The sequence below is a fragment of the Solea senegalensis genome, linkage group LG18 (assembly GCF_019176455.1).
Source record: "Solea senegalensis isolate Sse05_10M linkage group LG18, IFAPA_SoseM_1, whole genome shotgun sequence".
NCBI classification, from domain to species: Eukaryota; Metazoa; Chordata; class Actinopteri; order Pleuronectiformes; family Soleidae; genus Solea; species Solea senegalensis.
The window spans coordinates 10033027-10104926 of record NC_058041.1 but is presented as its reverse complement, the minus strand read 5'-3'; the positions used below and the strand labels follow the sequence as shown (position 1 = coordinate 10104926).

The window sequence follows — 71900 nt, the reverse complement described above, 5'->3', positions numbered from 1 at the left end:
AATAATACCATTTCAAGGACTTTGTATGTTTTACCGAGACTGATGTGTTTTTCCTCGTTACGGGAGAAACTAAGACCTTGGAGAATCTACAGTACATTGGTGGTCGGAAACAGTCACAGACAAATAAAGCAGTAAAATATGCTAATCAGCACTAATTCATTTGCTTAATAATCATAGTAATAATAACCTCTCTGAGACCAATTACTTTTGTCTCAACACCAATGTCCTACTGTCCTAAAGTGCTACTGAAAGACACAACTGGTGCAGTCGGACTCGTCTTTTATTTCCTCCACCATTTGTCATGTCCTTTCTCATGACTTCAGGAGAGACAACTCAACACCCTTAAGAGCTGCAATGCTGATTTTCCATCTCAATCAGCAGTATAGGCAAGAGAGAAACCTATCCAGCACCTCTGGAGACCCCTCAGACAATGGCCCTCACATCAGTTTTCGCTCCCCCACCCCCACCCCCCTCCCTCTGCTCCGACTAACACTCCGTGACCTGGACCTGGCACTCTGACATGGCAGCAATTCAAATCGACAAGCCTAAGAGACACGAGTGCTACACGATCCTCTTCTGGCGAGCTCAAGACGCAGGGTTCCCTCGCTGGAGCCAGAAAAAGACATAATATAGATATAATATCGGATATAATTCATGCACAGCGCTCAGAGGAGCATAAACACCTGTGTCAAGTTCTCCTTTACAGGTGCGATTAAGTCGCCCCGTGGACGCACGGTAGTGACACAGCTTTGTGACATAACTCTGCGTGACAGCAACGGAGTTGTTTTTGAGTCACCGGCACATCAAAACCAGCTCGACCAGAAACACACAAGGGTTTATGCGAGGGTTGAAATTTAAGACGATATTACAAAGCACTGCGCAGTGAATCCTGTTCAACAAGGTTGTGTCAAGTCCAGCACACAGGTGGGGTGTGTGTATGTGTGTGTATGTGTGTGTGTGGGGTTCCATGTCACGGTCATTAAATGTAATTACACACCATTAAAAAAAAAAACAGAGAGCACTGATTGAAACACAATGCAGTCTTGTTCCACAGCTGTGTCCTTCAGGAGGAAAGGAGAGAAGGCGACAGAGCGGCCCTCATTGTCACCGCTCCGGGGTTATTGTTCACACTCCTTCACATGCTTCACTCTGCCCCGAGGCTTTCTCTTTATCAGTTGGTGGCACGTGAGCGGCAGCAGAGGAGTCCTTTCTTCATGGGAGGAAAAGGCCACTTGGCCGCTGCTCAGTGAAGGTGAGGAAGGAAACCCTGACAGAATGGTCATGCGTTGGACTTCCCCTGATTAAGTTCACAGGAGTTCACAGAAATGTACGACACTAGTCTTATCTTTTTAAGATATTTGAATGCAAATATGCTACATGTAATATCTTTAAACAGCAGTGAGGCCCGACTAGAGGCTCCATCCACTCTATGTTTTCATTTCAAATGTTCAGTTCATCCTCAGACCATTCACACTGGACTCTTGTCTGTCGTTGTTTACTTCGTTTCAGCAAGTACACACAGAGCCGGAATTTAGAATTGAGTTCATTTTTGCACACACAACAATTAGTGATAAAGAATTTGACCTCTCAGCTTTAACCCCTTCCCTTTTATACACCAGTAGTGAACACACAAGCCAGGTGCAGGAGCAGTGGGCAGCACTTTTCTGCACCCCAGAGAAGACATGGGGATCGAATGACTTGCCAGCATTCGACCAGTCCCAGGATTTGAATCCACCATCCTCCGGTTACGAGCCCAATTCCTGTCCTCTTGGCCATGGGCTTTTATTACACCAATGACGAGATGAGACTAATACCGAATGTAAGAGTTCACTGAGTTTCTCGTTTCACAGCTGATAGTCGAGTTGCATCTGATCATCCCCAGTGAGGAAACTACTGTATAATTGTTTCAAAAGGCTGCAGTTTCCTGCTCAGTTTAGACAGTTTTCAGCTGTCCACACTGAGATGCAGCAGTGTGTCTCTATTTTTTTGGGTTCTAAATTGGACAAAAACTGAGTAGTCGGGATGTGGCCATAGACTGGGTGTGAAAAGTGAATCCGGTGCCGAAGTGTTTGAAACCTGTTTTCTCCTGAATGGCCATCAGGGTCAACTCCAAAATCTGTGTGTCTAAAACTCTCCTTCTGATTTATATATATATATATATATATATATATATATATATATTCAGTAAACATTTTCCTGAGGAGTTTAGGTTCTCACAAACTTGTTTAAAAAAGCCCAGAGGATTGTCGGCCACCCTCTGCCGTCCTTGGAGGACGTCGCCAACTCTCGTAGTCTCAGGAAAACCAGAAAAGCATCCCTACAGACCTGTTGGACCTGCTGCGGTCAGGAAAGCGTCACAAGGTCAATAAAAGCCCGGACCAGAAACAGTTTATACCCTTGTTGTGTACAGACTGTAAAGAAAGTGCACAATATTCACAAAAACAGCATGTGAACTACAAAGTGCTCTCTATTTTTAAACCACTACTGCAGTTTTTGCACTGTTAATCTGTTCAATTCAATTCAGAATATGTAGTAAATGATGATCCAATTTATAGTGCAGGGTACACTTTAGGCTGTAAACTGTGACAGCACTGGTCTTCTTCCTCAGTTGACACCAGGTAATGTATCTGATTAACTCATCAAAAAGTGTTTCTCTCCGACTGTCTCAACTCTTTTCCTTTATGTGAAATTTATGTGACAAGTCCACACTGAAGTCTATTCCAAGTGATTTAATTCTTTTCCTTCCTCATTGTTCGTGATTCGATGTCACTTCAGGAAGCTTTATTGGGAGAAGAGCTGCTTGATGGGATTAAAACAAAGCTCCCCTCCCTGACGTCGCCTTTGAAGAAGAGCGCGTTAATAACAGCGTTAGTCACGAAAGGTGTTTGCGATTTAGACGTCCCAGCTGTCAGAGTGCTAAACACTGACACTCAAGAATTTGCCGTGTGAGGGGAAATCTCCCTGTTGTGATCCCCAGCAGTCAGAGTCGTTCACAGTGAGGAAGCAGACAGAGACAAACCGCTGCGACCGCTGCGACCACTGGACCCCGATGCTGACAGTCGTACACGGGCTCTGGGTTGTTTCACAGGAGACGCAGCAGTTTGGCTCTCCAGAGGAAACGACATCTGGATTTTTGCTCTTCGTGGACCTTTGTCAGTTTTAAATGCACTCAGCGTGATTAACTGTGTCAGAGAAAAACATATTTCCAAATAAAGGCTCAAGCCAATTCTTTTGAAAATGAGTTTGTCTGAATCCAAAGCGAGCGACCCCGGCTTTGTCCGTGTTTCTGTCGCCTTGGTGTTTTTTTTTCTCAGTGTTGTGATGTGAATATTCGATCCACTCGGTAAATAACAGAATAAGCAGATGGCCTCTCTGCGTGGTTAGTGTTTCTCTCTGAGGATTAAAAAGGCCACGTTTTCAAACTCCTGTCCCTCATTATTCTCAATGCTGCGGTTTTTTTTTCTGCTCTGGAATTACAAACCATAGTTTCAAGCCAAGCTGTGCAGAAGCCAATTATATCCTGGAGACAAAGGCAGCGGCCCAGCAGAAAAGTGGCAGGAGGAAAACTATAGAAAACCTAATTATATTAAATAAGCTAATGATAAAATTGCTCTTGTGGTAAAGGAAGCCAATGGTCCTTCACTGGACACCAGCTCATTAGCATATCACTTCTATATGATGCAGTCTCATCTTAAAAGAATGCAGTTTACAGCGATTCATTTGGCGCACATAATAGAGTGAGTCGAGCTCAGAATAATGAACCATGCAAATTACTCCCCAGTATTTATTGGAAACAGAGCTGCTGTGAGAACAAATTATTCCATTATTGCGGAGAAGAGACGCAGAAAACAACGTCTGTGTAAGCGCCGATCTAATTTCTTTCATATTAGCGACAAATTAAATTACGATAGTTAAGTTTACGTCTAAATTTACTGCACTCGTGTAGTAGACAATCAGAAGGGAATGTGTTGTAACCAGTGTTGTACTTTTCACCTGCTGAGATTCACGAGGGTTATAGTTGACAGGTTATAGTCTACTTAATGCTTTTTAAAGGGTAAAAAAGCACACCTTCCTTATAATGTAGCATCTTATGTGATTTTTATTTTTTGGACAGACATGGAACGCCTGATTTCAACGACTTGAGCTTGTCCATTCTGGTGCAGGCTTCATTTTGTGTGGAGAACATTAAACTTGTGGACGCTCAGCAGTGCACACGGGGAAACAGTCTTTGGCTCCACAGACACTTACAAAAGGCCAAAAGGGGAGCTGTGCGGAGCGCACACAAACATGAATAATGACATCCAGCTGCTGGTGTGCACATGCAAACAAACACACACACACACACGCACATACACATGCACACACACAGGCTCTCACAGCTATCCATTTAAGGACTTGCATTGACCTGCAGTCATTTAGACAACCTAAACGAAGCATTAATCCTAATCTTAACCATAACCACTTAATGCCTAATGGTAGCCTTAACCTCACCACAATTAAAATTTTAGCCCTGAACTTAACCAGTTCCTCAGAAATGTGGTTCTTTTGCCTCATCAGGACCAGGTTTTGGACTACTGGTCCTGACAAGATCAGTGTTTATGCCAGAGAAAGTCACAAGGATGTAACAAATAAACGTACACACACACACACACACATAGTCAGTAGCTTGCTGATTATCATTCATCTCATCTTATAATCACATTGTCCGCGCAACAATAATAATATTTAGTTTTACTTCTAATAAATGTTGTGCGCGTCAAAGTTATTGTTGCACAACCGACAAGACACAGTTTAACCGTTTTATTACCTCACACTCGCGTCGACTCGATGTAGACATTTGAAAAATGCTGTTATTTTATTACTATTATTGGTCGTTTTAAGTACTTATTCAGCAAAGCAGCTGACACTGTGATTATGCACAGAGAAAAAAGAAAAAAAGGATGTGGACATTTGTAGACATGGAAGGGGGCTCAACTTGAAGCCGATGTTCATGAATAGTTTATTGAGTTTTGTGTCAAATTAAACAAAGTGCTGGACACAATCCACACATAATTGGAAAAGTAAAGTAGCACCTGAACACATACAAGAAACACTCATTTGGCATAATTAATCATTTATTAATCACATAAGTTGTGTAATACAGCTTTAATGCCACTTAAATACCCAGGAGACTCTGCTTTCTCTAAAACTGACACACACAGTTTACTGCAACAGCTATAGGAACGTTTTGGGGACTATAAAGACAGGTGTTGAGCAGATCTCTGGAAAGCCATAGAGAAAAAAAGTCTCCATGACCCAAAGACAAAAATGCAAAGATCACACCCGGGCTGACAGGCTGGAATCTATCCCAGAGTGCATTTGTTGCAAGGCCATGGAGAAGTGAACACTTCATCACAGGACACGATGATGTTCCAGGGGGTATTTCAGCTCTGAGCTCCAGTCACCAGGACAAAGAAATCATTTATTACACTTTGATTATTGTAGCACTATGTTCTCTCCAAGGATTTGCACTGTTCAGAGTATATAATCACATAAAACCCACAGACAATAAGTATGTCAAGGTCTGAGCTTGTTTTGATAACATGATCTCCTTCATTTATACAGTGAAAAATAAATGAGAATCAGGTGGGAGCAGCTGTCAGATACTGCAAAGTTATAGCACTAAATGTATATATATATATATATGCATAAAAAAAAGCAGTGTCACCAAACTGATAATGATTCACGTTTAAAAAGCACTTAAACCTTGGTGCTAGGGATGTAATATCAGCATTAGCTGAGAGAAGTGATGGAACACTTGGGGATCTGTCAGCTGTGTCTCTCCTGGTCAGGCCCGAGTCTCAGCTGGGAACAGTTCTTTGTTACAAAACTGACAATAAAACACAGAACACAGTGAAAGATGAGATCAGAGATGGGGGGGACGGGGGGACACTGACCAACAAATCCTTGCAGTGCTGCCAGTCTGTGTTAAAAAAGAGTGGGATGGTATGAGTGCAGTGCAGGACGGCTGAAGCATCCTTCCCTCCCTCCCTGCAAATAAAAAAGAGGAGGAGGTGAGTTACAGAGAAAGACAGGCACAAAGGAAGAGAGGACATGTGATATGCTGATATAAAAAAAACCCAAATATAATAGCACATGTTACAGAAATGAAACCTCAGAATGGGCTGAAACTAAATATCTGATGTGATGGAGATAATTGTCATCGCCATGGTGCCATGACTGTTTTATTTGTCTACTATAAAGAGGTAATAACCTATCATCAGCTGGTGGCTGGTAATCTGCGGGTAATTTACGAAACACACTTCACCATAAGTACCATCACATTTTAGTTTTATGCTTCTATACATGAACTGTGTGTGAATGTGCAGATATTTGCTGCTAGACTTCCTGGTAACATGCAACTCACTCATGTAGGTTGAATTTAAATGAAAGTTTATTTACTGCAACCTTTGCCTTGAAGCCAAACGAGTTATGATAAGTACTGTTATCTAACTGTAACTACTATTATTATTACAATAATTAGTACTACTACCACCACTACTACTACTACTACTACTACCACTATTACCACTACTACTACTACTATTACTGCTGCTACTACTATTACTATTACTACTATTATTATTACTACTACTACTACTACTACTGCTACTACTATTACTACTACTACTATTACTGCTACTACTATTACTATTACTATTTCTTCTACTACTATTACTATTACTACTAGTATTACTACTACTATTATTATTACTACTACTACAACTATTACTACTACTACCACCACCAACACCACTACTACTACTACTGCTGCTACTACTACTACTACTACTATTACTGCTGCTGCTGCTACTACTACTATGAGACCCATTCATTTAACCAATTTGCCTAAAAGAGATGTCCCTATCAGCAATCATCTTCTATCTTTTGCGTTTACTGTATAATTCCTGCTGTGTTGTTGTGAGGTCTAAGTTTGGCCTCAAACATAAAGCTTTGTTTATTTACCTATAAATACTGTCAGGTTTCATATTTTCACAAGTTCATTTGAAGACCCTCTCAGTGTTACTGCACAAACACAGTGAACAGCAGCTGTGACCTCACGCTTGACCTTGACCCCATAAACCCACGACCCGCATGCCAACCTGCAGAAACGACAGGGTTAAAAAAAAAGTAAAAGAAATGTGGCACGCTAATACGAGGAGAAAGCATATTGTCATTGGTGTGACAGATGAGAAAAGATTGAAAATATGTTGCACACGCACACACACAACTTACACCAACCAAAACAAAGAGGGATATCCTGTTTTTCCAGAGCCCACTACTCCCAGAATAGCCCAGCATGGCAGGGAGGTTGTTATTGCTCTTATCACGGCCCTCATTATAATGGCCTGTGTGGTGAGGAAACATCCCTTATTGTTTTCTTACAGACTTCCTTTCAGACTGAGGGCAGAAGTGGCAGAGACGGACTCAAACGCCGCTGGTATCACTGTCACTCTCCTGCTGCACTGCCCTCCTCATTAAGACGCCGTATCTCCATCAGCGTTGTCGGCTAATGTTACACAACGTGACACCACCCCCAACCTTATCTTAAGTCGCTGGAGCATGTGGAGGAGGGTGTGCTGTGCAAACATGCACAGACGCACACACTGACTCCCACTTGTACATGTACAGTGGTAAGACTTTATCTGCTTCGGTTACACAACCTCAACATGGTTGAATTGTGTCAGCTGGATGTTTAAAAGCTTAAAAGTGAATATCGCAGCGATACATGAACTAACATGCCTCGCCGGCGCGCATGCATCGCATATCTCGGTGTGGAATCTCGTGCGCAGCGCATTGCTTGTACACTCCGTGGTGGTTTTTTCACGATCACGGTCACTTGCAGACTCGCACACGAGACATCAGTTACACCCATATATACGTTTCGCTCCCCGAGCACTTCGACACACACTCCACACTCACTGAGAGTTCGGTATGTGAAAGTATGGCACACTCATAACAAGCAGCTTTACACAGCAGCTGCGGCGCTCTGCCCATGTGTGCACGCCTGGCACGCCTTGCTGCGTATACGTAAACGCAGGCTCCAGGTATTCGCGGCACGCAAACCAGTCCGAGCCGGGGGGCCATTGTGCACATGTGCGGGGTCACGGCGAACTTCAGCTGAGGTCAGAAAGTCAATAATTCCAACAACAAGGTCAAAACTTTCAGTTGGGGGGGCAGCTTATAGGCTGAAGGTCTGGGATGGGATGGTGCAGTGAGTACATTCCTTCCCACTGGTGAGGCTTTGCCCTCTTCAGCAGCGTGTGCGTGTCCAGGGTGAAGATGTGTGTGAGAGTTTGTTGTTCTCTAAAGTTTGTGCTACTGGAGCAACAGACACTGATGTTTGCTCCGTTTGGCTCCTGGTACACTTTCTGTTTGTGTAGTTCCAATATTTGCCTCAAGTCTAGAAGATTCACCAGTGCCTGATTGGACTGTTTACTCACGCACTAAATCATGTTTACATGATGTTTGGAAAATCTTTTTAATATTGTGTGAATTCTTCAACAGCCTAAGCCTTTTGAAAATGTCCCGTAACTAAGTGCTTTTGCCCATTTTTCCAGAATAACTTTCAATATCTGGCAGTTACTTACAATTAACTGCATGTTAAAATAGTGTATTAACAATTTAAAATGAAGAAAAACAAAAAGCTTTAATTAGAAAAAAAACCCCACTGTGGTTGTACACAAACACCAGATTTTGCGTGTTCAATTTGAGCAGTGTAAAACATATTTATAATAACATTTTTGTCTGAACACAAGCCAAAAAATTTAAACTATTTACAGGCATTCTTCCAACTCTCTCCTCTCTGTTGACAAGCACGCTGGTTTGCGGGCTTCCTATAACAGTGTGAGTGAAATTACCGTAATAACCACATTTTGACTTCTCAGCTTTCAGAAACTGTTGGAATTTTGGAAACTGTTGGAAATTCCGACAAACCATGCGTGATTACGGTAATGCAAAGAGCACTTGCGCAAATGAGTTGTCTTTGATACGCTTGCTGGTAAATGGTTTAAAGAATTAAGTGAATTAATTATCATTATTATTATTAGCTTCACAACTGGAGCTGGAGTCACAGGTAGTCTTTGCGCTGCAGACACCTGTGACTCTACTGTTATTGGTCGTAGTAGTAGTAAAGGTTTTTGCAACAATTAATGCTACTGCTTGTATAGAATGACATTATAATACTATAAAAATATCCTGACAGAATTTAAAACAACTCTCTATAATATTGTAAAGGCTCTGCCTTTAAATAATGTATGCTATCCAAATAAAATTGGATTAGATTTAAAATAAAATTAAACTTTAGACCCTTTTATTTGTATAGAACTGCGTGTCAAAGCCGCTCAGTGTCTTGTTCTTTGTTTGGTTTACCAGTAAAAACGGTGATGAATGATGATTTGTTAATGTGTGACATGTTTAAGCTGCCTCGTTTCTCAACATTAAGTTACACCTTACATCAATTATCTATAGGGTTACAGTACATAAAGGGGTGGCATGAGACAACACCTAAAGACCGTACAAATAGACCTTTGTGATTACACTCTTGTCTTGGATCGTGCAATTTTACAAGGCAAACTAAAGGGTCCTCCCTGCTCACTCATTAGTCAAGGTCATTATGGTAAAGCGGCACTGACACTGTGAACGACGAGCACCTGTCTCAGTAACTGTCAGTGACAACTGTTGAGGGCAGACGGCCGTGGGAAAACTCGCAGGGTGCAGCGCTGTGATGTTTGTGTTGGTCTGTCTCAGCTGAGTGAGGAGATGATTTGCCAGCTGAGCGCCACGAGCTAAAGGAACAGCCCCGCTGGAACAATTTCACTCGTCAAATCAACCCAAGCTCAGTGTGTCAAAGATCAGCAAGCATTTCTTTCTCATCAGCTGAGAACATCTGAAGAACTAATATCATAAAACCTTTGCCCCGATTTATATTTGCATATCCTTTTGTAAGCGTCTTAGGAGCAGTTTGCATAAGAGCGTGTTGGAAAGGTGTTGTTTGGTTTTCATATGGTTGACATCACATTCAGCGATCTTGGTAAAGCACATTTATGTGTCACTTAACATGGCATTTCACTAATTATGATAAACAATACAGATACTGACAAGTGTGCTGTATGTCTTGAAGGCTAATGATTGAATTTTAAGAAAGGACACATGAATTTACGACAGCCCTGATCTGACTGTCGAATTTAAGATCTTAGTCCATTTTAACTCCCAGGTTTGTGATGGTTGGCTTGATATATTGGGTCAAAGGACCCAGATCTACAGGTGTGTCCCAGTGGTACCACCAAAAACCACCACTTCACTCTTTTTTCATTAACATTTAAAAAGTTAAGAGGCATCCAGGCCTTTATGTCATCAAGACACCGAAGAAATGGCTTTTGAGCTGACAATCTGCATAGCAGTGGAATGAAAATGCCATGCCTTCTAAATATAGCGCCAAGTGGGAGCAGATAGAGAGAGAAGAGAAGAGGGCCTAAAACTGAGCCTTGAGGAACCCCACACAAGAAGAGATAATCATTTTGAAGAGATGTATATGTTCCTGAACAATGAAGAGCGCGAAGCCTATTTTAAACATGATTTTCAGCCCAATAATCTGCTTACAAATTAAGTCACAGCTAATCGCCAATCAGCCACTAAGTGGGAAATAGTCAAATTAAGAAGATCCATGTCTCTCCAACATAGCATGGATGCGTTTATCCAAGTCTGTAGAGACTCAAACCACCACAATCAATCAGGGGCCAGGACAAGGAAACAGAGAGGAAGATGGAACAAAAACGTGACAGAGGTCACAGACAGCAGGACAGAATCAGAAATACTTTATCGATGCCCCGGAGGGAAATTGCTTCACAATGATACAATAAATGCTCATCGGTGGACCTGCAGACATGAAACCAAGCTAATTAAGCCTGGTTTTACACATGGTTCTATGTCCCTTTTCACATGTTTATGGCCTCATTCAGACCTTGGTATTAACATCTGTCCTCCATGATGTGATCATGGTCATATCCCATTAAGTAGCACTGTTCTCACTGTCATTAAATTGCATCCTAGATGTGTCTCCTGGGACCACTTATGATTGGATCTGGGCTTTTCCTGCCCTTTATTGAAATAAACACTGACGTCATGACTGTTTGCAAGAACAATATTGTGGTTTTAACGAGTCTGACTGTACAGATGCATGCGTGTGAGTGTGTAAAACGAAGCTCTCCTTGCACTCAGAAAGAAATCACATGGCATTCAGTTAATATTGTGGCGGTGGCTGCAATAAAAATTAAAAAAACGGTGAACTACGTCTCTAATTTATGACGTGATCTCATCAGGCAACAGTCAAAATCAAAACAGCACAGCATATATATGTATATATATATACATATAAACCAGTCAATATTCCAAGCAACTCGTCTCTTCCTCAGCTGTATTCATAAAAAGTGGAGATGGTGGATAACTGTTGCGTAACCAAAATAGTCAGGGACAAGCAAACAAAAGAGTATTATTCACCCACGATACAGAGAGACGAGTTGGATCACTGCCATAAAACATGGTAAAGTGAGCATAGAAGGTGAAAGTGATTCTGCTTGAGTAGTGATCACTTCATACCAGGTACAGAATCCAACACTTAGCAGCTTAAATATCTTCTTTATTTCACGTGCTTTAATTTTGATGTCTAAGCGTTTTCTTCACATCAGAAAGAGGGAAAGTTTATCAGATAGCTGATGATGCTGGGTCACTGCAGGTCTGGGATAACGTCCACTCACGCTGCACCCAGCACCCTGATGGGCACTGTGAGGATCAGATATATCCAGTCTGACTTCTGCTCATAAAAACGAGCCAGACAAACTATTGTTGGTGAAAATGAAAAAAAAAGAATCATTTCATCATATTGCCTATAGGTTGTGCTGGAAAAAAGGACATAAGACACTCTATACTGCACATTCTTATAGCCTCTGTATATACGTTTTAACATAGTAATGGATAAAAGCAGCCTGAATGCTCTGTGTTCTAAGGGTTACAGTACACAGTGAATACTGGTGCTGGTCTTGTGTTGTTCACTGAATCCCTTTGCTACACCAATTCTTTGTTACTGACTTTTTTTTTGATATAGGGTGAAAGGTGGTGTACACCCTGGACAGGTCACCAGTCCATCACAGGGTCACTTGGAGACAAACAACAATTCACTCTCACACCTACAGTCAATTTAGTCCTATTTTCCTAAACCAGCAGGTTCATACTGTCTTCTTGGTAATATAGTTGAGCTTAGGTTAAGTTTAGCTAAACACCTGGGATGCCAGGATGTCGGACAGCAGGGGGCGTGGTCATCCACTGCTGTCTGACAAAACCTGTATAAAACAGGAAGTGATACACATCACATGTAACACCACGTGACCCTTCTGAGGAAGAGTACAGGAAGTGGTCGAAACATGTCAAGGTAATCAAAAAAAACCTTATTATTATTTATCTTATTTGTAACAGATAGATTCCACGCTAATTTTTAGTGTTTACAACAGACATGTTTTTAAATGAGAATCCTATAAAATAGCTCTTGAATACGCACTCGTTGGCTTAAGCCACATGTCAGCATCCTCTCCTGTTGTACATGTAAAGATGATATGTAAATCAATGCACTTCTTGTACTGCGCTGATTCTGAATACAAGTGGGTTTTGAGAGACACGGATGAAATCTTATACACAGTAGATGCGCTCAGGGTTGTGTGTGTGTGTGTATTATTATCATTTTAAGTTTTTAAAGACTAAAAATACACCACCCTCCTCATACTTTTATCACTGTTGTTATCATGCCATGCACACTGGTTCAGTATGTTTACGAATTCAAAGCGTGCAGGCCTGCCGTGCCTGGTTTCCATTGTTCCGCTATAAATACAACCACAAAGTAGCAGACAGTTGCATATGCAATGGTTCAATGAAAAAAGGTAACGCTAATGGGTAAAGCAAATAACTTCAAAGGACAAAAAAGAACAGATTAAGTCAGGCCTTGCAGCTTTTAATCTGCGCTCGGAGGCACATTCCTGCATTCATGCACCACCTGACCCTTGCACAACGGTGCAACACTTCTGTGTTTTCAAACCCTGTCACCTTTGACAGTCCTCTTGCGTCAGATAAAGGTTTGAGTCAGCGAGTCAACTTGAGCAAGAAAAAGTGAAGTCAACTTCTGTATTTTTAACGTCTGCTCTCATCCTTGCCGATCCACCTGCACCAAATCAGGGGATAAAAATGTTTATTTGTCAGAGACAGAGGCTGTCAATTTGAAGCGGCTGTGGATTTTTTTTTTTTGACAGTATCCCATAATTGGTGAGGGTGTGGTGCCAGGGCTCAGTGTGAGAGTGAAGTCGTGAAAAGGTGCCAGCAGAATAGCCAGGCCACTAGAGGAAGGAGTATTGTTCTTGGCATGGATCAAAACGCCTGAATCCAAACACCCAGATGGACTCCAACAGGCTCCAGCAATAATACACACAGCTAGAGAGAGAATAAAGGTCACCTCAGGACACATGCACAACAAATACACTGTGACTAGTCTCTTTTCAAATATCTCTCACAGTTTGCAGGCTCTGTCTACCCACGGCACCCCCAAGAAGAGCAACTTGTGAACAATTAGTTTTACATGTAAGCAGAGAGCGGGGTTTTAAAGGTAAAGTGAATTGATTGATAAGCAGAGCTTTGACAAAAACCCACTGCTGTCTTTTACTGTGTGTGAGCATTATTAAGACTTATTATTAAGGCTTTTGTTCAGGATGGACTTCAGTACTTCTTGCTAAAAATGAATTACGCAAATGCACCAGTTTAGCACTCTCTTTAGTCTCTTTAACATTAAAATTCGCAGGTGTACCTGGTTTTTTTTTTTAAACCCGCTATGAAAGGCAATCAGTACCATTCCCATTGAAAGATTATTTTGCTTCCTGACCCGTGTGTGAAATGTGACATTACAATCGCATTGGGAACAAAAGCAAGGTGGAGGACGACGTATAAAAAAGAAATTCTGGGCTAACGGCTGGAAGACAGCGATTGTAGCACCGTGCTGGAAATGTTGCTGGAATTTGCTTCGCTGCCAATAATAGAGCAGATGCAGAAGAAATTAGCGTGGTCATCCAGGTCCTGCGTTCCCACCAATGTCTTTCAGAGCCAAAGCTGATAAAACCCCTGCGTGCAATGCAGAGCGATTTAAACTGGGAGTGAGTGCTAATCAAACACATTCCCAAACACGGGGATTAAATAGGGTTTTTTTCGACCAGTGGACTGGAATAGTTATCATATACTGACACACCGGTGCAGTACAGTAATACTGTAGTAGTACTTTGGATTTTAAAATCAAGACCGGGTGAAGACCACAACTGATTTGTTTGTAAATCATGGTCGTGTCATGAGTGTTTCTTTGTGGCTAATATCAGCTGCTATACCCGCCAACCTTAACATGCAATAAAACGTTCACGAAGATGCCATTACAAGCAGGCGCTGTGTGTTTGTCTGGGAACAGAGATGTCGCCAAATTGTCTGTTTAAAAGTTTGCACTCCCAAACCACAAAGAATAAATTCAAACAAAACACACTGCAAACACTGCACACCATGGCACTACTCCCAAACTTGGGTGAGAAAGCGAGAGACGTGACAGCACAGAGTAGAGACGCATTCATGCAAATCCAAGTCTATGAGCAACCATATGTTTTCCTTGGTCTCTGTACTCTCTGGTCTTTGTTGGTCTCTGTTAGTGCGGCGTAGGCTGCATCACGGAGGAGGAAAATGTACATTGTAGACAGTTGATTAACCTGCAGATCTGACAGATTCCACTGCAAACGGTGAAAAAGGTGAACAAAGTCGCGGTGGAAAATTCAACTGCTCCTCGTATGTGTCTAGTAAGACGATGTGCAAACTCAAACCAGTGATCTCTCAGGAAATAATGTTACGTCGACCAATTATCTTTCTAATTGAATCATACTTGCATAGTGAAATAATCCTCTTCAGCAATATGTACTTGTGGTAATAATGTCATGGAAATGCAGCCAGGGCGACGCATCCCTGCAGATATAAAAAAAGATTTGCAAACCACAACCTGACGAGACTGCAGAGTAAACAATGGTGTCACGGCTAATTACGCATTTATTTATCCACACATCATCCTCACATGTAACTTTCGATATAAGCCGACACAGCGCATGTGCAATTGTATTATAAAAGTGTATCATTTGGAATCTTATCCCGAGATTTCCAGGTCTCCTGTGACAGGCAGACATGTTATATTCTCTCCCTCTCTCTTTCCATCTCTCTGTCTCTCTGTCACTCAGTCTCTTGGTCTATCCATGCTTTTCTCTCAGGAAAACAAAAACTGCAGCAGCCATAGCGACAGAGAGCAAAAGGAAGACCTGGCCCGGGCCTGTCACCTTTGGAGCGTCCTGATTGGTCGAGGCCCACTGTGTGAGCTTTGTTGCCGTGTGGACGGTGAGGCAGGCAGTTCTCTGAGCGTTGCCGTGGACGCAGAGCTATCTCAGCAGTCCTGTCAGGGCGGATTTACACCGCAGGCTCAAAGCTGTTTTTATTTCCTCTTCAATGACACATTTTGTGGCAGGATAAAACCTTACAGTTTATATTAACTTCAGCCCGACAGGAACAATAGATCTTCTGACTTGACTGACAAAGAAAATATTTTATTTGTAGAAAGCAATTGAACAGTCCGTTCTTACTCTATAGTTTATAAAATCATGTATAATATGCTTAATAAAATGCTTATCAGCTTATCACGGGGTCAAAACGCTGTACAGAGACAACCATCCATTCACACATCATTGATCAATTAAGAGTCTCCAATTAACCTTGAAGTTAAAGCTTACAATGCAAAGGCAACGAAGACGACCCCACATCTTTTCTGTACTGTAATGGCATAATTTGCTGATGCACTTATAAAAAGGAGGGGGTGAGAGGAGGAGGAGTCGTCCGTTCGTTAAACTCTGCAGTTTTTCTTCTTACACGCTGGGTCTTTAAGTCAAGCTGAGGGAACCCAAAAAAAAAAAAAACACAACAGTGAGCTGAAGCATGCCAAAATGTAACCTGTGTAGAATCCAGCATGAGCTGATGAATACCAGTCAGATTTAGTGAAGCTTTAGCGGCATTGTTTTCTGACAACATGACAGCTGTAATTGCGATACTGAGATATAAGCTGCAGGTGATGTACAACTGATTCATTAGAAATCATTGGCATTGCAACACACACAACTGCAATGACACTGCAATGAGATGCTCTTTTAAGATGCTCTTAGAGCTGATGTGACTGAAACTATAAAGAAAATAAGCTCACATTAAAAAGATAAAAAAGAAAAAAGTAGTTAAAAATGTGCAATGGCAGATGCATTTTCTGTCCAAATATTGTGCAATCATTGTCACTGTCAGTGCAGTGTTGAGACACAGTGTAGTGTTATGAATTAAAATGTCCTTCAGAATAACACTGGTGGAAATAACACTGGTGTTTGGAAACACCAAATTCACTTTCTGAATTATATATATATATATTTTCAAATCCTATCTTAACTACTGGTGTAATTCTCGTTTATTCTTCCCATTTTCCAAACATGGATATCCTGTCGAGGGTCACAGAGAGTGTTGGAGCCTTTCCCAGCATGTGCCAGGGCCATCAGTCTGTCACAGTGCTGTCTTTTATATTTCCACTACAACAGAGTTCAGGTAGGAAACGGTGCAGATGTGAATCTGTTCTCATGCAGTCCATTGTTAGTCATCCTACCCTGGTTTGTTACAGCCCTGTGGCACAGCGTTGAGAGATGAGGTGAAAATACAGTGAATAACTACTGACAGTTGTTTCCTCTGTGCGAGAGAGAGAAATACAATGACTTCTCTGACTCTGTTGTTCCCAGACTGGGCCCGGATTGACTTCCTATCACTCCTCTGACTCACTCTTGTCTTTATGAATCTACAGCATGTCGCTCCAGATCTAGTGTGCATGTCGGAAATAAGTGTGTGTGACATGAGAAAGAAAATATCACTTCCCCCCCCATGTGTTGAAAATCATACAAAAAGGATGACAGCTCATATTTACTTCTTTTTTATATATATGTCTGTAAGTGGACAAACACACTCCCTGTTCCCTCTCATATTTCTTGCAAAAAGTCATAAGTTCGCCTTTGTCTCATATAAATATGGTTTTTGAAAAAGCAAACGAAACAGGCAAATTAAACCAAACGCCCAGAGTATGGTGTATATGAAGTTCTGCACAGATTTGGCAGATGAGACTAGGTGGAAATTAGCAGTATTCTTAAAAACCTGGTATAATTCACCACGACTTATGTTATAGGCTAGATAGATAGATAGATAGATAGATACTTTAATACCCTTCCAAGTCCATGTCCATCATATCCAAGTCCCTCCTTCCTACATCCAAGTAATGTAGTTCCATTAAACAAGAAAAGTGAGATAGTTTCTGTGTTTGTTTTTTGACACAGTAGAGCACACAGGTGTAAATAGGCTTGCTCTACAATCCTAAACCACTGTGATGAATAACGCACTTGTGATTGTGTGTTTTGGGTTGACATGCACAGGCATGTTTCATGCAGCTGCGGCGTGGTCTGTAATTACGTGCTAATGTGTCACAGCATTAGACTGAGCCGTGACCCCTATGGCTGCCCGGATTCTCCAGAGATGTGCCTGAGGTGTTCTCACCACACGGCTCTCAACTCGCAGCAATAACACAAAGGGACTCCAGCACTGGCTTCTTATGACGTTATAATTTACTAAACAACATCTTTTATTTCAGATATCCGCAGCAAATTCTGTGGATAGTAAATGTAACGTTTTATTTGTTGAAAACTAATTGAAACCTGATTTATGTAACCTCATCAGTGTCGATGAAGTTAGATGCATTTATTCAGCAAATAAATAAATACATAGCCAACTAATGTGATTTTTGCACAGTGATTTTGAGCTATACACACAATTATTTGAATTGGATTACTCACATTCAGGCATTGGCACACAATGATATTTATATACATATGTATATATAATGCTCATCACATGCACAATGTTTTCTCCTTTTACTTTCTCTGACTAGTTAATATTACAGCTAATATTGAAGCTTCAACCAGTGAGTGGCACAAATAAATCCAAATTATTTCTTATATAATGACCATTAATGGGCATTTAGTAGTCGGGTAATGCTACATTACTTGTGGCAAGCTAATGAAGGAACTCCCCGCTCGTTTCTGGGATTGTCCCTGGGGGATTTTTTTCCCTGAGCATGAGACGGGGAAAAGAAAAAGTGACTTTAGATACATTATGTGTAGCCCTTGTTGTTCAGAGGTAATTAGATCAGTGAATATATCAGATTTTCTAAAAATAGGCCAGAAAGTACTCAAAAGTTACTTTGTGAAGGACATCGTGTAGCGTCTCTTCAAGGACAAAATGCTGCAAATCTACTGCGTGTGCTATTTTGAAAACATAAACCCAGGTTTAATTTCATAATGGTCATACTTAATTATGATTCAGTCAAACTTCAACGTCAGATTTGATTAGAAACCCAACAAAACAACACATCATGTAATTAACTCTGTCTGTCTTATGTTGTTGTATGTCGTCAGACTCTGTTCCTCGTCATTTAGCGCCTGTAATCTCCCAAGGCTAGTCGAACCCTCCGAGATAACTCCAGCTCAACAATGTGAGCCGTCAGGTGTAGTGTGTCCAACAGCTTTATTCATGCAGCAACACCAGCGGTGAAGTTCACGCAAAGGTAATTAATCTGGAAACCCAAGGCTGCTCCCCATTCACTGCGCACCACACAGATAATTATAGCTACAGGCTTTTGGGGGATACGAGGGCAATGAAAGTGCTGACAGACGGGCTTAAATGAGCGACTGAAAAACTATATTTAATTTTTTTTTTTTTTTCATCTGCCCTCCTGAGTTTCATTCTCTCCTTTGACTCCTGCCCTTTGGTAGCCACTGGGAGAATCGTAAGTAACAAGAAAGCACTCTGGTTTTCATTTTTATATTGTATTGTAGAACATAAAATAAACATTTAAATGACTAAATCAAACATTCTCCCACATTTATTAACACAAGTGAGGGGGCAGGAGGTTTGGGTCGTACCAGTGGTAATGATGGTGCTGATAGATGAGTTGAAAGGACAAGGTCATAGTTCAAACCTGGAGGCAGTGACCACAAAAATGACCATTTCGCCATCTGGTTCTATGAACACTTTACAACATCTAAAGGTTTTCAGATGAGCTTAAAGCCTCCAGTATTAGATGCTGAAAGGTCCAGACAGCTTTCACTTTGTCTTGCATCTGTCATCTGCTTTTGTGTTATTTCAGGCACCATTAGTCATTTCCTGTTTTATTTGTGCTATTCACTCTATATTCTTATTTCACATTATTCACTTCCTGTTCTGTTTTTGATTTCCTGCACCACTCATCACATGTCCCAGCCCTTATTGTTTGCACCTGTGTCCGATAATTTCTCTCTCGTTCAGTTTAAATCGTCACCTTGTCACTCTGTGCCCGTTCGACTCGTTGTGTTAGTCCAATCCTGTGTCCTGTGTAAAACAAATATATACGTTATCTAATTATGCATGCTGCTTATACACACCATAGCTACTTTTCATTCATATAAGAATAAGAAAAACTATACTACGCTATATCCATGCACAAAAAGATTTGGTAATTAGACAGATCATTTTTGGATCATTCTTAGAAACTTTCTAAAGCTATAATCGTACAATTATGAATCATTTTCAACAAAAAAATCATTTCTGTTATGCTTCGTAGTCCACAAAACTATGGAAGCCTGTTTTCGCCACATGGGGGAAAAAAAGAATGCATACACAAGTCATAATGATGACATACTATTGCAAAATTATGAAAGTCATAATAATCAGATACCATAATTATGACTTACTAATATATCTTTTTATTGTTCAAGTGGCGGAAGTGGGCTTCCATTTAAAACAAAGGTTTACAAACAATGAAGAAAACTAGAAGCAACCTTTACTTTCTTTGGGAAGTTTTGGGAATTGCAGCATATTGACACGAATATCTCCTGTTGCGGGTTAAAAGTCCTCCACGAGGTTATGTTGCACCTGTATCACATGCAAGAACCCGAGTGTTACAGGTCAGGATGCTCAAGATCAGCTGCATATCATACATTAAGTTACGTGAAATAATAAACCCATCAAAGGATTTTCACTATGAGAAGTGTATTAACATATTCGTAATGAATTTTCTGTAAAAACACAGAAACAAAGGTCACGTTGAACTTGGATGACAAGCAGCAATCAACAGATCACACACACATACAATGATCTGTCTTCAAGCTCAATGACGTCTTTTCACTCAAAAGCGACATGTTAATTATTATATGAATATCATATCTGAGCTTAGTGATGAGACTAGTCTCATCAACATCAGTGATAAACTCGACCTACAGGGAATCTCATTGTGACACTCCTTTGGTCCACTGATGAAAAGCATGGCATGGCGTCCTGCTAATACTCTAATTAAAGGCAAACAGGCTCACAGCGTGATCCACCACATAATCAGTCAACCCTTTCACTAAGATCCAGGGTAACAATGGCGTGTATTATCTCCCACATTCTGTCTTCTTAAGAAGATTAGTTAAAATAGCTTGAACGTGATGTGCTTCATAATGTAGGAGGAAAGGAAAGGCTTAAAAGCAAACTTTTATGATCTCTTGATAGCTGCATTAGATGATGATATTATCCAAAGTGTAATTTCTTAATCTCATTTTGTGTATTCCAATGGAACATTATGGACTTGAGGACCACAACGTGGCTGTAAATGCCAGGCCCTCGGACAAATCAAAGTGTTACTGAAAGCAACAGGATAGGGAAAAGTCAGGGGTTGAACTCCTTGCACACAAAGAGAGTCCACATGTGTTGTCAATCGGGGAAAATGCACTTGTTGAAGCCAACCAGCTGCAAATATAATCAGTGGAGGTTGTTACACGACTCAGCGAGGCGTGCCAAGATGTGAAGGGATTTAAAAGGCTTCAGCTGAATGTGTCCTGAGTAGCTGCAAACTGAACCTGTCATTGCCATTGATTCAGACCAAAAACAAACTGAGCAAATGCACAAATGTAGGGAACAAGTCAGGCTTATGGCTCTCAAAGCATGTCCCGTCAAGGTGTGGGAAATGAATGCACATTCAGTATCAGTGGTGAGTGTCTGGAGATCTTCTGCACAACATTAAAATGTCTCCTAAGTTTTGAAAAAAGGTCCAAAAGGTCAAGATATAATAATTTGAAAATAGAAATGCAGGCACTAGCTGAAAGAGGAGAATCAACACTGTGTGAAGATCCAAATGCAGCCCATTCTGTAACTATGCTTTTAGAGAAACAATAAAAACTGAGAAAACCACATGGTCTGCTTTAACCCACTGCACTTCTTCATTTCCAGCACAGCTGGGTCAGGGAGATTTCTTACTTCTAATGTGTTTTTGACATTGATGGTGCAGCTGTCATCAGCTGCGACAGTCATCAGATTCATGGTAAATCACTGACTGACTTTATCTCCATTCAGCTATTTGTAGGAAAACATATTTAAAGCTGTGGTATCATTAGTGTCTGGTTTCCTGTCGGTGCTCATTTTCACATCAGTGTCACATGAAATTACCAGAATGATGATGCCACATCTTTGCAAGTACATAAACAGATGTAACCTGATGTTTGTGTATGTGGTTTGTAAGGAAACCACTTTATTTGTTTATGCGTGGTGTTCATGATGTTTATCTTGTCTATTGTATTATTAAGCTTCCAGATCTTTGCATTTTGAATGTGTCAAACCTTTTAAGTCTCAATTTTGAATGCAGAATAATAACATTTTTAGGGATGTTGCATTGTAAGTTCTGTCCACTGTGTTGTTACTGGTTTGTCTCTGCAACAAATTAAAAGTGTTGATCCATGACACATAATCTCCCCCCAAATGGAGGTGTTAAACATTTTTATTGGACCTGTCAACACAAGCCAAACAATAACAATGAAAAACACACAAACATTTTCTTTGTAAAAGTGAATTTGTGAGAAAGTTTATAATTCAGAAAATCAACATTTATTGTTGAAGGAATTGTTTAACAGTTTAGAAATTAAGCTTATTTGTGCCTTTTCCTGGAACTGACTTTGAGGTTATCTTTACTTAGCTTCAGTCATATTAGCTTAGCTTGTTTTTGAACAGTTTCTTCAGAGCATTAGACCACTGGATTGTGTCATAAGCCGTGTTTTCATCATGGTACAGTTCGATTTGGTACAGTATGGTACAGTTTAGAATGGTCAGGCTTGCGTTTTGACTGAAAACAGTACCTTTCCTTGGTAGGAGGGATAAACAACAACATCAAACATCGAAGGGTACCGGAAAAATGGAACAGTTGGGGCCGGTTATTTTGGTTCTTTTCCGAAAAGGAAACACAAAAAAAAACCATACTGTACCAAACCAAGGAAAACCAAAACCAGTTCCACTGGGTGAAAACACCAATAAAGCCTGAGTAGCTGTTTACAATCTTTGTGCTAAGCTATGCAATTAGCTTCTTGCTTTAGTTTTAGATATGAAAGAGGAATCATGTTCTCATACTTACTTTACTTTTTTTATATCTGATATGCCGATATATCAGTAGTGCTAGGGCCGATAACCAATGCCGGTACTGACCTAAATAGATACGTTTTTCCCTGCGCCCAACTGCGGAGGTCATTTAGTCTTGTCATTTATGTAACATAATATTTTTTATACCCATGTTACAGCAGATGTAGATATACATTTTGTTAATTGAGCAAACCACTACTGTGGTAGTCTTTAGTCATATCGGCAGATCTTGGTGTGTTTGCAGATATCCTTTAATACATTTTAAAGCCAGTATCAATCGATACCAATACTATACGGATAATATCTTGCATCCCTAATCCATACTATTACATTTCACTGGTGCCCTTATAATAACCAAGAAAAATCCTTTTATTTTCTGTGTTCAGATAACAAGGTCACAGTGTGAATATGTTTTTATAACCAGCTCATATATTCTGAAACCCCAGCCCGTGTAGGTGGTTAACGTGTGTGGAAAAGAGAAAAGACTGAAAATGAGTGCAAACAGAGACAAAACATTCATGATGCCGCTCTCCTGGGGGCTAATTAATAATAAATGTAGACACAGTGTTGTAATGAGACAACCTACACACTGAGAAGTGCACATCGACAGACTTTCACTTATTGGCCTGCAGACCTCGGCGCAAAGTTCGGAAAGATCATTAAATCAAAGTTTGAACTGCTTTAATTGTGTAATCCTCTGAATATGCTATTCAATATGAAGTCACACCTTGACCTCACCTCCACTACAAAACAATGGCTATTTAAAAATGTTTCCAGCTGTGTAGCTCGAGTCAGTAGAGAGTGTGCAGAGAGTCTCCACTGAACTTCCAGCAGCTTTGGCAGCTGTGATTAGACCAGCTGTAAATCTTAATGGGCCTTCGCTTCCTTGCCAATCTAACGAGAAAAAGCTTCACTGCTCAGATGTTGTGAATCAAAATGGAGTTAACCCTTAAACCGCTGGGTTTTTACACAGAACTCTTGAATGCAAACAAGCTTTAATCGCACTTTTAAGTCATTGTGTGGTGTTTGTGTGTTTCGCAGCAAACCGATAATCCCTCTGCTCATCTGACATCACATCTCTCTCTCTCGCTGGGTTGAGTTTGTGCACAAAATCTGAGCAGCTGTTCCACCGTGTTACTCTGAATGCATGCAAATTTCCCTCTCTGTGTGTGTGCATGTATGTATGTGCAGTATGAAAGTGTGATTGTGTGCTGACAACCAGCTGCAGCAGCTTCATTCATGCAGGTGTCATCTTGTCCAGGAAAGACAGTATAAGGTTTCTGGACATTGTCAGAGCAGGTGCAATGAATTATCTTCTTGTGCGTGTCTTTGTAAAAGCTTTTTCTGAAACCTTCTACCATCCCGTCCTTTCTTTTGCCCCGTTCCAGCCTCAAGGCAGGATCCTCCTCGTCCAAACTGTAACTTGACGCTGCAGGAGTATTACTTTCCTTGGCGGTGGACATGCTTCAGAGTGCTTCACTGTGTCGCTGGCTCAGGAGGAGATGAGATTGTCCACACAGCACATGCGGTTAATGAATTAGTGGAAGTTTACCCGCTGATTCACAAATGCTGCAGCCTGTCAGTGTGCGACAACATTTCAATGAAAAGGGAAGAAGCATTACCACAACTCTCTGTGTAGGTGTAGTGGGGACCAATGCCAGCCACATGATAGCAGATATGCGGTTGTGTATGTACAGCACAGATAGTGACTGAGTGCACTTTGGAATATACGTACATTTTTCTCAGAGCTGTTCTTCACAGAACTGTTCTCTTGTCTTAGTATGTTGTAAAAATCCCCCTAGCATGTGCCACCTGCAGAATTTCTAAAATTGTATTCTAATAAAAGCAAACAAAGACGTTCTTAGTATTTATGCTACAATAATTACACCTGGCAGTGACACAACATATTAAATATGAGAACACGTCAGCTTTTTATGTGCTGCTTAATGTCAAACTAGTCTAAAATAAAGTATACTGTATTATTGAGACACAACAATGCACAGATACATATAGAGGCATTATATTGAGCACCCCTGGTGGTGAAAAACTCCAAAAGGGACTCTTTAATATCAATATATTGTTATGATCTATGGTATTATTCTGTCATTGTTAATTAAGTAATATAATAACATTTTGTGTTCTTTGTTTCCTGTTTTATTTTGAAGCGTTTCCTTGTGTGTACATTGTTAAGTTTTGCTTCCTGTCCTGTCCTCACATTTGATTGTCTACTCCTAATTTGTTTCACCTGTGTTGGATTATTCCTGCCTCTCTAGTGCATTTAGTCTCTGTGCTCCTCATTGTCTTTGTTTGGTTCATTTCAGGTCACATTGTTTCACGTCACATTTATGTCTGGTCTGTTGCTCTGGTTTTCATGTATTCCTGGTTTCTGCTCCATGTTTTGAACTATTTTTTAAAAAATTGTATTTCTCCATTGTTGTTAATTTGCTTTATTAACGACTGTCTTTGTTCAATTTTGCAACAATCTGTTGTTTCCGCGCGATCTGTGGCGAATGAGTCATGATGGGTAAAATACACCTGTGTCCCAGAGCTTTGTAATCAACAGTTTGCTCCCTGTTTATTCAGTGTGTACACACAGAGTGACGGAAAAACAACTATTTACACTTCATTAAAAATTAGCCATATGAGAGGGTGCTGTGCAGGAGCTGTTTGCCTGTACTGATAGGTGTCACCGCTCCATTGTCACATGGGTCAACACAGAAATCCCATCCCTCTCTTGATCCAATTAAGCATGATAGAGATGTACATGTATGACACAGAGCACATTTCTGTCCTGAGATGAATTTAATTCTTCAGTAGTTCTTTGTCTGAGACTCTCAGTGCTGTCTTTTATTTCCCAAATACAAACGGACTGAAGAGGGTGTCCTCATCACACCCTCAGCCTAATCCACTCATCCTTACCCAGGAGAATAAGTGGGAAATATTAATTAATCAGTATTTCAAATGACAAAACATTCATCTTTGGTACATACGTTCCTAAATGTCCTGTTAATTAGGCAAAATAAAGACATGTTGGCGTATGGTAATCCTGATAATCTTACTGCAAATATTTAATAATGAGAATATATGGATCCACAGAGAGGATGACATAGTTGTGCATTATGTGTCAACACATTTATGTGGGGGAAGAAAAGTGAGTTGATGTTTCTAAGCATCAAACAACTAGTCAACACAGATGGTGTGAGCAAAGCAGACAGAGAAACAGAGCAGACAGCAGCGTCTGAGAGCTTTAGACACTTGTCTAGACAGAGACTAAGATCCTTCCCGTCATTGTTGGTTAGCAATGAGGGGCTGCAAAACAGGAAATAATATCTGAGGGAAAACATACATGAATATGAAAGTCAAGGACATTCACTCTGAATGTCAGCATATTTTTTATTATTTCGAAATTGTATTTTAATTGCAACACTGACAAAGAAACGTGGTTGTGCAGATTTGTGTAGTTGTTCTGTTGTGTAACTTGCCTGCAGCACATGATTTTTATGTAATCAACTGAACGAGCCCAAAATAAGTTTCTGCATTTATGAGTTTAATAGGACAAAAACATAAATTATTGAGATATACAGTATATTTTTCTTAACAGTCTGTGATTCAAAATATGGCTGAATATACTTTTTAATAATTTTTGAATCAGCTTGAATGTTTTTGAAATACTTAATGCCCTCAAAACGGCTGTAATTCTAATGGTCTGTTGTGCCATCTTGTGGATACAGAAATCAGATGTAAAGTTTTTTTTTCTTCATGTTTGTCTATGATTTCTTGCCTTAACAAATGTCTCTGTTCCTTAGCAAACATGGGTCTCCCAATTCCCCCCAGTGAATTGATATTTCCCTCCTTTATTGAAAAGCTTATATTTTGCATTATATAGATCACATGCACTTCTTATTGTCATTTCTGGGATGTCTGCATTAGTTATTTGTGGTTTAATTCTAACATTTCACAGTGTCTTATCATTAGGTAAGAGTGTTGGATCAAAAAATTCCAGCTATAAAGTTTAAACCGATTAACAGAGGAAGCTTTATTAATGTGTTCTTTACGGGGTTCCGCAAACTTGTTACACTGCGAGTTTTGTCCCTCTTCGGCCACCTTCGTCAATCACAGAATTGACGTCACACATTTCCCTTGCTAGCAGCGGAGCTGAAAAAAATAGTCCTAGCTTTAAGCCTTAGTTGCTTGATTTAAACGACCAACATGGAAATTGGGACAGAGATCAGCAAGAAAATAAGAGTGAGTACCTCCGTGGGTTGAAGGTTAGAGGTTTGCCTTAGACGCCCAACGTCTGATAAACATATTTAGAGCAACATAGAGGCTGGTGGCTAACATTAGCTTGTTAGCTTAGCGTCAGAGTTTAACGGAAAGAAAACGAGAAGGTCGAATAAGGGTTTAAAACAATACTTGTTAAGTTAACCACCAGGTAGCTTAACATTAGCATTAGTGGTTTTAATTTATTTGGCACAGATAACGCCAGGCAACGTTTGCAATAGCTCCTTAATATGTTGTAGACATGCTGTACCTATATACTAAAGTTGCTCTTGGTGTTTTTCAGGCTGCTATCAAGGGGAAGCTTCAAGAACTTGGTGCATATATTGGTAAGTGATTTAAACGCGGATGCTTTTCTTTGGAGACGTCAGTTTCGTGTATACATATAGTAAGACTTTTCTTTTTACAATTTAGATGAAGAGCTCCCTGACTATATTATGGTGATGGTGGCGAACAAGAAAACCTCTCAACAGATGGCCGACGATCTCTCCCTTTTCCTCGGAAATAATACCATCAAGTTCACAACCTGGTACAATCTTAATCATTTTATATCGTGCTCATTAAGAACATGCACGTTTTGCACACAGATAAATGCATACATATTTCTTTTTGCTCTAACATGAGTTTCATGTGGTTTTGTTTTAGGCTTCAAGGAGTTCTGGAGAAGTTACGAACTGTTGCAGTAGGTAAGTGTGGTGGATACATGATTTTCTATCCTTTTTGCTCGGCTAAAGACAAACGTTTCTATTACATAAGCACACATAACCTTGCATATTTAGTTTATTTACATAACTAGAACAGAGATATAGCACATTAATAAACAATAAATCTTTAAACACTTTAAACACAAGTTGCTTGAGGCTTATTTTAATTTAAATCGAGGACATATGTATGCACTATATCTGTAGACCATGTGTCAAAACAACATATCACACATAATATTACAGAAACAAAGCACAAGTAAAATGCAGTATCTAATATTATTGTGTAAATTCTGGTTCTTCAATTCTCATTTTGTTTTAGAGCCCACATCCCTCAAACATCAGGTCCAGTCTGACAGCAGTACTGTGGCTAGAAAGAGCCGATCGTCTGTAAGTGAAGATGGCAGTACAGAGGAGCTGAAGGTGTTGACAGTGTCTAGCTCTCACTCTGATAGGACTGAAACACGTGTGTCAAGTTCGGCCCATGAAAGCAGCAGGTGCTTAAAGTCTAAGTGTCTTTGTGCTGAATTCATTAAAGCTAAGTTGTGTTTGTTTGCATCCATCACATTAACACCTATTTGTTTGTCAGCAGGAGGGGAATGTTGGAGAAGAGTTCTTCTCGACTTTCCTCCACGGTTAAACCCCTCATAGAGCCACTCCCCTCAGAGGCTGTTATTGACATCAAACCAGAGATGGATGATGACTTCATCGCTGAGGACCCTGTAGAAATCCGCACCAATCATGGGCGAACACGTAATACAGCTAGTAGACCCACAGCTGAGATCTACAGACCGGGTCAGAGCAAACCTATGTCCGTGAGCTCTGCATATGTGTGTCGGCCCACTGAGGGATCCTCTCACAGCAGCAGGCAGCAGGACAGCAGAAGCAGCAGTAAGGTAGGATTCCATGAGAGCATACCCTCTTTTCAAATTAGAGTTATGAAGGATTTACTTCAATCAGAGTGCTATGAAATCTTCTTTGCTTATGATGCAAAGTAATTGCTGACATGTCAGACCGGTGTAGACAAATATTCACAGTTGGCCTGCAATGTTCAGCAGGAGGAGATGTCACGGAAGCGTAAAGCACCCGCAAGTTCAGTGGTACGAGTGAACAGAGCAGCAGATGATGACAGCGATGATTTGGAAGAGGAGGATTTACACAGTGGAGGAAGGGGCTTGTCCAGTAGAGTGTCCCTGCCATCCAAACCAGAACGCAAGTAAGATACTTTAGAACATTTTAAGCATTGTTTTTAAAATAAGCATTTGTGAAAGTGATTTTGCAACACTGTGGCTATTATATGAGACATTTTACCATCCCTTACCAGAACATTTGGCCTTAACTGTCAACTCAAATCACAGGTTTGATCTTGAAGTGACAAAAAGAAACACTCTTCACACTCCTTGCTTTGTTATTTCAGACCTACTCTCCCACCAGCCAAGCAAGCCAACAGAAATCTGATACTGAAGGCCATTTCTGAAGCTCAGGACTCGATCATTAAAACGACATCCTACCCCATAAGTATGTTTTCCACTGCCAGACGTGTATTTTTTACATTTCTGTTCTTCAGGTCATTCACCTCTGTTGCTGATACCTTTTTTCTCGCTGTTCTTTCCCCCTTATAGTACCACAGAAGCAGACTGTTCCTGTGGCGCCTCGCACTCGCGTGACCAGCACTGAGGAGATGACGGCAGCCATCCAGCTGGTGCAGGAGCACCTCCACACTCTGGTCCCCAAGGTGCAGGCCTACAACTCTGCAGAGCTACCTCCTTCTAGAACAGAAGGTATGTTCAAATAGAATCCCTACAACATACAATATTTGTACCTTTTTCTGAGCTCTGCTGTAATGTTCCGATGACATCAAATTCAACATTTTAGTGCTTTAATCACATACATGTTGCTTGAAATGCCACTTCCATGCATACATACATCCTAATTATTTGAAAAGAACAATTTAAAACAAAGAAACCAAGTCTAGGTTTGTTTTGATGCGTTAAGTGTTTAATGTTGTATTTTCCTTCCAGGTCCAGTGAGGTCTTTAGCTTCACGCCTCCAGTTGGATTTAATCGAGGGCAGAGATGGAAGAGAGCGACGTGATTATGGTGAGTCTTTATCTTCTTCTTTTTTAGGGATTTAATGAAAATTTCTTCTCCCCAGTGTTTACTTAAAGTAAAACTTAAAAAACTAGTTAATATCTCCTAAAATGATTCTTGCATTTATACTACAACATCTGCTTTTGTATTCTACCTAAAGGTGTGGAGGTGGCTGCTGGCAGTGAGGAAAAGGGATTTGATACCCGCTCCTTCATAATGAGTCGACCACGACTGGAAGAATCTCAGACCAGAACTCCGCAGCATCTTCAGGTCAAAGGGGAAGTTTATTCTGCTGTACCACGCACTGTCCAGGCCAGGTATATACTGTACACACGTACAAAGTATGCTACTCCCAGTTCAGATTTATTCTGGATAGAATTTTGCAACCTTTGATGGTATGTTGCCATATTTTTTGTCTTCTTCTTTTCTCCCACATCGCAGCAAGGAGACAGGTGACTCTGCCAGCCCAAAGTTTATAGTGACATTAGATGGAGTACCGAGCCCACTGGGGAATCTTACAGACTGTGACATGGAGCTGGATGATGTGAGGCCTCCCAAAAAGGACTCTGTGACAACCGACCATGCACACAGAGAGCCCAAAGTCAGCATCCTTCAGAGGCTACAGGGAGTGGTCATGCCATCAGACGGTGTGTGGTGTTCAGAGGGTTTTAGTATGATGCTCCATAATGTAGTGTTGTCTCATAACTGTCTGTCCACTCATTATAGATAATGTGATGGAGATTGAGATGATGGATGAGGACAACGTCCCTTTAAAGAAACAAAAAGTCACAGAGCGTTGCAAGTTCTGGCCGGTCTGTAAAAGTGGAGACGAGTGTTTGTACCATCATCCTACAACAAAGTGCAAGTGAGTAATCCAGGTTGTAAACTGTAGTAGCACTCATGATGCTTTTTGTTTTTTTTTTTTAGCTTCTTACTCATGGCTCTTTGTATATTCTTTCCCTTTTGAAGGACGTTTCCCAACTGCAGATTTGGGGATAAATGTCTTTTCATCCACCCTAGTTGTAAATACGATGCCAGGTGTACAAAACCAGACTGTCCCTTTACTCATGTCAGCCGCAGAAGCACGGTCGCTCCTCCACCCAAACCAGGTGTCTCTTTGTCTCCTTAAATCACCAATATACAGCAGATTTTAGCTTTCCTGTCTCTAACTGGAATATTTGTGTTCACAGCGGTGCAGCCAGCTGAAACAGCAAGTGTGTGTCGCTTCTTCCCCGAGTGTAAGAAGATGGACTGTCCATTTTATCATCCCAAGGTGATGCTTTGATTGCACAATACTATGTTGGTGTATGTATGATTAGGTGAAAGAAAAAGTCTTGTTTTTTGTTTTCACTTTTAAAGCTGGTGTTTTACTTTTTCTTTCCCACAGCCTTGTCGTTTTGCGGCGCTGTGTAAGCGAGTTGGCTGCACCTTCTACCACCCAACCACATCTGTGCCTCCGAGACACGCCCTGAAGTGGACAAAAACACAGAGCAGGTGAACAGATGGAGATAATGCTATGTTAAACTCGTACAAACAGCAACGTCCACATGACAAGAGTTTGTATTCGTATAATAATCCTCCAAAATTATAGAATCCCCACCAGAGCAGAGTAAGGATTTGACTCATGTATGAGGGGTGTCTCACACAATGAATTAACAAAGAAATTACAAAAGTCCCAATTTGAATGCATTCATTTAATAAAATCATGTTGAAGTGCAGATTATGTAACATTTTCTCTCTCTCTCTCGCTCTCTCTCTCTCTCTCTCAGCTAATTATGCCTGGAGGTCTCGACAGACATACGAGATGTCACAGGGATTTTCTGGATCTGTGTCAAATTTTCATTCTTTAATTAATTGTTGTTTTATTTTATTTTATTGTATTGTATTGTTTGAACTTGACTGCAAAGAAAGTGTTTTGTAAGATGAACGGTCAAATTTTTGCTGATGATAAAAAAAAAACAAAAGCCAAACAACATTAAAATGATCCACAACGAACATGACTGTTACCTTATTTCTCTGGGCTTTAATTTTATTATAATATTAAAACATAGGTTATGCTTTTTGTTGTTAGAAATCTTCCACTCAAAACAAAAAATGTCCATATGTTCTGGACAAGACTGACTAGGTTGCGTGTAGGACATCTATGACTACTAGCTTACTGCAAATGAGACATTTTTACTGTCCCGTTTTAGAGAAATGTTTTTATGACATCAAATTTGAAATTTCTCTAAAACTATAGTAAAAATATCTGATATCTATTACACTAGTATATCTCAATGTGCTGAACACCTTATTCAGAACTTAAGAGAGCTCTGTTTATACACTTGCTCAACATTTTTCCAATGAAAATGAGTTTTCAAACGTGCACTCAGATCCTTTGGATGTATTTTGCAAAAGCCTGATAATGATTCATTTGAATCAGGTGTGTTACAGTGATGTATTAACTGGTGTCCTCCAGCTGGTGGCTGTAGGAGCAGCAGAGCTGCAGCTTTGTGTAGATTTAGTTATAGCTTAGTTACTATAATGCAAAGCATGAGCGATAAAGGTGGTGTGATGACGTATGTAAAAAGTCTGTGTCTCGCTGTCTCACTCAGGCTGCTCTCCAGTGTCTATTCACGGGCGCGATCCCACTACTGAGCGGCACGGGGGCTTTGACCTGCTCCGTGTCCGGCCTGGGTCGGTGCACCCCTCCTTAGACGACCTGGTGACCCCGGGCTCCCCCAGGGGAACCATATCGATACCGAACTTAGTGCGGACACCCGCTCGACATAGTCCACTGGAGCTCAGAACTCCTGAGCTCAAACGATCCGCCAGACTCAGCCTCCCAGTAACTTGGATTACAGGCGCGCGCCACCGCACCCAGCGAAAGTGTCATGCTTTCGCCGAGGTTTTAACCTGACTGTCGTGACGTCATCTTCACCTGAACAAGGTTTGTGAGTCACTTCAACAGCACAGTAAATTTACAATACAGTATTGTCATACCCTATTCAGCCACAATTAGATGAGGTTTTTTTTAAACAATGCTATGATGCAGGGATCTCAAACTCAAATGAACTATATAATATAATTATGTAATTATTTTTCAATATCTATTAAAATACATCCAGAAAACACATTTTTTAAATGTTCAAGTTAATAATATGTTATTCTTTCACATTGTTAATGTGTTGTATAATGTTAAACAACTGACGGATGTGTATGTGTTTGTGAGCGAAAGAGAGAACTGCAGTTCTGTTTTCCGCCACTAGATGCTGCTGTAGGGTACTCTGCCATGACGTCACACCAGGAAGGAGTTCAGGTAAGATTGAAAACCTCTGTGAAAGTCTGGTGTTCTCGCCGGGTGCGGTGGCGCGCGCCTGTAATCCAAGTTACTGGGAGGCTGAGTCTGGCGGATCGTTTGAGCTCAGGAGTTCTGAGCTCCAGTGGACTATGTCGAGCGGGTGTCCGCACTAAGTTCGGTATCGATATGGTTCCCCTGGGGGAGCCCGGGGTCACCAGGTCGTCTAAGGAGGGGTGCACCGACCCAGGCCGGACACGGAGCAGGTCAAAGCCCCCGTGCCGCTCAGTAGTGGGATCGCGCCCGTGAATAGACACTGGAGAGCAGCCTGAGTGAGACAGCGAGACACAGTCTTTTTACACACACCACTACACAACTGTGAGCACTAACACACACACATTATTATCACGACTGCACATCACAAACCTTCATCTCTCATGCTTTACATTATTATTCAACTAGCCTACACAACGCTGCAGCTCTGCTGCTTAATTTTAGTATTGTTCACTGATGACAGTGTAGTGAAAACAGTTGATCCAAGGTCTCTGCCTTCACTTCTACTTTTATACACAATATAATTCCAGAGATGTAGTTCATTTAAACTTGAATTAAACATATCTGGATTAATGTATCATGCATCTGTTTGATACTACGTCCTATATTGACAGACTTAAAGGTACATCGAACTATGTCTTAAATTAAAAAACAAACAAACATCAGGATCATTTAAGAAAGATACCTCTCAATGTTTGTTTGTTTTTCTGTTTCATGTTTTGTTTTGTTCTGTTGTTCTGGCTACACTGCCAGTCACTGGGTTTCACATACAGATCGTGATCATTCTGTTATTCAAAAGTGTTTGTATGTCAGTGGTGTTTTATTTGGATGGTGTCGCATTTGTTTCATATGTTTATTCCAAAATATTGCAATGTTTTAGTGTATATATCTGTATCTATATCTGTATATATACAGTATATATATATGTATTACTCTATTACTCACTGTATTGTATATATACACACACACATATATACATGTACGTATATATCTGTATATATACATATTTTCTTTGTATGTATATACAGTAATATAAACATTGGCATATATACAAATATACAGTATACGTATACATACATTTATGTATATTACATATATATATATATACGTATATGTATCACTATTGTATAATCCAAGAATCAATTTTTTATTTTGCCACTGACTTTTTTTAATGTTCATGTTAATAATTTCTTATTCTTTCACGAAAATGTGTTGTATAATGTTAAATGTGTGTGTGAGAGAAAGAGAGAGCTGTAGTTTTTGTATTCCACCACTAGATGCTGCTGTAGGTTACTCTGCCATGACGTCACACCAGGAAGGAGTTCAGGTAAGGTTGAAAATCTCTGTGAAAGTCTAGTATTCTCGCCGGGTGCGGTGGCGCGTGCCTGTAATCCAAGTTACCGGGAGGCTGAGTCTGGCGGATCGTTTGAGCTCAGGAGTTCTGAGCTCCAGTGGACTATGTCGAGCGGGTGTCCACACTAAGTTCGGTATCGATATGGTTCCCCTGGGGGAGCCCGGGGTCACCAGGTCGTCCAAGGAGGGGTGCACCGACCCAGGCCGGACACGGAGCAGGTCAAAGCCCCCGTGCCGCTCAGTAGTGGGATCGCGCCCGTGAATAGACACTGGAGAGCAGCCTGAGTGATACAGCGAGACACAGTCTTTTTACACACACCACTACACAACTGTCATCATACACAAACACACACATCATTAGCATGTGTTTATATCAATCCTACTGTTGCTACTTTGCCGTCGTCTTCACACCAAAAGCTCCACTTTGTTTGCTCCTACAGCACCCCCACCTGGCAGCTACTACGACAATCACTCTCATCAGTGCTCCACGTGTGTGTCTGCATGTTACTGCTGCCAAGATGAGCTGCACATGAAAGTGTAAGAAACCACTGTTATTATTATCATTCCCAACATTTGTACTGCAGCATTTTAGCAGAAAAAGCACAGTAACTGATCACATTAATGATGACGACATGACTCTCCTAAGGCAATAACAGACATTTAGAGCCTAATGTTGCCTTAACTTTGATGGAACCAACAATTGAAATGATCAACTGTGGTTGCAGCGTGTTTCCATTTGGTTGTATTTTGGTTATATTTTTACAACTAAAAGAGAACGCTTTGAGAGGTTTGTATTTCAACCAACTTCATTATTTTTTTTAGATACCATTATAAAAGGTTTGCAGTTGCCATATTAACCTTTAGGTTAAACGGTTATATCTTACCTTTTTTTTTTTTTTACAGACAATTCGAATATGAACCACAGAGGAATATTATTGATACCCCACTTTCTCAATTTGTATATTTGGGTTGGTGAAATTAGTCATTTAATAAATATGAATATGAAAATAAATCATTAAGGAGTAATTCGTTTAGTTAAGGTTGTCTTACTGTCCCAATCCAGTCAGTTCATGTAAGTCAGGACAGTGTGACAGTGAAACTTGAGGAAACGAAATGGAACTCAGCCATCATTCATTTAATGATTCACACACTTTGACCTGTCAAAATGGCTGCTGTGTAAATGAGCACTACACCCATGTTCACTGTGTGACCTTTATACACTTGTATTCATTGAATTTAGAGAGTAATGCACAGTATTTCGGACTTATTTCTCCACGATGATGTAGCTGTGACAGTTTAGTTTTCTCAGCAGTAGGTGAGTGGTGCAGCTGTCCGTATGCTCGTATTCGTATTCGATGCCACATGCAAATAGATAAACTGTGGACTCAAAAAGTCTAATAGTCTTACAGGCCTGTGTTGAATAAATTCCCGGCGAAAAAAAACAAAATAACATAAAAAAAAATTCTGAGTCTAATATGAAACTTTGTAAGGGTGGAAAATTTCCACCAACATTCACAAGGGGGTTATACACACACGCACCTCTTTTTCATGACATTTACTGTCAACCAGTGACAATATAATGACCTTTATTTCAGTTTGAGATTAGGATGTTTATGCTATTGAAAGTTGATTTATATTCAATTAAAAAAGAGAAGTTTTCTTTCGATCCCTGGCATCTTCACAATTCCTCTTTTCCCTCATTACTTTTATGATGATTATTATAAACTTCCCACAGTAATTTCCAATGTGTCAAGAGCACACGAGAGAGCACATTGTGTCTTTTCTGAATAAATGTCCCTTTAGGTGTTTTTTCCCCTAGTAAGTACGGGCATGATGGAGAAGTGTGAGTGGTGTTTTTTTCATGTTGGCTGCCTAAACTCCATTGATAACTCAGCCTTTCACCGCCACTGAGAAACAAAGAAAGAAAATCTGGATTTATTTGACCCTGTTGGAATAAATAACATTTTTAGAACTTTGTGGTTTAATAAGGATTAAAATATCATTTGTTAGGTCCTGAAAATCGCCTGAGGTCACTTGAGGTTTAGAGTAAACTCAACAACATAATCAACATCATAATCTTGTATTCTTTTTTTTTCTTCTCCCCCTGTGTTGTGTATGCATCCTAGTTAAAACATAATTTGACCAATCAGCTTTTCCTCCTCATTCTGTGTTTTCTTTTTGCAGACTCCACTCGTGTTTTTTGGACGCCGTTAAATGCCAAGTATTAGAAATGTCTGCCCTTGCTCAAGCTCTTTAAAAAATCGCTGTGATGGTAGAACATGTTTTTGTGTGGGAGGACTGTTCTGCCAAGCAAAGCTGTTTTGGTCCTGATTTTTTTTCTTTTTTCTTTTTCATCACTAGAAAATCGAGTCCTCTCACGACCAAATGCTACCTCATGACAGGGCAAACAAGAAAGTAATACACAAGCAAAAGGGCACAGCGGCTTTAGACTTGGACGTTTATGCATCAATCAAACACACAAAAGAGGTACAATTCTTCCCGACAACACTGTGTACTATTGTATTGTATAATATTTAACCTTGTCAAGCTGTACATTTTATATAAGATTCCCCATGATTCAATGAGGGAATTCTACAGGTGTGGGTCAGGGGAGCCCCGTCGGCATTTCCTCAATGCCCATGATAGCCCACGTTGCCTCACCCTACGCTGCAGCTGCTGTGGTGCAAGCAAAGCAGAGTGTGATGGTGCAGCTCTGGAAATTACCACGAGGTCTGAGTGAATGTTCGCGACCCAGTCATCCATGTTCGAGTTCAGGGATGCGCTGTCTCTTGAGGATTCAGTCGAAACAGGACATGTGCTGAAAAAGAGGAAGGGGGGACTGGCCCCGGTGCCTGTCACACACACACCACAGTGATGACACTTAATTTAACTTGCACCCCTTAACCCTATCTGAGCCCTAATCTAATTGTAGCCCGACCCTGAGGAAAGATAATCGCAGGAAGAAATTTAATTAAATGACTTTATTTGGTGCAACTATTTGGGTAAAATTAAACCAAAGTTTAATAACTTACTTTATACTTTCAAGTTTATATATTTATATTATTGTGTACAGCTTTAAGTACAGTTTTATTCTTTTTATTCTTAGGTACCGTTTTCTGTATTCTAATCTACTTCACTTCTTACTGTATTTACCTTTATTTCCATTTTTGCTTTAAATTTAGATGATCATTTTCACCTTGTGTTTGGCACAAGAGGGGGACAAGTAAAGAAATCTTGCAATGACGTTACGTAAAAGTGACTTCACGTTATTGCAGAATTGAATTTCAGTAAGTTTGCCCGCTCATTTCCTAATGTCAGTGTAATCCTGAAACGACACCTTTAACACCACAATGCCCAGATGTCCTCACAATTGTCCTCAAAACCACAGAAAGACGTATGAATTCTCACACATGTCATGAGTAAAGTTAATCTCTCGTTTCAGAGGAAGGGTGAGTATATGAGACAGGTGATATCCACCCATATGTGTTCTTATTGTTACTTAAAGTGCCACTGTGTTGTTTTTCTGGAGTTTACAAGATTAGCCTTTGGTGTTTGAACTTTCCATCAGACATGTGACTTCCAGTCTAATGCAACTTACCCAAATTATTACCAGAAGCCACATCAGATACAGATAATTAGGTAGACATCTAGTCTCAGTGTATATGTGTCAGAGAGAGAGAGAGAGAGAGAGAGAGTGAGAGAGAGAGAAGGAGGAGGGACAGAAAGAGACAGAAAAAGAGGAAGGAGTCTCATTTCTCACAGAGTGGTAAACTTCTGAGCAACTTGTTCTGCCACACGGACTCTCTCTCTCTCGCTCTCTCGCTCTCACAGACACACACACACTCTCTCTCTCTTTCACGCACGCACGCACACACACACTCATATACGGCACACACATCCCCAAAAAACACAAAGCAGAAGTGGATAAAGACACAAGGTTTCAGTCACTGCAGTCAGCGATGGCTCAGGGCTCTGACAGCAATGACACAACTTACAAGTCCCCTTCACCTGGTAGCAGGCCGGTAAGTGTGCATTTCCATTGACTTCTTTGCCTTATGGTGCACCTGTAGCTGACTCAGTTAGATGTATGTGATGTTTTAAGACTGTTGTGATCCTGTGAACTGAACATCTCAGATTGGATGCAGTGTTTCTGTGTGTGTTTGGTGGGCAGCAGCATAGACACACTACTTCTGTACTCTTGCTGTGCGTCCCTTCACAGTCGCTCAGGCTGTTGCACATGCACACATGGGCTGCAGGCATGACTCGCTCTCAAGTGTAGGCTTTTGTGAGAGATGCAGAATTCATCTTTTGTTTGTTGCACGTCCACCAAACTGTGAATGACTTGAACTCTTGTCAAGAGCAGAAAGTATGTGCTGTAGGTTTCTGTGCAAATGAGACACTCCCATCGTCCTCAGTGCTGTGTGGTGTCACATAAGTCAGTTTCCAGCACACAGTTACTCATTGTCCTGGAAATAAAACCCAAACAAATGCTGTTTTTTTTTTCTCATGGAAACAACAGACAGTTTCAACAGACTCTACAGGACATTAACGTTGTCTCTGATGTACAACTGATTCAGCAGTTTGAAATTGATTAGTTATTCCGATACCAAGAAGATGAAGGGTTCAGGACACGAAACAGGGTGTGTTGTACCTAACCGATGACTCAGACACTCCCTGACCGAGCCCTTCGCATTAGGCGTAACGCTGAGCCCATCCTCAGTCAAACTGTCATGACACAAGATGACACTTCCACTCACACGCAAGCCCACCGGCTTCATGAGTGTCTAATTGGATTGGATCACAACTTTCTGATTCAGATTGGTTGGAAGACTTTTGTGAAAAACTGTCCCACGTTTGTGTTTTTTGTTTTGTCAGAGCTCGTCAGATGATGCAAAGAAGGTGATGCGGCGGGAGAAGAACAGGATTGCTGCTCAGAAGAGCAGGATGAGGCAAACTGAGAAAGCTGACAAACTACACTTGGTGAGGAAACCTTTTTCTCTTCAATATAACAAGGATTCCTACATTTTCCTAAAGAGACACATTAAACCGCTGCTTAAGCAGTATAAGCAAAGATGGGACACTTGAAGCCATGAAGCTTTAATTTTTACATTTTATGATGCAACCGATCCGCTTCTAATCTAACTGCATCATGGACGTAAACAAACATCCACAAAATCCAATCGGTCTCAGTTCTCATTGCGCGCTTTTAAGCCTGCGTTTGTATGAGTTTGTACTATTTTTTTTACAAAAAACGCTACCTGACCATGTGGCGATGTGTCATGGCTTCTGTCAGGCCGCACACTTGGACGCTGCTCTGCGTGTTTGCAGGAGCTTCAGGAATAAATTAGCACGTGTGGGCAGTCACAGCAAAATCCACCACCAGAGAGTGCAGTGCTATGAAAGGAGTGTGTTTGGTGTTTTGCCAGCAGCATCCATGACTCCCATTACTCATTTGTGGGTCTAATTTCACATGATAGTAGTTAGTAGTTACTTATTGTTTTACTGCGTGCAGGACAAGTCTTTTATTCGCCAACCAAAAGCTCAGCACCTGCATCTGCCCACATTTCCACACGCTGACCATTTGAATTCAAGAGAATCTGATTTGTGCTGCAAATGTCGCACTCGGTCACCACGTTGACGCTCAAAGCAGATGTTTCTGTGAACGCTATCAGATGGAGATCTTGACCTTCAGCACAGACACAGTGACGGTTTTACATCCAGTGTACACGATTTGAATATCTGAGAATCCTTCCTTCCTGTGAAATATGGTGTATGTTATCAATCGCTCTAAACCTTGTCACAGACAACACAAGGGACCGCAGAGTATTTTGTGGTTTTGCTTTCATCGTCTCACTACATAAACAGGAAAGTTTCCCTTTGTGTGACACGCTGGCCTATTTCCTGTTTCTTCAGTAGTATTTTATTTTTCTTCCGTGTAAATGAGATCAAAATTTTGTGCCGTGGGCAGGAGGGGAGAAAGAGGCAGTCACTTCTTGTAAAGAGTTGACAGCAGTGGGCTGTATTTGGCTAAGTGACGCAAGAACAGGGGTTTGCCCAAAGGTTATGTGACAGTAAGGACCCACAGATAGGTATTATAATCGTTATGGCCACGCTGCAGTGACCTTTTCTTTACCCAAGTGGAATATTTCTCCCCTGCTGCTCCCACACAAGAAGAAAAATGATAATCTATTGACATTTTACTCCACCTTTTATGCCTGATTCAAAAACTGTTGTCAGTTGCAGGTGGTTCATATTGTAAAAACCATGATTGTTCATAAGATCCCATCAAATAACAATGTTTTTTTTTGTATTTAGAAATAGTTTTGTACTTTTGCAGCACAGGTGTTCTATCAGCTTACAACTTACTTGATTTTTAATATAATGCACTAGCTCCAAATGAACCTACAGCACATTATTGTTTCAGTACTGATGTATTATATATACAATATTAAAAGTGCAGAGACGTGCCATCATGATGAACTCCACCCACTGTCTACTTTTGACACACTTGTAAGCACCAAGTAGAAATGTGTTACTGCAGATCATCTCCTCACATCTACTGCACTCAATGGAAACATAAAGCTGTCATTAATATGGAAACAAGACTGAGAGTCTACAGATACATCAACAACTCACCACACATGACACCAGCGGGCTGATATGCTCACAGTGAAAATGACATTAGACAAACCTTATAGTGTTGAGTGGTTATAATGTAGACATAGGGCCTCATTTCGCCACTATAAAGTCAGAGGATCACCAAAAGTTGTCAGGTGCATTCTCTGGAGACCATGAATATTCGTATTAAAACAGCAGTCGCAAACTTTAAAAAAAAGACCTGGGGGCCACTCAGCATCTGGTAACAAGGGGCCAGTGAAGTGAGGAAAAAAACGTCTAGAGTAAAATTATATCACAATGTTCCAATCCAATCCGATCCAACTTTATTTATAAAGCAACAAAAAACAGCTGAAACAAAGTGCTGTACATCAGAGATAAATAAAACAAATAACATGTAAACATGTGCGAGCTAAGAATCAGTCATCATCTAACCGATTTATCCTCCACCAGAGGGTCGCGGGGGGTGCTGTGCCAATCTCAGCTACTGATGGACTGGACAGTTCGCCAGTCCATCACAGGGCCACACACAGCTAGAGACAAACAACCATCCACTCTCACAATCACGCCTATGGTCAATTTAGAGTGTCCAATTTACCTAATCCTCACATTGCATGTTTTTGGACTGTGGGAGGAAGCCGGAGAACCCGGAGAGAACCCACGCACACACGGGGAGAACATGCAAACTCCATGCAGAAAGGCCCTTGTTCCAACCTGGGCTCGAAACCGGGTCTTCTCGCTGCAAGGCGAGAGTGCTAACCACTACACCACTAAAGTATGATGAAAAAGAAATGTTATCTACATGTATGTGCAAAAGCACAAGTCACTTTCACATTTTGCCATGTTGCATCTCATAGTTTATAAAGTCTGTCTTTATTTCCTTATCTGTTGTTACTAGTTGCATTTTTTGTTCAATTTCCTGTTTACTTTTTGTGTGTTTACCTGTGTATTTTTATTTTACTAACCTGATATTAGTGGGTGGGTGGCAATTATACCATGAGCGCCCATATGCAAGAAAATTGTTTTTGAATAGCTGTCTATCGTAGTGACCACTTGGCATGAAAGGGTGCCAGAATGACAACAGGAATCCACTTCTTGTCATCCAGCATCTAACCCTTCATTGTCCCCGTGTGTTTACAGGAGAGTGAGAACCTGGAGAAGGAGAACGCGGCTCTGAGGAAGGAGGTGAAGCAGCTGACAGAGGAGGCCAAGTATCTGTCGTCTGTGCTGAGCAGCCACGAGCCTCTGTGCACCGGCCTGGCCCCTCAAACCCCCGACCTCCTCTACCCCGCTCACCATGGCAGCTACCACCAAGCTCACATCACCGTACCACACTACCAGCACTGACCCAAGTGAGCAACGAAGATGGCCGAAGACTTGCTGCCAAACAGACGACTGACCTCAATGGAGAGACACTGACCGGTGACGTGTCTGTAAATGTGAAGCGTCGTTCAAAACTGATCGAGGAGTGAACGTGATGGACTGATGTGACTGCCAAACAATGACAGTGTGGAACCCAAACTGTAACATGCAGTGTTCAAATGTATTTATTTTCCTTATTTGCTATTGTCTGACTGATACCAGTGATCTGTGTGTGTGTGTGTGTGTGTGTGTGTGTGTGTGTGAGTGTGACCTTACATGACTAGAATTATACAACCAGTCTATGTTTACATCAGGCCAAACGACCAACTTACTGTACGTTCAGGTGACTCAATCGATCATTTTGTGAATCGCTTCATTTAGTGTCATATTACCTTGTGTTTGTGTGTGTGTGTGTGTGTGTACATGTGGAATAATGCTCAGGAGCTTTTTTTAAATTTTTTTGACAAATGTGATTGTGGACAAACAGAATGTATCATCAAGATCCTGTACACTCAGATGTACCAAAAAAGGAATGTCTGGCTGTGGCGGAACGGGACTTGGATGCAGCAGAGATATTTATTAAATGCGATGCCATTTGGGTGAGAGGTTGTTCTTCCTGCCTTTATTCTGTATCCTCTGTGTGGACAGCAGTGTGTGTGTGTGTGTGTGTGAATGTGTAAAGTATGCACTGATAACATTGGGACATGTGGAAAAAAAAATTCAGTTTCATTCAGTCTCTCTAGATGGCACTGTTTACTTGTGAGGAAGACAAAGTTACAATAGCTAAAGTTTTAGCTTAAGCAAAGAGACAATCACTTCTGTGTGGGCATACGTATTTATTTTATTATTGTGTGTTTTGTTTTTGAACACAGCTGAGGCTTTTATGTCATGTTTTTTTTTTGTTTTTTTTTTTTAATTTCATGTTTGCCATCATTGGTGGTCAAAGTTCATGACCTATGTTTTGGAAATTTAAAACTGGGGCATTGAGTTATAATAAAGTGATTAAAAAATGGTTATGTTGTGTTTATTCAGGATAAAGTTGTCAACATGTGGGAGATACTCGACGGGAAATGAGAATGAATTGATGCACATTCGTGTGTTTGTGTGTGTAACTGAGTCACATGAACAAGTTTTACAGGCACTTCAGTTCAGGGGCTGTTAGTGAAACTCCGCCCAGAACCTGACATGAGTCTGACCGACTTATTTCAAAACACCACAGGGGTTTTTCAGGTCCGGGTGGAGGGTCACTTACAGCAGACACTCTACACGTGTCAACTCGGTAAATTCAAGTTCCTCTTCCCTGAAGAGTAACACATTCATTCTCTATTTTACGTGTAACTATTTTACGTTCAAACTGTCCCGGCTGTTCGACTCGAAACTATCTTCATCCCGGGAGAGGAACTGTGCTCACTTTAACATATACTTTGACTGTTTGTATATGTATATTTATGTCGTGTTTAAACAGCACGTCTGCGTTTTTATTAGCTGAAAAACATGAAGTTGTAAGTTGTTTGTTGTCTTTCAGGAAGCGTTGCCTGGTCACTACATACGTGTCGAGGCGATTTTCTTTTCAGCCACACGTAGTTTTTAAGGTGCAGTAGTTACGACGTAAACTTTACTCCATGAGGACACTGAAGAGGACAGTTTAATATGACGGAGGAAGAGGTAGTAGTAGACACTAAAGTGAACGGGTGCGAGACGAAAGCGGACGCGGCGAACCATGCACCTCCGGAGGCGGGAGACGCGGTGCAGCACGAGGACTTAATCGTTGAGAAAAGCGGTCATGAGGCGCCGCAGATCACGCGCCTGTACAAGCGGCGCTGGATGATCGTCCTCCTGTTCAGCTGCTACTCACTGAGCAACTCCTTCCAATGGATACAGTACGGCATCATCAGCAACATCTTCATGAAGTTCTACAACGTAGACGCCTTCACCATAGACTGGATGTCTATGATCTACATGCTCACGTACATCCCCTTCATATTCCCGGTCACCTGGCTGCTGGACAAGAAAGGACTGCGGATCGTCGCGCTCGTCGCCACCGCGCTCAACTGCGCCGGAACGTGGATCAAAGTGGCCAGCGTCAAACCACACCTGTTCGCCGTCACCTTCCTGGGACAGTTCTGCTGCTCCCTGGCGCAGGTGTTCATCCTCGGGATGCCGTCGACAATCGCGTCGGTGTGGTTCGGTTCACAGGAAGTGTCCACCGCCTGCTCCATCGGAGTCTTCGGGAACCAGGTAAACACTATGTGAGACACACACACTGTCCTCTCTTCAGATACTATAAGCTACAGGTCAAGATAGTGCTTTACCTACTTCATCACTGATTTAAAGTGTGGGCTTGTGTTTTGGCTTCACTGCACACGAATGAGCGGGATATTCCCACACTTATGTTTGGCACGCTTGCGTAATTACGCACTCCTTGGGTGACCGCAGGGCACCAATTAAGAATGAGTGGGATCAACACACAGTGAAAACGGATACAACATTACAGTAATATAGCACTGTCACTGCTCATAAGCTCACACTAATATACAACAACAAAGTTATGTACTTAGAGAAACACGCAGCATACACGCCCAGTATAGTTATGTGAACTCAAAGCATTTATTATTCATGTGGGTGATGGATGCTCTCGGTGGAAACCTCCTCCCCCGTCCTGTCCTGGTGGTTCATACTGATACTTGACCATGACAGTAGAAGTAGTCACAGAAAGAGTTCCAGACAAAGAACCACTGATGAGAAACCGATATTATAGTAGTCAGGACAGAGTTAAAGAATAGACAAAATATACAGTACATTTGAAATAATAAAAGTTGTGCCTTAGTTTGAGCGTGCTGATGTCGGTGTAGTTGTATAGTTTATGTCTGTGCTACATGAGAAACCTTCATGCAAGAACAAATCCTACCAAATATACCACCAGATATTCCACGTATGTTTGTTCTGGTGCGTTTAAGAATGAATTAATGGATTTTATTTACTGAGACAGATCAAAGATGAAAAAAGTGTGCATTTTTTCATGAACAAAACATTCTGGTCTGTGACTGTGACAGAAAACCAAAATCCAATCACTGTGATGCTTGTTTTACTTTCAGAAAGAAATATCCACACACTCAAAATCCATCTGTGTCTGAATTAGTTGCAGCAGCAGCAGCATGTTGTGAAATCCACATGAGCAACAATTTCAGATGGCACACTGAAGGTTTTTGAACAAACATTTGAGTCAGCTTAAAGCTGCAGCGTGTAACTTTCTGTGACTCTTTTAGCTCTTATTATTGTGATGATCCGATATTAGAGACGAAGCAATGTGTACGTGTGCGCAAATTCTGTGAGCGAGAATATTTTACGAGCGCCAGTGAATGAATCACAGCCGAGCAGAGATATCGCTTTTCGAGTTTTTAAGGCAAATCTTTTTGCCTTTCCCTTTCTCCCTGGCCTGCAGTGTTTAGCACACACGCTTCTTTATGTTTTCAATCATACTCCAATCTGTTTGCAGCCATCTTGCTTTACGAGCACAATGTTGAAGTAGAAAGAATTGTTTTTATTAGTAATGATAGACTTTTTATAATCAAGCAAATATTTAAATAATCAAATACTCATGCGTGTACCTAATACCTTTACACTACTGTCTGAACTGTTGGACACAGGGTTCTTACTAACAGGCACAAAAGCAAACTGTTTGTTATTATCTTGAAGCGTCCAGACTTCATATCGTTGCGTTTCATCAGAACACTTCCTTCTAGGCAATGATTAGTCTTAAGTCTTCACTGTCTGTTAATTTTGTGGGTTTAACAATAGCTGGGGTAGCAGGTAACTGATAATATAATGTATAATTACATAAACTAAGAAATAACATGGAGGAATAGAATCTCATTTGTACCGACTGTCCTATAAACAGTGAAAACTAAAACTAGTTTTAGTTGTGTGAGATCATTAAATGCTTGTATCACACATATATATTAGTTATGGAGGTCTACTTACATATATTAACTTGTTTTCATGATTAAAAACCTCCTAATCGCTGCAAACGAGCCGATCAAAATATCTCCTCACTGACTCTCTGGTCAGCCACGCTGTTTCAGACCAAAACCACACCCCCAGAACGTGGACTGTGTTGTGATTGGCCAGACAACGAGAGCTTTCCTACTGTTCTGTGATTGGCCAGGTACCTGGAAGTGACGTAATAGATAGGCCAGCTCTCAGATACACAGCTCCCCCTCTGGCACGGTGGATGCTCTGCATCTCAGCAGCTACAACGAGAGTAGTTCTTCTTCTTCTGCGGTTGAATGTACGCAAACGGATGTGCCAGGACTAGTGCCGCACCAGGAGGCGCTATGGTGGTGAAAGGAGTGGTGAGGATTTCTGATGACAACATCAAATTAAGGAAGTGCTGATCCGCTTCGCAGAGCCCAGGAAAACAATACAACACTATTTTCTCAGCAGTGGCTGAACTGTTGTTCTGAAACTTTAGGGTTTCATAAACGAGGTAATGACGCAGATACACACACACAAACGCAGCGTTAATTGGAGCTTCCGGTCTATGTGGGCTTTAACTGAGGCAATAGTACATGGTCTGAGTTGGTGGGAGTGGTTAGTGTCGAACTGGACAATTATCTCCATTACCATCACATGACAAGACTGGAGGTTTGCAAATATGCGGACATGTGGTGAAGAAGTCTCAAGTCCAGCACATGCGCTGAGCTGAGACCAGTTTGCACACAGGACAGCAAACTGTTGGGACACAAGCTGTGGCACTTTCAGACCTCTTACCTCTCACATTCCCGGTCCCTGTTGTGCCGTAGGACAGTTGCAATGCCAGGGAACAATACTTTGAAAGCCAATCAGGCCAATTCTGGACCTGGTGGTGAAGAATGGCCACGGTCCAAGGCTGCAAAGAATCCTGCTCCTGGCTTTTCTTCGCTGCAGTGGAGTCCAGGACCTTTAGGCAGACCCATCTCTATTGGTGCACAGTTAGACGTTGTGGCTGTGCGAGGTGACCGCGTACCTCTGGCACCAACGCTGAAGACCAAACTTTACCATCGGCGTTGGTTCATGCTGTTCCTCTTCAGTGCCGTCTCCGGCAGCAATAGCTTCGTGTGGCTCCAGTATGGCATCATTAGCAACATTTTCATGCGCTTTTACAATGTAGACTCCATGGCCATAGACTGGTTGTCTGTGATATATCTGCTCACCTACATACCACTTATTCTGCCGGTCTTGTGGCTACTGGACAACAGGGGCATCCGGGATGTCGTCCTCGTTGGTTCAGCCTTTAACTGCATTGGCGCTTGGATAAAAATTGGCAGTGCAGATCCCAGTTCGTTCGCAGTCACCTTCTTTGGCCAGTTTGTGTGCTCAGTAGCCACAGTGTTTGTGCTCGGTATTCCTTCTTATATTGCCTCAGTGTGGTTTGGAGAGAAAGAGGTTTCCACTGCCTGTTCCATAGGAGTTCTGGGGAACCAGGTTTGTCTGACTGTCCAATAACTTATTATCTTTTCCTTTCTACTTCTGCAGCTCGTGACTTATAGAGACGCTTAAACTGTCTGTAGATCGTGCAGGGCAACACTGGATGCCAGAGTCACATAGGACTTATAGTGTCTGTGTGTGAGGGGCCAGAGAAATTATGTTAACTGTTTGGTGACACCTTCTCGTTGTCTGGTCACCGGTTTAAATGTAAAATATATGCAGTCCAAATTATCTTTTGAATGAGTCAGATTGTGAGGTAATATGATATTGGACTAATGTTTTAAAAAGTTATATAGTTGTGAAGGACGAGTGGTAAACGATTAACATTTAATCAATGTAAAACATGTCTAAGCAAGTAAAAATAGCTTCTAAATAGCTACGGTGTGTTTCCGTTCACTTGGTATGTGTAAGGTAGAATTTCTGTGGGAGTGAAACAGTGGAGATAAAAACAGTGTTTTCTTCAAGCCCCTGTGATTTCACATTGCTTTTAAAAACAGCAGCTTGGCTCCAGTCACTTCAGGTCTGTCTTAAACTTATGATATTTGTGTGTGTGTGTGTGTGTGTGTGTGTGTGTCTCACAGCTGGGTATCGCCATCGGGTTCCTCGTGCCTCCGATTCTCGTGCCTAATGTGGACGACGTTGACGAGCTGGCTCACCACATCAGCATTATGTTCTACATCACAGCAGGAGTAGCAACGCTGCTCTTCATCCTTGTTGTCTTTGGTAAGGTAATAATGGAGCATATCAAATGTCACTTTACAATAGGGAAATTGAGACAAAAAAAAACAAAAAACCTTTCCTCTAGGGGAGACAAGAAACGTACTATTGTGCTACAAGTAATTTCAGGAGAAATGTGACGGGAATAGGCCCAAAGTGCTTTACTAAGATTACTAATCTTTTGTACATAATGTGGAATGAAGCACCTATGGTGACAAGAGGACGCAGCATTTACTGAGACAAGGAAGTGATGTGACTTGCTCATGTCAAGTCACAGTTTTGTTCACTTTTTCTTTCGGTTTGATTGCTTCCTAAAATATTATCTCAGTTTACATTTTAGAAACAGATTTAGCACGCAAGAAGTGATACTAGTTTTGCCTGGAAAATGTCAGTTTAAAAACAAGCAGTGAGTCAGACTACAGTAGATGTAGAACCTTGTAGAGCGCTGGCTTCAGTCTTAAAAGGAGGGTGGGTGGAGGCACTCGCAAGCATTTTGAGGCACAAAAGGAGACTTGTGAAGGAATTCCATAGTCGTACCATGCACAACATTCACGCAGACTGAACATTAGGGTGGTATGAACATCTAAGCAAGAAAACAAAGTATAAATTATCTATATTTTATACATTGTGTTCTATGTGTATATTGTTATTTTGGCGTATGGGGTTTTCCCCCCTCAGTGTTTTCATTTTAATGAGTTTTAGGGAACTAAAGAGGTGCAATAACACAGAATTGCACAATAGTCGTTTGATAATGGTTCCTTAAGTAAAATCAAGCCATAGGTATTGGTGTTTTAGAAGTTTGATATTTCCTATTTTATTCCCTTGCATTCATCTTTCATCCTTTTACGTTAACATTCTTCTTTTAATCTTAATTAAAACCCCTTATGTTTGGATTTACTGAGTTAATTTAAGCAAACTGTTCATTTAAACAAACTGCTGCACACTTAAAAGATAGGCCTTACGCATAAAGATAATGTAATTCACTGACAAGACATTTTTCTGGAGACAAAGCTTTTCTATGCAACAAGACACGCACTGTCCTCCACCTTCGGGTCATGTGACTGGTGGTATGGACGGAGGCTCGTGACTTGTGCCACTCTTGCTTACTCCAGCAAGAGAATTTGCACCAGCTGGCCGCAGTTGTTCCATGATATGACATGACACATTTACTTAGACACAGCACACCCTCACACATACATGCAAGATGCCATGTGTGAGGGTTGTCCTGCTGGCTGGGCCATCTGTGGTCCCGCAACAGTCCTGTGAGTCAGCAGGACAGACAAAGTCCCAAAGATTCACAGATTTGCATAAACTGTGTGTGTAAAAAAGACGTGCGAAGTTTAGCTGCTGCCTGCCTGCCTCTGAAAGAATTTACAGAAACCGTCTGCAGCGAGAAGGTAGGAATTATTTTGGTTGAATGAATGAGAAGAATTAGCGTGTGTGTTAAAGGAAAATGAAAACCGAAGTGCTTCACTTAAATATAGAATTAAAACAGCATCAGTCAGCTACGCACGACTCTGTGTTCCTCAGTATAGGGGTGTCCAGATCTGGTGTCACACGGCAACATTCCTGTGCTGCACACAGGAAGTCATTAGTTATAAACCGACACAAAGAGGGGACAGGAACATTGCACTAGTAAAGCAAGAGGGTTTGAAGGGTTTGTAGGGACAAAAATCATTTACAGAGACTTCAAAATAAGTTTAACCTTTTTATTAATGGAAAAAAACGGACAATCAAGTTACAATCAACACATGGAAAAAATTAAACTACTAACTGTAACTCTAATTCATGACTCCTACAGGGTTGCAGATATACTGCCACTGTCAGGTCTGATAGTATTTATTAACAGAGGTCTACAAATAATGTTCCATTGTTTTTATTCATGAAGACCAAATGGAGGTAGAATTAGATTAGTTTGAGCTAGAAAAGGCACCTGTGTTTTGCTAGGATAAGAACATTATAGTATTAAAACACACCAAGATGTCCCACCAACTTTCAACGATACCAACATGTCACCATGACCCTGTTTAAGAGAACCTTATTGTATATCCCCATGTGTGAACATGCTCGTAGTTCCACTCGCACAACAAGGGAGATTTCTCTTTGGAGTTCACCTTCTCTTGTAAGTGCTTTGGGGTTTTTTTTTTAGCACTGAGCTGTACATGTACACCACTGGACCATCTCAATGAATTGGTTGTCTCTTTCACCAAAACAAGAGCGTGCCACTGACTGGACTGGAAAGTGTGCAGTCAATGAGTCGATGCGGACTCGGACTTGGACTCGGACGCTTGTTCACATTTGTCTGTGTAGATCGATGTTTGCGGACCATCTGCGGTTGATTCTTTTTAGCAGTCATTTTGTAAATGCTGACATGATGACATGATGTTGACATGATGAACTTCACATATCTTTGATCCGCAGAACTGAAACATGCAACATTTTTATGTGGTTTGCTTAAAAATGAAACGGCAAAATTTTTTGGGGAGACTTGGCTGACAAAAATGTGTTCGTGTGAATGTGTCCTGTTGTGCTGTGAATATGTGCAGCTGTTTAGAAGAGGGCTTTACACAAAATACACATGTCTCACATTTGCTGCAGTGGAAAACAAAAAAAGGTTTATAGCCCTGTTTGTTTTGTCAAAACATTGAGCGTCTATTGTCTTAGCTTCTCCAATCTCCCGAGTCTCTTTCTGTGTCTCCAACTTTTAAGTAAAACAGAGGTTTGTACTGTATCACTACCATGTGTTGTTATTTTTTATCATCTTGTGTGTCAGTTGGAACAGTTGTATAATTTTGGTTGCACCTTTTTATTTTAGCAATATGTGTCCTTTTTGTGTCCTGGAAAAAACAAAGTACAATGTCGACTTTAGTGTTAATTTCAGCCCTGTAGGTTTGAACAGTGGTTAGTTATACAACCCAAAAAATAGACATGGCTGAATCTTTATTTTGTCACGGATTGTATTCGTGTTTAACACTTTTGTTTGTCTCTGTACATGTCAGTCTTCCAGGAGCGACCTGAACTTCCTCCAACTCAGGCCCAAGCCATAGCTCGTAGCATCCCATCAGAGCAGTACTCGTACATGGCCTCCATCCGGAGGCTGCTGTGCAACAGGCCCTTCATCCTCCTCATCATCACTTACGGTTAGTCATCACCACTCATAGCATAAAATCTGCTATTTCATAGTTGTATAGTCGCTGTTGCCGCTCACAGTTGCTGTTGTGTTGAATAGTCCGACACAAATGATTTGTCCTACCATGCAGTCAGTGATTCTTTGGCTGAAATCATACATGTAAAACCACCACTAACATCCCTGGAAATCCTTAACACATCCCCTTTAAAGTTTAACAACACAAGACATATCTTTAGATCTCATATAAGTGCTCATCACTTACATAAATCGTTAATTATTGAAGCAACAAAAGTGGTTGCGAGCGAGTGTCTCATCTGGGTCCAAAGTTTCTTTATGGTCAGACAATGTTTAACAAATGGATTTGATCTGAGTTTCTCAAAGGTAAAACATTTTATGACGTGAATCACTCTGGGATGGATGGAAACCTTTCTCAGGTGTTTCCCGGTTACTCTGTTCAACAGCTGTGAGCAATTTCCTATGACCTCATGGCGTTATTTCAGACAACACAATGAACATGACGGACTATAATTAGAGCGAGTGTCACTGTCCTTCACTGTTGCCTTTGAGTTTGTCAGGTCAGAGTCACCTGATTGTCACACTGTGTCTTGCAGGCACACAGCTTTCATAAATGATGTGTATGAAAGCTTGTTTTACAAATTAGCTTGGTTGGGTCCCTGAGACACAAGTGAAGAGCAAATACTTCCACAGCTCCATTTTGTTCCTTTGTTTTGTTTTATTCACCCGACAGGTCTGAACGTCGGGTGTTTCTATGCTGTTGGCACGCTGCTGAACCGCATGATCATTGCACATTACCCTGTAAGTACACACAATTGGTTTCAGTGCTGCCACTGTATTTACTTTTTGTCACTCACGTCACCTTAAACCCACGTTGCACGTCACCTTGTTGACATTGCATGACATGAAAAGCTGGAGCAGCTTGTATTTATAGTTTTAATGTCTATAAATCAAAATAATGTGGATGACACAGTAGTAAAAGTTTGGAGTTTGACCCGTAAATAAAAAATTTTTTGGACATGGTCACACAGATTTACTGTATTATTAAAGGGCATATATGTACAATGATGTAAAACTGCAGATATTTGGGAGCGTTGTCCTCTCTCCTCAGACTCGAGACTCTCACAGGTTGTCGGGTAATTTGAGAATCCAATCCAGTGCAAACTGAAAGACGACTCCACAAGGAATTATAAAATATACTCGCTGTACTATTGTCATTGAAGCCTGCATTTCAATTTAACACGTTTCCTTAATGCACTTAATTCCTTACATATAGTTTTTTTAATCTAGTTGTTTTAACTCATATTTACAGTTACTAATGATTGAACGTTTTTTGAAGGAAAGATTATGCCACTCTATGACACACCTTGGCTGTCGGCTTTGTTTGTGTAAAGTATTTAATTACATTTTACTGACCATTAATAAGATGTGTGCAGAAAGGATTGACCTGACAATGAATTCTTGTAGAGTGTTCACACCCCCAGCTCTCCCTGTGTGAAATGTAAACTGCCGTGCCTTTCCTTGGTATGTAAGATCATCGGGTCACTGACCTCCGTCTTGACCTTTCAGGGGGAAGAGGTGAATGCTGGGAGGATTGGCCTGACCATTATCATCGCAGGGATGACTGGCTCTCTGATCTGCGGCATTTGGTTGGACAGAACTAAAACCTACAAGTAAGGCAAATGTAGGAAACAGTTCCTCTTCTTTCTTTTTTTTCTTTTAGTGTCTATATGTCTCGGACTGTGTCTCTGTTTGTCCAACTGTCTCGTGCTGCTCCAACAATTACTTCTGGTTCCTGAGCCCTCTGGCTGCTTAATGACAGCAGTGAACTTACAAGAGTAAAGATGCAAATGAGACAATACACAAAGGAACATATCCATATGTTATTGTCCATATAATTTATTTAAAAAGTGTATTTTTGTGAGTGTCTTCCCTATTTTCTCTGTAAATGTTTCTCTAACATCATCAAAACACTTTGGTTTTATCCACTCTGTTTAATTGCATGTTTTCCTCATAAAATATCTGCAAAGGTATTTGAATTTTTTGACTGCATCCTTCTGTGTTTTCTTTTTTATTAGGTGTTTGTCTGTCTGTCTCTGAGCAGCATAAATCAAAATGTAAAGGCTGGATTTGGATGAAGTCTTAAAGCGATGTAGATTATGGCCCAAGGAAGGAATTGTTACATTTTGGTGGCAACAAGCTGGAATCTGTACCAGTAGTTGTGCTAAAAGTTAGAACTGCTTGTGATCAAACATTTCATAGTGAACGCCACATGAATTCATCCTGATAATAATGATAATTATTGAACTTTGTGCTGTGTTTTCCAGGCAGACGACACTTTTAGTCTACTTCATGTCTCTAGTGGGGATGATCATCTTTGCTGCTACACTCAGTTTGGGACACCTTTGGGTCGTCTTCATCACCGCTGGTGCTCTGGGGTAAATTTCGTCTCTTTATTCTCCCTTTTTTTTTTTGTGAGACGCTCTATTCAAAATGATTTCATACAAAAATACAACACGGTCTCCTCCACAGTGAGTGTCTTTTTACATATGAGAAGTAATATTCCTGCAGTAAACATTGTGCAATCCTTTTCTCACGCAGGGAGGTCTGTTATTTTCTCAAAGTGCAATATGTCTGTTGACATTTGCAGCAATAATTTACACCGTATTTATTCAGCAGTCAACTTTGGCTTCTATGCATTCACATACACACCGCAGGACCCAAGATAAGCATTTGCCTTTGTACCGGCTCCCCTATGAAAAGCACGTATAGAGATCACATTTGTGAAGAAATATCTTCAACAGTGAATTTAGTTAAAGTGATCAAACTAATCCATGTATCGTCACAGTTCACCACTTAGTCTGCTTGTAAGTGCATCAAAACAGAAACATTTTATATGATTTGGAAGAACGATAGCATTACTATTCACCTCTCATCTCTGTTTATGAAATCAACTCTGCGGCAGCACCAGATTGGTTTTACAGATTGGACTTGCACTTTCTGTGAAGGCACACCTACATCATACAACCGTGCCTGCTCACATGCATGTCCTGCCAGACAAGTGTTCAAGACTCATGCGACTTGTAAAGCAGAAAACAAGATTTGTATTTGTCAATGGAGACTCAGTGAGGCTCCAGATAGCCTTTCAAAACAACTAAAGAGCTGTGTTGTGGATCATGTTGCTTTAGCTTTGTTACCCTCACCTTAGCATTACCTTGCCCTTTTTCTCTAGTTTATACAACCATTGTCCTATTGTTTTTTTGATTCCCCTCATTTCAGAGCTTCCTAAGAATGAAAAATCATAACATTTGCTGCTTTATATGATCCCATTAATGGAGCATATTCGTAAACAGAAGACGCATGAATGTAAAAGAAATGTATATGGTAGGGCTCTGCAACCTGTGGCTCTCAAAGTGCACACCTCCTTATTAATATTTTGTCAATTGAGAATACACATCACATCCTATGTCTATATCAAAAGCGATATTTAAAAACCTCCCCAGACTCAACAGACCTGTTTGAGCCATGAAGTTGTGTGTTCGTGAAGAAGTGCACGTTTGGATCCACATAATTATGCCAACAGGTTTTCTCAAGCATGAGCTACATAACATCTAAACACTGTTTTATTTATTCCAAAGTGGGTCACTTTTTTGTTTCATCAATTTCCCACAAGTAATGGAAGGACATAAATACGTCTACGTAGTTCTGTGTTTTATTTCAAAAGAGGCCAACACGTGTCGGCTGTGTTTTTGCGTGTGTTTTCCTTTGTCAACATTTTCCATGTTTATATTTCTAACCCTAACCCAAATGCAACACACTTTAGTAATTCTATTTCTTCAGAAAACTTTATACATGGTGCATTTAATGGGTCTTGCTGCTCCAAGTGAATTCTATTTGTTTGGAGAGGTGAAAATGACTCTTCTGATACTGGAGGTTGCAGACCCCTGGTGTAAGGGAACACACTGACTCCTGCTGTCACCGTGTCTCACACACACACTTGTGACAGAGTTTCACTTGTCACATGAGTGGAGAGGCAGTCTGTTGCTTTGAAGTGTGAAAGTGACCATGTCATTGTGAAACCTGTTCTTGTACAACCACACACCTTTACACTAAAGCTTTTCTAACTGCGAAAGGGTTTGTAATCCTGCAGCCACAGAAATGCAAAATGCAGGCTGTAATTGAATCAAATGAATAACAGGCGTTTGAGTCGAGGGCAGAAAAAAAGAGCAGTTATTGCTTTAGTTAAAATAACACATCCAAATGATCAGAGTCACAATGCCAAGAGCGAGAAAACGCCTTATTATAATTACATGGCATGAACGTTATAACTATGATATTATGATTCTTTGTGAACTGTGTGTGTGTGTGTGTGTGTGTGTGTGTGTGTGTCTCCAGGTTCTTCATGACTGGCTACCTCCCACTGGGCTTTGAGTTTGCAGTCGAGCTCACGTTCCCTGAGTCAGAGGGAACCTCGTCCGGACTCCTCAACTGTTCAGCACAGGTACGTCCCCGTTACGCCACGCGTCATTATCAATATCATTTTGTCATAAAATGCCCGAACGACAATCTGTGTTATCTTTTTCAGATTAGATTTGATTGAGCTTTATTGTCGTTGCATATGACACAGCTACGAGGTAACGGATTAAAGATTATATAGTATATGTGTGTGTGCATGAATGTCTGCGAGGTATATACAGTGGGCTGTAAATGTAGATATAAAGTATGTGCCGTGGTGCAGAGTGTTACTGGGGATATATACAACTATAATCAGTAATGTACAGTGATTGATGCAGTAGTGCAAGTAGTATATAATGTAAGTGTAATATGTGTGAATGAATGAAATGTTTGACCTTCCCTGTTGTATCAGTCAGAATGTACCATGTAAGTCATTCTACGGTTGTAGCTCGATTATACAGTGTAATTGGAGCCATATAAGTACAAAAAAAGTTTATTTATATAGAACCTTTTGCAGATAAAAAAACAAAAAACACAATGTGCTTTACAATATAATAAAATACAATGGATAAAAACATAGACACAAAAACCCACAGATTCAAAGCCATAAAAACCCTTGTCTAACCAAAAGCCTGCACTGCCACTGCCTGAAAAGCTGGTCCTACAGTTTGTGTGGGGAACATCTAACAGCCTCTGACCTGAAGACCTCAGGGTGTGGGCAGGTGTAAGAGGGAGCTTGTCCATGAAAAGCTCTAAAAGCAAGGACCAGGATTTTAAAACATACTCGAAAATGAACGAGGTAACCACTGATGTGATCGCTTGATTAAAAGCTGCGCAGCAGCGTTCTGAACTGCCTGAAGACGGTCAAGCTCTCGCTTATTAAAACAAATAAAAATGTCGTTACAGTCGTCTAAACAAGAAGAAACAAAAGCATGGGTAGTGATTTCAAGTTCGGCCTTTGACACCAGAGATTTGGCAACGTTCCTCAGATGGAAGAAGCAGTTTCTCACGAGTTGTTGGGAGTGATTTTCAAAAGACAACACTGGGTCAAAAAGGTTCTCTCCCGTTCCAGTATGTTGTTTAATCTGAGGGATTTTATCATCAGGTGCAACAATGTCCTTATCCCACAATACAAGTTCTAGGTGGCGCTGTGCCCCCTTTCAGCTTGTTAACTCCGTCATTTTAAATGTAAGATGAGAGAGCTGTGATGCACTCAACTCGGTTGATGTTTACGAGGCTTTGGAGCAAGCGGGTCAGCTCTGATGTTAATTGTTACACATAAAAAGTGAGTATTTCATATTTCTTACAACAGAAATACTCACAAAACTTTACAACATGAGACAGATCAAACACTACTGTGATCATTAAAGACGTAATGTTATGTAAAACCTCGCAGTCCTCACAAAAACACTCGTTAAACGGGGCCTCCTGGAGATATGATTGCCACTTTAATGGGGCGGATTTTTCAACGCTCCGATCCTGACCGCTGCGTGTTCCCACATGTGCAGGTGTTCGGGATTATATTCACCATCTGCCAGGGCAAGATCATCGACAGCTTTGGCACACTGGCAGGAAACATCTTCCTTTGTGTCTTCCTTCTAATCGGCACAATCATGACAGGTAAGACCTTGTGAGATTGTGCAGATTCATGTCGCACACACATCTGCGCGAAAGTGTCTTTAGTTTGTGACGTTTCAGTTGTGAGGCTGCAGGATTCTTCGAAGCTGGAAGTAATAATAAACAGCTGGAGTCTCTCCAGCATGATGACACATGCTTTGTGTTTTGATTGTCGCACTTATCGTTGGGTCGGCTGTCGTAGCTTATAGACGAGCCACGTGGCAGAAACAGCAGTCCACATTTTAAAGATCATAGAAATTCGGTAATTTCCTTGTGAAGGATCAGTAAAAACAGAAATGTGTTTGAGAGTGGAGCCGCAGACAGTCTTCTGTTTCCATCTTCTCCTCCACTCGAAAGAGAATGTTTTTCATTAACAAAGCTCTGTGCCAAAGATTCTTGAAAAACACTTAAGTGGAGGGAGCAGTAAACAGTTTGTTGTCCATTGACTTGAGTAATGGAAACTTTTTCATGACTTGGATGATCATGAACGTCCTGTTAGAAATGCTGCAAACCATTATGTGTACGGTGGCGATTATTTTTCAGGTATGACCTCATGCTTCACTTGACCCTCAGTCAATAAAAAGCTACTTAGGTGTTTTTTGCATGGTCCATTGAGGGGTTTATGAGCAATGTGTAACTGTAAAAGTGTATTAGCCACTGGAGCGCTAAACTTTGTGCACACTGGATAAATACTGGAAGCGTTCTCTGCTCTCAGAGGTCAACAGCCTTTTTTTAAGTTACTTAGCATTCTTTTTTCAGACACGAGGGGAATCTTGTGCTTTGGTCATTGCGTTGGCTTTATTTAAAATTGGTATCGAAATCCTACATTTTTGATTTGTGCTATACATTTGTACATGAAGTTGCACAAGGTTATAACTTTGCAACACTTTCTGTTTAAATAGATAATTAATTGTGTAATATAGAGTTTGGAGTTAAGATGTAGACCTGAAACAATTAATCGATTATTAAATTAATCGACAACTATTTTGATAATCGATTAATCGGTTTTAAGCTTTTTTTTTCATGATTAAAACAAGATTTCCGATTGTTTAAGCTTCTTAAATGTGACTATTTTCTTCATGTCTTTGCTCTGGATAACAAAGAAATCATCAAAAGTTCATCATTTTGGTTTGCGGATAAAACATTTGAGAACATCATCATTTCCAGGTTTGACGAACGCCGGTCAACATTTTTTAAGGTTTTCTGACATTTTATGGACCAAACGATTCATCAATTAATTGACAGATTAATCGATTATGAAAGTAATCGTTAGTTGTAGCTCTGTTAAGATGCTATTAATGCTTCATGTTTTTGTTTGTGTGCTAGTTTTCGGGATCTTGTGTCATATCGTTGTCCTCGTCTTTCTTTGTGAAACTAGAGATAGCTGTGTCGTCATCTCACTGTAGCCACACTTCTTCTTTTCTCTGCAGGGTTAATCAAGTCTGAGCTACGGAGACAGAATGCAAATCACCTGGCCAAAGCAGCGGCAGTAAGTGATAACAAACCACGCATAAAAATAAAGTATAGGAGAAAGATTGAATTCCTTGGTCATCCTCAGTCGAGCAAATCACTCAAACAATGTTGAAATCTGCACTTTTCCTGCTGAGATGAGTGGAAATGTTGTGCTGCAGCTGTGAAAATGGCCTGTGTTTTCGTTTGCTGGGGAGGAATCGGTCAAGATCACATGCTGCTTCAGAAATATCTCGCTCTTTGCTCCATAATGTGTCAGCTGCTGATGTTGTCTTGAGCTGTCCTGCATATTGTTGGAACGTGTCCTGGTGCTGCACGTCTGTCTCGTCTGTCATCTTCTGCTGTTTTTAGATTCGTTCAGACGACACTCACCTGCTCGAGGTCATGTCATAAGCAGGAATGATGACTCTAAAAAGGCTTAAGTTATATTAAATTTGTCCAGTGTAAACTTACTGGTATGATTGTTTTAAGTGAATAGTTTTAACCACCATTCTATCAGGAAAGTGTCTGAATGGATTTAAAAACAAGTGAGGCAGTGCTGCCTGAAGAAGGTGACAGGACTGTGGAGGAAATCTGTGATGAAATCAGTGATGCCACACAGTGTGTCTCCAAACTGTGCGGTGAAGTCAGTGACGATGCTCAGGAAATTAGTCACATTCTGCACAACTAGCCTATAATCATGTTTTGCAGGGTTTTTTTTAGAAACGGGCATATGGAGACTTAAAATGACAAGATATTTAACGCTTCTTTGTCCGTCCGTTAAAATACGGCGATATGGAGCAACAGGAGCGACACTTAGCTTAGCATAAAGAGTGGAATTACTGCTCGAGTGGCTATTTCAAATGTCAATCTGCTCATTAATGAATCCATTTGTTTAATCCCCACCATTGACTGTACATTAAAACAGTATATGGTTTGAAAAGTGAAGCCCAGGAAACAAGATATCAGCCTACTTACAAAGCAAATAACCTTATTTCCCCACGCGATGACCTGTTGATTTTACGATAACATTCGCGACTTATGACCTTAATCATCTATAAAACGCAGACAAAATCATTCACAGAGGAAATAAAAGCACTGCCCGTCAGCTCAGAGTGTGTCGAACTTCACCCCAGACTGGAGACACACCTCCATGAACTCTGAATAAGAAGTGATCCGCAGCTGTTGTTTTGGTAGGAGGGGCAGATGTCGGGACAAGACTACGGAGCCACATCATTACTCTCCAAGCCACGGACTCCTGCTTCTCAGATCTGATCAATAAATCCTACTTTCTGCTTTCTACAACAACAACTAAACAAATCTCTACAAATCTTAGCTGAACACACAGGCACTGAAAGGTAGGAGCACAGAGCGACACTGATGATCACTACACCTGCTGCACACTCTCCTCCTCCTCCTCCTCCTCTTCACCCCCTCACTCTCTTACCTGCCTGTTCTGTGTCACTGTCTCACAATCACACTGAATTATGTGCACACAATCAACCCTTTGCACCTGATGTAATGATAATGATAAGAAACACATGAGTGTCGCTGGATTGTGATAGTATTTGTGTAAAGAGGTCTTTTTTGTTATACCGTTTATTTTGAATGTACAGATTTGTATGAGAAGACGGGGTCTCCCTTTTCATTCAAGTAACAGTTTGATATCAAAAGATGTAAAGTTATCAATTTGTTTACAAAAAACAAGCAAAGGAAAGTCCAACAAAACATCATTTATCTTCTCTGCATCCTCATACTGTGTTAAAACCTAATTTAAAGTAGCTCAACCTGAATGACATAGTATTGATTCATTGAATTAGAAGTAATGGGAGATATTTAAAAACCTACGAAGTTAATAATACTTCAACTAAAGTCTTATTTTTACAGGTATATGGACCTGTAATGTAGAGTTTTGTGTTTACTTTTTCCTCCACTAAAGGAAAAATAACAACTATTTTTAATAACTAGTTTTAAACCTTGAAGAAAACTACACACAAGTCACCATAAGACATTATTTACTTTAAAGAAACATTCTTTCTGACATATGTATTCTTGTTTACAGTGATAGAATAGATATAAAAACATATAATTCACTTTACAAGTCATTGCTTTTGCTGAATTAAACAGATTGTACTCAAATCTATGGAATTAGATTTGTGTCAATATTTTCAAACGACACTTTTTAAGAAGCACATAAAATATCGATTTAATCATTCAAAAATATTAGTGAGAAGTGTTGAAAATATTGGCACAAATGTAATTCCATAAAAATCTACAGAAATGAGAATTGAACCCATGAAACTGTTGATAAATAACACAACTCTTGTGATTGATAGGGACCCTCTGACTGCCATGTTGGGAGCCTGGGAGCGACGTACATCATCAGTGAAGCTCAGCTGTAACACACACACACACACACACACACACACACACAATCTTCCTAGCACACATTCAGGAAGTCACCTCCCTTCTACGAAGAGTTGAATGTTGTGATTGTTTATTTTAAACCGTTCAGACGCTCGACTAATCTTACATGCTTAACACACAATGTGAAGAACACAAATGCTGTGTTCGGAAATATTTTTATACTGAATTATAAATGATCTTTTCACTAATTCAGAAACAGGACACACATTTTGTGAAATGTTTTATTTTTTTATCTCAATCTTCTAACGTCTCAGTGTTTTCAGTGTGCAGATGATTACAGTCCAAATATTTGCCCTAATTAATTGGAATGAAATCCACGATCCACATTTGTATGAATGATTTTTTTTTTTTTAATGTAAGAAATCTCTCTCTTTTTAAAGATGAAAATAATTTCTACAATGGTGTATTGTAGGCTTTCTGGTTGACGGCAGCCTGGCAAGGACAAAATGTTGATGGCACATGGGTTTGTTATGTTTGTACCATTCATGTTCACTTATTTAACATGATATAAAGCCATTTTATGAAGATTCCTTTCTGCATTGCCTCTTTTTATTTTTAATCTCTCAGTGAAACTACTTGAGTAAATAGACCAGCGATTCTCAGTCCTGGTCCTGGATGTTTTAGATGTTTCCCTGCTCCAACACACCTACTCCATTTAATTTATTTGGAGCAGGGGAAACCTCTAAAACATGCTGGGCAGTGGGTCCCGAGAACCAGGGTTGAGAAACACTGCGAGCAGTTGTAAAAGCATAAACCAATAAAGTCAGGTTTACTACCCCTAATCCACATCAGGGGTTGGATATAGAATGTAGTATCATATGTGGCTTCGGCATTTCACTATCACAATATAGATACCGTAGATTACAGGAGAAAATCCGTAAACATTTCACGTTGCCGCTAGAAACGCAACATCAGGTCACACTTGGGGTGCATCAGAAGAGGAAGATCTAGACGGGTTTTCCTCTTCTTTTTTTTCTTTTTTCAAATGCACTTCAGTCAAATTTAACACATGTGATCTGTTGTACTTTTTCTGCACCAATCAGTGACAGACATTCCGTTTTTTTGGAGGGAAATGGGGGGAAAAGGAGGGAAAAGCGCTTCCTTTTCCCCCCATTTCTGCTCTAAACATGAGGAACAATGTGATGGAGAACATCACACGAGCGAAGCGCGTAGTGGCTTTTAGTTCTTTGTAGAGGAGTGTGCAGATATGAAGGAGCTAAGCCACGTTCAAACTCACAAGATAGAAATAATAGTGTTTGTCTGATGGCAGTAAGTGGAAGGAGTGATGGAGAGGGTGGTGTTAGTGGTGAATCAATAATAATTTGTGTGGCCTGATTAACGATTCAGGAGAGTTTGTGTTTGATGGAGAGAGATCTGTACCAGGATGAGATGTTGAAAGTAAGAATGGATTGTATGAGTGAGTTGTAAACCAGAGCTAAAAATGGTTTAGGGTTAGGGTTACATTGCTGACAGTTTCCTCAGCTGGTGGAGGCGATTTTGTGCTTCTTTGTGTGTGAACAGAGTCAACATGAGTCGATCACTGTTCCCAAATATTGCCTTGACTCTGGAAAAGGTGATGTTAGAAGTTTCTCTCAGCACAATTCCTTATTTAAAGGAACCCATTTAACAAATGAGACAATGCCATCGTAAGTATATACAGCTACATGTGTCTAAAGGATGAGATACATGCAGGATGGTTTCTCCCCCTCTTGGTCACTTGGTGGCAGCATTGTCATGTACAAACAGCGTTGACTCTCCTTTGAGCTCCAGATGGACTTAAATGAGAATTGCAAGAGGAAGAAAAAAAAACACACGAAAAAACTGCGGCAGTTTATACACTTATATATGATATTAGTGTCCAGTGAATGGTTTCATCAAATAAATATACTGTAGTGTGAACACAGCCAAACAAGCTGTACATTTGAATAAATGACGTTTAACATTCGTTGGCATGAGGAGATCAAGTTGACTTGGAGCAGCTCTGACATGAGCTCATCCTGACTTCAGGCCAGGACTCAAAAAGCAGTTCTCATCTGACTGATCCTCTGATGATCTCATTGTTTTGTAGTTAGCTAATGACTGATCCTTCCCATAGATTGATTGTTTAGCTCTCTATCATGATGGGTTTTCCCCCAGTACTATCAGGGCAGGGGATCTGAGGTGGTAGTAAATGCACAAAGTTCAGCAACAAAATGATTTGAAAAAAAAGGAGCTTTTTTTATTATTATCATCGAAATACTCGCGGAGAAGAAGTGGTGTGAGAAAAATCAGAAACAAAAACAGAAGAGTGTTCAGTTCCATAAAGAACGCTGACATCATCCGCCATTTGTTGTGTCAACGCTATTTATACCACGGCGAAGAGTTTCCCTCATTTTATGATTTTTTTATTAACGTGGAATATATGAACTGCAGACAGGAAGGTCATTAAAGGGGGGGAAACTCCTGACATGTCGACATGGATGTTTGAATAAGGCCTCTTGTTCACATGTGACATTTCAGGACTTTTGGAAGGACTTACTGTGCATGTGCTTCAGTTGCTTTGTTCATCATACCGAGGCATTTTGCTCGTCTGTTGTCACTTCAAAATCTTCAATAAGTGTGACTCTTTAATGCAGATCACCTTAGATTTTGGTACAAGGTTAGAGGGAGTATTAGATGTTTTTCTACATCTTGATATTTGTTCAATAGATTTGTTATCGAGGGGCAAAGCAAAGCATCGTGTAAAACTTTTCTGTTGTTGTGTGCCTCATAGAGCCATTTATTTTATTTTTTTTTTACTTGGAACAGACAAGTAAAGTATCTATCTACCTACACACCTACCCACGTTTGTAAGGTGAAGCCAATGCCACAGTGCGTGAAACCTACACTGTGTTTCTATCTGTTGCTGTGTGTGTTTTAGCCCTATCACTTCGACCGTCGCATTCATCCGCTATAAAAACACAGTAAAACAAAACAAAATTGTTCTTTTTTTTAACTGTTGCTCAAAGTAAACACCCTAATACTCACAAAACAAGTCCGAATGTTTATTGTAAGTGTATGAAATGAATGTTTAGAAATGGCTTTGCCGCCATTTTGTAGTCCTTCTGAAAGCTACTGAATTATCATCACACTTTGGTATATTTGTAGTCAAGAGGGCATCAGTAGCATCTGTGTGCATGGAATCATTGTTAGTATGGTGAAATTTCACTTTTCTCTTTGGTTTACTCAAATGTACTCAGGCAGAGTAACAGATACAATATTTCTATCACTGGTTAGAAGTTCTCTTTTAGGCATTTTTCTCTGAAAATTTGCAACAGACCAAGTATTTATCTACCTACTTACCTACCGACCCACATTTGTAATGTGAAGCCAATGCAAAAGTGCTTGAAACCTGTATTCTCTGGAACGGCCAACAGGGGGTGCACTGGTTTCTTTTGATTTATAACGACACTAGTTCCAGTGGTGTCCAATAATAACAGTGATGGTAATAAACAAATAACCTGCACTTCCTAAAATAGTTTGGTTATGGTCTCTAAATAATTGAGGGAACTTAATTTAACTTTAAATTTTATGTCTATTCATTCATGCATTCTTATCTCCGCAATGTATGTATGTGTGTTTGTGTATTTCCCTACATTTGGAGCATTCCTGTAGAAAACCCAAGCAAACTTGAGTGTGAATGGTATTTCATGACATGTATATCACGACATGCGGCCTTGTGGTAATGACAATGTGACCGATTTAACAGTCTTACAGCATCACCACAGTATGGGTAATGTCTTACTTTACTCTCATGGTGCTCAGCCCTGTAAATAAATTAAAAAACACACACATAGCACTTCATAGCATAATGATTTATTCTGCAATGCAGTTGCATGATGGTAAAGTGCGTCATTGCCCTGAGCATGGCTGATCCTATCTGCCCGCTGGCGCTTCACAGATATTATCAAGTATCCACACCATGATCCTTCCTGCACCCACAAAACCCAAAATACACAGTTAAAATTATAAACACTATATTTAGTTTGTCAAGAGAGGTGGGAGGAAAACAGTATTCTGTAATCAGCTGTGTGCTGTTTATGTCAAATGAGGCTTAGGGACGAGATTGCAGGCCTTCACGAAAAAGCTAGTTACAAACTAGAATTAAAACCATAAATTTGCCAATAACGCTGCCAGTTGGTATGGGAGCCGTGATGATAGCCATCGCGGTCATGAGGCATGAAGTGGAGGCCGAGGTGTTGCCTCCTGTTTGTGTTGCCTGCTTGAACGGCAGTAGAGACATTGATGGGGCCGGTGACAGAGCGAGGAGCTGTGCGTGTGCATGTGCGTGTGCGTGTGTGCATGCGGGCGGGGGAAATGAGACATGCCGTAGATGAAGCCAAATCATTTTGTAGAGATGAGAAAAACAGAAGACGTGTGTACAAATCACAAGTAACAAGGAGGCTATCAAAACAACTGTACAGAGAAAGGAGAGAAAAGTAGATGTGTGTCACTCACACACACACACACACACACACACACACACACGAATGGCTGCTCTGTGTGTCATAGAGACGCTGTTGTGTCTCACAATGGAGAAAAGAGAGAGAAGGGAGGTGCTCCTGTGAAGCCTGAACAGATTTTTGATATTTAACACTGGCTCAACGCCAGAGGAGCTGTGCTTGGTACCGGCATTTTCCTCTTCACCTGATAACGATTTCTTCGAGTGTGTGTCTGTGTGTGTGTGTGTGTGTGTGTGGCCTCTTCACCTTCTTAGATAATGAGTGCTTGAAATAACAAATAACAAATCATAAATGTGTTTGGTTTTCCAGGTACAGAAGAGTTAAGACAAATTAAAGTGAAAGTTCTGTGTTTTTTTTTCCCTGAGATGATGGCAACTTAACAAAAGGCTCACTTAAAACCAGTGTTGTCATGTAACACAGTACAAATACTTTGTTACTGTACTTAAGTACAAAATTCACCTATCTGTACTTTACTTTATTGATTTTTTCTCGCAACTTTTACTTTTACTCCACTACATTTCCTCTAACTATATCGTTACTCTCGTTACTCGTCACTACCAACTAAAATCAGAAGAAGAAGATTTGGTATTATGGTCTGTATTTATATAGAGCTTTTCTAGTCTCGATGAGCTGCTGTACACTGTAGTTTTACTATTCACACGTTCACACGCTGCAACATGGGGTTAAGTGTCATGCTCAAGCACACACATGGACTAACAGAGCCAGGAATTGAACCCACCACCTTCCAGTTAAACGACAACTCGCCCTACCACTGAGCCACCCTGGCTCAATCCTAACTCCTCCCTTTTTTAATACTTTTACTTCTAAAAACACAGAAGTAAAAGTATTTTATTACTTCTAAAAAGTACAGTAAATCATCCTCGCTCCCCTGCACCAAAGTCCCTGGAGAAAATCTGTGATTTTACATCCTGACACGCCATTTGCTGCCTCCAATGTGTTATAGTGTGACGTTTGTAAGCCTTTGTTTGGATTTACCTTAGTGACATAAACTCACCAAATGAAGAGTAAACCTGCAGTTTTTGTGTCCCTGCGAGCTAACATTGTCTCTATGGCCTTTGGTGTAGGAGAGTGAGGATTGACAAAGGGACACAAACTTCAACGTGAGGACGTTTCATGGAGAGATAAAAGGGCAAAACCATTATTTGAACATAGTACACACTTACCACAGCTGGTGTAGATTTAATCAGATGAGCCTTTTGTTAAGTGGCGTGTACCAGCTGGCAGCCGTGTTTTCACTGAGCTCACTGAGCCTGCATGTCCGTGTGTTCTTCTCAACACAGGACACTGACGATGTGTCACTATGTCACACCACCACACTTCCTTCCTCCGTAAGTATATAAAAGCTTCAATGAAGTTGTTTGTCTGAGTGATGTTTTTTGGTTTGCAGCATAGAAACTACTAACCAGTGTGTGTTGTGGTTGTGTTGATTAGCTTCTGCCGCAGTCGTGGACTCATTTCTTCCAGTTTTCCCTGAGGTTGTTTTCATTTTTATTGTTTTTCTCGGGGGAGAAACAGCTCAGTTGGTTAAAAATGGAAAAGTCACCCAATTTTTTCCTCCACACCCGAGCTACTGTTTTGGCTTTTCAGAGCGCACTCCCGCGCCTACGCAGTCGTTTCGGTGGCTGGATCTCTATTAAAGAGGTTTATAAAGGTGCCTGTCAGTGACGTTTCACTGTAATGACCAACAACATAATGCATTTCTTCTGCCACACACTCGATGACAAGCCAGGCATTCATGCAATAGTTTGTGTGTGGGGATCTGATTTACCTTTAAACTTTCCTTCAGAGTGCAGGAGAGGCCTGGGCCCGGGCTTTGGGAGGAGGTTTCTCTCTCTCTGCGCCTCAGGTTTCAAAGCTGGCAGTGTGATCAGAGCACAGGAGGTTTGTGAGCTTTGGCACCAACACACAGCACCAGGCTTTGAGGACCCAGATTAACCTGCACAGGAGTTAAATAAACACACACATCCACGCATGGCCACATGAATGGACATTTCATCACAGCTCGCTACATTTCCATGATTATACTGGGCTCACACCCTACGTGACTGCATGATGCAATTAAAAACAACAGTGTGGAATATTGACTTGTAGTGTACACTCGCGTGAGATGTGATTCAGATGTTTTTTCATGTGTGCGATGTATGTATTGTGCACTTAAGTCCCCTGTAAAATGACTTCAAATTAACCAATTTTGCCTGACCTGTGTGTAAGTGGGGGCTGACTATAAACACAGCTACAGGACGAGAGCTTGGTGGTGTGCGGGGTAAACCCCCATGGCGGCAGGTCACGTTAAAGCAGCAGGGATGGTTTGAGGGGGGGGTTGGGCAGGGCTTGTGTTTGTACACAGGGAACCCCAGGCAGCTCAGTAAGAGGAGCTTTATTATTTAGAGCTCTGCCAAGCAGAGATCAGGGTGGAAAATACACAGGATCCCCGGCGCCAAGTCCCTTGCTCTTGGAAAATCTGCCCCAGAAGCGTCCAAGCGTAGGGCCTGGATTTAATCACTCACTGCAGCACTCTGTCCTCGGCCTGAAGTGAGAACGCAACAATCAATCTACATCAGTGTGACCCTCAATCCCTCCACAAGCAGTCACATTAAAAAGACACATTCACTGTCACGGGAGTCAAACTCATTTTTAATTCTGGGCATGACATCAGAAATGACTGATGTCTCTTCAAAGAAACAGTCAAACATGCTCTGCCCTCATAACTCCACACACACACACACACACACACAGCCGTGTGCTGCTCCAGAATGACAAAAATATTTTCTGCATATCAGGATGTTTTTGCAAAAAAAGAGAGAACCTCGTCCACCGCTGTGAAGTCCACAAATTTTTTCCATTTCAAGTTAAAACAATGTGGGAAAGCAGCAATGTTTTTGCATGTTTTCGACTGGGTTCTGAATCCAGTGACCCAGAGGGAAGTGTGGTGTTGAAAATGTCCTGCATGAGCTGGAACTGTGCTCATTTGCTTGTGGACAAAGTGCTCATCAGTGCTCGTATCGTAGAGTTCAAAATAAACCGATGAAGTTGAGATATTAAATAGGAAATTGATAAATGGCATCAAACCAGATCTGCTGCCGTTTAGGTGGAAGATTTACTTTAACAATTGCATATTAAAAGCAGAGATTGTCACAAAGTCAGTCCCTTCACTTTTTCATCTGACTGGGACTTCAATAATTCCTCATCATAATTGAATGATGAACATGGAAAAAGCGTGGAAATGATATTTGACCTCTGTGAAAACCATTTTCCAAACGCAGCCAAGCAGCGAGAACCCACCGTGCCAAAAGCAGAGTTCATACAGTTTTGGTGATATTTTTACAACCAATAACGTCCACCTGCGTCGACAACTACTCTATCAGACATCCACACTTTATGACATCATCACTCCGGCATTAACATTTCTTGGCAGAAGCACGTGGCGACAAATGCGAGAGGCCTGACAGAGGAAAGACTCTGCACTGTCAAACTGTTCCTGTTGATTTCTAGCATCCACTCTCACACCCTGCCCACAGGCAGAGTTCTGTCTGCTTCGAATCATCCACCTTCATTTTTCTGCCCAGAAACGACAAGTTCGCCTTGTATCCCTGACTGCGAGCCATGGAAAACGACCCCAGTCCTAATGAAGACCAGCAAGTGTCTGCTTTTGTCCTTCACACACACCCATCATTACTTGAATCGCTCCACTGAGCTCGCACGAGAGTCAGCGTTTACCTGAACTGTCCCTGAACGCTTTCATACACCTTCGTTCTTTGCTCGCGTGATGGCTAATTTTCTGTGTTTACCACTAAAATCTGCAATTAATGAGTAAATTGAGCTTAAACGTTTCCACATGGCAACCAGATATCACAAAAAGGAAGCTGAACTACATCGATATTCATGATTTGACATTTTGCATTCAGAAATTCAGATATATCACATGCAACAAGGCTCCTATTAGATAATACCAGCTGTCAATCACACAGTTGCCCACTCATATGCTAAATATATGGTCTGTTTTCCTTTAAATGGAAGCATAATTGCCATAATTGAGTCAATAAATGTTATAAATCAATAAAGAACTATTTTCCTATAGACTTCCATTCAAAAATCACATCCTGTTTCGTGTTTCTGAAACTAAAGGACAATATAGATGATATAGCAGATACTAGAACTGAGTTTCCTTCCCTTTGTATCGCGTTATAATAGCCAGTCGTGTATAAAGGGATACTTGAGTAAAAGTATCTTGCCAGATAATGACTTTGGTAGAAGTTGAAGTCACTTTTTTAAAATATTACTTAAGGAAAAGTCTTAAAGTAAATTACATTTACTTTACTTAAGTATCACAAGTCATTCTCTGATATAAAATGTACTTAAGTTTTAGAAGTAAAAGTATTAAAAAAGTGAGCAGTTAGGATTGAGCAATGGTGGATCAGTGGTAGGGTGAGTTGTCGTCCAACTGGAAGGTTGTGGGTTAAATTCCTGGCCCTGCTAGTCTATATGTGTCCTTGAGCAAGACACTTTGCCCCATGTGTTACATTACAGCAGTGATAAGAGCTACTACTAACAATGCTCCTAATAATTAAAAACAAGTTCAAGGTTGACATGAACTATATTTATCCCTTATTTTTGTTAATAAGAGATAAACCAGCACCAGGATGACCTGCCACCTTCCCTCTGGTGAGCAGTTTTACCCGTGCTGGTTGTGTAATTCTTTCCTCCACATGAGAGTTAGAAAACATGTCTACAAACAATAAAAATCAGATCTCCATTTATCTTTTTACACTCAGTGTGACTACATCATGCTCTATTGTTCCAAAACACAACGCCCACCGACATGTGTTCACAGACGATCCCGTCTTTTGACAAAATACTCCTGAGATCAAACACCTGCCATGGACGTAAATACTTGAGCCGCATCACCTCTGCGTCCACTTTGATCCACCAAACAGGTTGCGAGATCAAGAGAAAGCAGACTTCTCCAACTGACAATCAGCATCTGGATGGAGCTGTTGGGGCCGAGAGTTGAATCCAAAACACGCCCTGTATTTTGTGATTCACCACCACCAAACACAGCTGCTGCCGCTGCTGCTGCTGCTGCTGCTGCTCGATAGCTTCCAGGCAGCAGTAACACACACACACACACACACACTAAAGTCCAATCCAATAATAAATGTTATTACATCCACAGATGACAATCAAGTGTGTTACTGTGCGTGTTTCCAACTACAGTCATAGGTCATTTTCACTTGTAATTAATCTATAGACCTTATCATTATATGGTGTTCACTATAGCATTAGCATTTAGCTTTATGGCATCTTATCGTTCAATATTTATTCGTCTATATTTGAATTGTTTTAGTATGTTACCTTTTTACTAAAACTTCTTTGTACTCTCATCAACACAGAAAGTTTGATCATCATGATAAACTAATTGTAAGTTAAGATCATTTCAGTTCACTTTTATTTCAAAACCACTGCCATTTTAGGTCTAGATGACTATTGTTTTTGCCTTATAATAATAACAATAATGCATTTTATTTATAAGTGCCTTTCCAACACTCAAGGACACAAAAACAAACAAACAGGACAACACAGTAAACAGATAATTGAGTGAAATTACAGAGAGTAGGCTGTTTTGAAACCATGTTGAATCCACCCCTAATCCATTTTATCAATCAAACTTTATTTATAGAGCACTTTTCGTACGGTAAAAATGTAGCACAAAGTGATTCACATCATAAAAATAGAAAATCACAAAATCATAAAGTTACA

At 40.7% G+C, this 71900-nt stretch overlaps 3 protein-coding genes across 9 annotated transcripts; all 3 read left to right on the top strand.

Moving 5' to 3' along the window:
* The first annotated feature begins 26744 nt into the window (after positions 1-26744).
* On the top strand, positions 26745-31693 carry zc3h14 (zinc finger CCCH-type containing 14). Of its 3 annotated transcripts, none has more exons than XM_044013112.1 (17): positions 26745-26880; positions 27200-27242; positions 27328-27442; positions 27559-27599; positions 27937-28111; positions 28207-28510; positions 28670-28830; positions 29032-29132; positions 29237-29395; positions 29636-29713; positions 29865-30021; positions 30146-30351; positions 30431-30569; positions 30674-30813; positions 30895-30977; positions 31092-31198; positions 31474-31693. In XM_044013112.1, exons 1-17 carry the CDS (start codon positions 26845-26847, stop codon positions 31475-31477), a joined length of 2049 nt encoding a protein of 682 aa, XP_043869047.1. In that variant the 5' UTR covers positions 26745-26844; the 3' UTR covers positions 31478-31693. The 3 variants fall into 3 exon arrangements, with proteins under 3 accessions (XP_043869047.1, XP_043869048.1, XP_043869046.1); XM_044013113.1 differs by having other exon boundaries at positions 28204-28510; positions 28673-28830; XM_044013111.1 differs by having other exon boundaries at positions 28204-28510.
* Positions 31694-32963: 1270 nt separating this feature from the next.
* batf (basic leucine zipper transcription factor, ATF-like) lies at positions 32964-42968 on the top strand. 4 transcript variants are annotated; one of them, XM_044013664.1, is made up of 6 exons: positions 33014-33359; positions 34313-34362; positions 34829-34925; positions 36750-36875; positions 39264-39368; positions 42144-42968. In XM_044013664.1, exons 4-6 carry the CDS (start codon positions 36774-36776, stop codon positions 42348-42350), a joined length of 414 nt encoding a protein of 137 aa, XP_043869599.1. In that variant the 5' UTR covers positions 33014-33359; positions 34313-34362; positions 34829-34925; positions 36750-36773; the 3' UTR covers positions 42351-42968. The 4 variants fall into 4 exon arrangements, with proteins under 4 accessions (XP_043869600.1, XP_043869599.1, XP_043869597.1 ...); XM_044013665.1 differs by lacking the exons at positions 33014-33359; positions 34313-34362 and adding an exon at positions 32964-33002; XM_044013662.1 differs by lacking the exon at positions 33014-33359 and having other exon boundaries at positions 34160-34362.
* Positions 42969-43546: 578 nt separating this feature from the next.
* On the top strand, positions 43547-62168 carry LOC122759107 (feline leukemia virus subgroup C receptor-related protein 2-like). Of its 2 annotated transcripts, XR_006358233.1 has the most exons (11): positions 43548-44603; positions 48413-48554; positions 51548-51688; positions 52427-52494; positions 53263-53366; positions 54021-54131; positions 56089-56194; positions 57657-57768; positions 59196-59254; positions 60412-60572; positions 61551-62168. XR_006358233.1 is itself a non-coding variant. In XM_044013661.1 (10 exons), the coding sequence occupies exons 1-10, from the start codon at positions 44016-44018 to the stop codon at positions 61614-61616; spliced, it is 1497 nt and encodes a 498-aa protein (XP_043869596.1). In that variant the 5' UTR covers positions 43547-44015; the 3' UTR covers positions 61617-62168. The 2 variants fall into 2 exon arrangements, 1 of the variants encoding a protein (XP_043869596.1); XM_044013661.1 differs by lacking the exon at positions 60412-60572 and having other exon boundaries at positions 43547-44603.
* The last annotated feature ends 9732 nt before the right edge of the window (positions 62169-71900 follow it).

Bases quoted from the DNA above. Each gene is read 5' to 3' on its own strand.
- zc3h14 (XM_044013111.1), top strand. From the start codon at position 26,845: ATGGAAATTGGGACAGAGATCAGCAAGAAAATAAGA. The intron at 29,133-29,236 runs GTATGTTTTCCA...TCCCCCTTATAG, and splicing joins AACGACATCCTACCCCATAA to TACCACAGAAGCAGACTGTT. The intron at 29,396-29,635 runs GTATGTTCAAAT...TTTTCCTTCCAG, and splicing joins ACCTCCTTCTAGAACAGAAG to GTCCAGTGAGGTCTTTAGCT.
- batf (XM_044013665.1), top strand. From the start codon at position 36,774: ATGCTACCTCATGACAGGGCAAACAAGAAAGTAATACACAAGCAAAAG. The intron at 36,876-39,263 runs GTACAATTCTTC...TTGTTTTGTCAG, and splicing joins CAATCAAACACACAAAAGAG to AGCTCGTCAGATGATGCAAA. The intron at 39,369-42,143 runs GTGAGGAAACCT...GTGTGTTTACAG, and splicing joins AAGCTGACAAACTACACTTG to GAGAGTGAGAACCTGGAGAA.
- LOC122759107 (XM_044013661.1), top strand. From the start codon at position 44,016: ATGACGGAGGAAGAGGTAGTAGTAGACACTAAAGTGAACGGGTGCGAG. The intron at 48,555-51,547 runs GTAAGGTAATAA...TGTACATGTCAG, and splicing joins CTTCATCCTTGTTGTCTTTG to TCTTCCAGGAGCGACCTGAA. The intron at 54,132-56,088 runs GTAAATTTCGTC...GTGTGTCTCCAG, and splicing joins ATCACCGCTGGTGCTCTGGG to GTTCTTCATGACTGGCTACC.